Genomic DNA, 71463 nt, shown 5'->3' on the forward strand with positions numbered 1-71463 from the left:
GTCGTGGCGGTGGTCGCCCTCGTAGGTGACGATGAGCATCGCGGGCTCGCCGGGGTCGCGTTCCACGTGCTTTCGCGCCGGGCACCCCCGCACCGTGCTGCACTTGTAGTACCCGCTGCATATATATTCAATCAAATGGTGTCAGGGCGTGCCTCGCAGTGGGAAGAATGGTGATCGATCGATCGGTCGGAGGGGTTGCCAGTTGCTTACCGCGGGTACGGCGAGCCCTTGATGGGCTTCTGGCCGTACTTGCGCCACGAGTAGTCGTCCGGCGGGATGTCGGCGTTCCGGGAGCTGATCGCCGGCACGCGGACCACCCGCCTCACGCGCGACTTCCTGCCATGCCATGTTTTGCAAAATCATCAGAAAATATTCAGCAAACGATCGACGTCCATCACCGGTTTCGACTTTGGGTGCGCAAATGATTAATACCGTTTCTTGGAGCAGTGGCAGCGCCCAGCGTGCGCCTTGCCGCCGCCGGCGTCGTTCTCGGAGCGCGCGCGGTCGGCGCACTTGCTTCTCGGCGCGGCGCCAGGGGTGTAGTAGTAATCGGAGGCAGCATGCTGCTGCAGCATCGACACCGCCGGCGTGCCGGCAGCGTGGCCGCTCACAGGAGGGAAGCGGCCGTTGGACACGCTCCCTTCACCGGCGGTGAGGCTCGTCAGCGTCGTCGAGGGGAGCGACGAGCTGTCCCCCGAGGCCGACGCGCTGAACGCCGCCTCGTCGCGCCCGCGCCCCTTGACGAAGTCCACCAGGTCGAGCGGCACGCCAGGCGCCGCCGCGCTCCCCGATGGCTGCTGTCGGTCCGGCAACGACGACGGGTTCTCCACCACGACGGCGGCGGGGCCGCGGCGGAAGCGCGCGTGGCCCGTGCGGCGGCCGAGCATGGACACCGCCGTCCGGATCCTGGACACCGTCAGCTGGTGGTCCCCCACCGCCACCATCATCTGCCGCCGCCGCGGCGTCGTCGACGCCTGATCGTCGCCGCCAGGAACCACCGGAGCCCCACCACCGCAGCTCATCAGATCGTCGATGGTGATCATCTCGAGCGAGCAAGAAGCCAGGCCAGGCCGAGAAGCCAAGAGCACGTCACGTAGTAGAGAAATGGGAAACGTGAGCGGAGGGCAGAGAGGACGTCTTATAGTAGGTAGGATCATCGATCAACCGGTCAAGGCAGTGGACTGGCTCGAGTCAAGAGCAAGCGAGCGCGCGCGACGCGGCTCGGTGGGGCGCGATCGGACGGCGCCGGGCGGAGAGCGGAGACGAGTCGACGGCAGGGATCGGCCTGCCGGTGGTGCGCAGCGGCCGAACGGGGGAGAGGAGGATTTCCTGCGGTCGCGGAGCGTGCAAGCGAGGTTTGACCGTGGAAAAGTGGCACGGCGCGATCCCCGCCAACGAGGCTGCGACGCGTGGGTGGTGTACGGCGTGCGCGTGTCCCCGGTTGAGGCTTTTCGCAGGCTCCGTCCCGTCTAGTACCAGTGAGTTTCGTGCACGTTGCTGATATGGCGCTGTCGAGTGGGCCCGCGTGCAGTGACACTTTCGGCGGGACCAAGAGTCTTCGGCCGGATGGCTACTGCGTACCCGAGTAAGGATGAAACCAATTGGACGATTCGGGTAGCATTTTTTTCCATATTTTAACTCGAATACGAATTTGAATATTTTTTTAATACGAATGAAAAACGGATGCCTCGAATTTAAATTCGAATTCGGATATTTACTCAATATATAGGATAACATTTAGTTATTTTCTTTATTGATAGTTTTACAATATAAAATCGTTATATACGTACAAACTGATAATATAACAAAGATAGCTGGTTAAAAATAGCTTATTTATCAACAAATATTTCAATAAATAAATGTATAAAAAGTAAAACTAGAAATAAAAATATATTTTCAATAAATATATAAACATTTTAAATTAATATAGAATAAAAAATATAAAGTAATTTTACCCATAAATAGATAAAATAAGAATATTTATGAGTAAACTTAATCTTCTTATAAATTTATTATAAAAATTAATAACATTGGTTATGAAAAATAAATATAACTTTTAAATAGTTCTACTGAAAACGGATACAGATAGTGTCGGATATTATCGAATACGGATGTGGAATCGGATAGAGAAAAATAATAAAAATCGAATTCGGATGTATCCACTTTACTACCATATTAAATTCGAATACGGATATGGATATTCATATTGATATTTAAGCGGATATGAAAATTGAATATTTTGGATATCCGTATTCACATTTCCATCCTACCGGTGAGACCAAAGATGGAAATTTCATAGCCTCTCCGATTAACTGATGAGGGCGTCGCGAGGGCAATCTAACTGATTAACAGAATGTAGCCTTTCAGCTAAAAAATCTGCACAAATTTTTCAATTGGTTGGATATCCCTTGGGTCAAACTCATTTGGGAAAAGCATTATTCCAATGATAAACTTCCGAACCATCTTAGAAAAGGATCTTTCTGATGGAAAGACATTTTATCGCTTCTGGATCAGTTTAAAGGAATTGTTTCGGTGACTACCAAAGATGGCAAAACTTGCTTCCTTTAATTCTTTGGCAGGATCTCTGGAATGGCCAAGTCCCCGAGCAGTCTTTTCCTGAACTCTTCTCTTTTGCCAAAGACAGTACAGTCACCATCTCTAAGGCTAGGAATGCAGTAAGCCTAGATCAATTGTTCTTTGAACCTCTCTCTGATCAGGCCTTAGCACAGCTACACATTTTGCTTCCCATTCTAGAGGACCTGCCTCTCCGAGATAATTATTATATCTGGACTTACATTTGGGGCAATGCAATCTACTCTTCAGCTAAATGCCACAAAAGACTGACTGGTTCAGCTCAAACCCATCCCTCTTTCAGATGGCTCTGGAAAACTTCTTATCAGCATAAACACAATGCAAGGTTTTCTTTTGGCTTCTTCTAAAGGACAGGCTGAGTACTCGAGCCCTTCTTCGAAGAAAGAACATGTTTCTCCAAAGCTATAATTGTGTGCTTTGTGCTGCTAACGTAGAATAGACGTTGGAGCACCTCTTCTTCCATTGCAATTTTGCGAAGGCATACCGGCAAATCATTCATGTTCATGTACCGGATGGGCTCCTACCCTATCAAATACTAGAGAGCTTCAAAGTTCAGCTGCAAGAACCCTTCTTCATGGTGATAATCATACTCATGGCCTGGAGCATCTAGATGGCCAGGAATGATCTCATCTTCAGGAATTGCCCACCCTCCCTCGAGGCGAGGCGGCAAACAGGCTTTTTCATCGCGAGTTCCGCTTGGTGGCTCTTCGGGCCCTAGCAAATAAATCCCCTTTCATGTCTCAATGGATAGACAATCTCATGTAATCTGGCTCATTTTTTTCATTTTTTTATCTCTTTTCTGTTTTAATATATATATAATCAGTAGGGCATAAAACCCCTCCTGTTTCTAAAAAAAAAATCTAACCCACTGCAATTACAGGACAACGGTCGGAAGGAGACAAGGACACGTATAGCGTAGCTCCAGATTCAGAAAATTTATGAATCGCTACGAACTACAGATTCAAGTTAGATGTTGGTGTGGATGTGGAGGTATGCTGGATAATTTGTTTCATTCGAGCTATTATCTGTTACGGCGGCTAAATTGCATGTAAACAAGTGGTAGATGATGTGTTCATTGACAGTAAGATGCTTGCGGTGATTTCATCAATTTTGAAGACCTGCTGACTCAGTCTCTCAGAGGGATGAATGTGTGCGCGCGCGTTTATAAGTCTGTGTTTGTAGGGTGTTTTGAAAAAAATGTTGGACAATAGTACAGAGAGGGTCATTAGTTTTTGGCCTTTGTCTCGGCCGGGGTTCAGCCCAGGACTAATGAAAGCATTAGTCCTGAATCAAACGGCTAGGAACCGGTCGGGAGGGGGGAAGGACATTTAATCTCTGTTGGAGCCACCAACCGGGCCTAAAAGTCCCTCATTAGCCGGTGGCTCCAACCGGGACTAAATTCCCCGGACCCTTTTAGCCCCCTCTTCCCCCCCCCCCCCCCCCCCCCGCGCCTGAGCTATTTCTCTCCATTCGTGTTCTTCCAGTTTTTGGTCTTGACTCGGGTGAGGGGAGGTCATACCCATTTTCTCCACGATTTGTCAAGACTTAGATTCCCCTATCCCTCCAACGGTTCTAAAGGTTAGAAACTTCATCCACTCATCTTCCATTGCTAGTGTAGCTCATTTCATGGTTTAGAAATAAAGAAATTTGAGATTTTTAGATTGGCAAGATATTGGAGTTTTTTCAATTTATACACCATTTGAGCTCAAATTTACTTAAGATTTGCATGCGCAGATGTGATTGACTTGTATTAGTTGGTCAAAATAAGTATATAAGACTAGAATGTTTTTTTTTGAGTGAGAGTATATATGTAGAGAGAGGAACACTATTTAGAAAAGAAATGTAGATATTAAAATGAGCATATACAATGGTAGTATGAAAAAATATAGATATGAAAATGAGTATACAAAGTAGAATTTTATTTTAACATGAAAGTATATATATACACACGCGCGCGCGTATGGAGGGATTAGTAACAGTTAGTGACTAATTAATTTTTATTATTGTTGATATTAGTTGATGTAGTTAGCAATTGATTTAGTTTATTATTATTTTATACATGTGATAATTTTTTTTACATGTTGTTAGCAAGTGACGCTATGGCGCTATGCCCCTAGAGGAGCATCCCGTTGGGAATTTGGAGTGTATCAGTCGTTGCATTAGTTAGATCAAGCATGCTGCATAATAGAGTTGAGACGCAAATATCCGTCTATGCTTGAACTGTAAAATCTTTCTTCTTTTTCCTTTTTCGAAATTCGCCGTTTAGATGTCTCTGCTCCATCAAAAAGCCATTTTGTTACTCATAGGCCAAATGGTAGCAAGTCCAAATGTCAATCATTCGGTTACACGACGAAACTAAATTTTAAATACGGGAAGCGATGAAAACATGATCTGTAAGAAGTTAGCCACTTATGACTCCATCAAAACACATACTAGGAACGTTTATTTATCATACAAAGGACAAGAGTGAATCATAGACTTAATCCGATATGTAACAAGTACAATAGAACAAATTGTAATGCTACATAGATATCTCTGAATAATGAACAACCTAAACCTTCTGGAGGATCGCTTGTCTCAAAATCCGACCTACAACCATGAAAGGAGCAGGATTAGTGGCATAGAAAAATGAATGGTAAGCAGGTCTACAAAAATAGTATTTTAACAAAAAGAGGAGTAAGGCAAAACAAAAAAAGGAAAAGAAATAATAATAATATGACTGGGGAAAACAAAAAAAAGGCAATTTGTATATTTGCAATTACTATAACCCCTAACTCGAATTTTCCACTATAAAAAGCATTAATTGCAAATTCGCTACTGAAATGCTCATATTTCATCTCCGTTTGCCACTGTTTCGAGCCAGCTGGTTACTTCAACTTGATTTTTTACACAAAATAAAAGAAAAATACACACACAATACCGCATGATGTGGTATGACTAAGTTATCTTCATCCTTATCCTATGCTTGCTGTCTGCTCTATCAAACTAGATCAACAGACAGCCACCCAGCCCCCTAAGCTCGCAGAGGAGCTCGACCGCCCAGTGCCAATTCCTGCGACCAAGATCTCCCACCCACCACCTGCCTCTGTGGCTGTCACCGAGCTTGTACACCATGCCATCCATCGCCTGACTAAGGGAGGGAGGCAAGGAAAGCAGAGAGGAATCACATAACGACATTGATGGGGGTGCTCGTCTTGCTGGGTTCTAGGGGTGGCCTCACGGACATACACAGCACAGATGGAAGCCTAATAAGACAATATATGTGCAAAAGGAACAAAGCCATGAATCGACAAATCAGCGGATGATACTGCTGCAATTTTGAGCTAACCAAACAGGAACTTCATAATTCCTTGCTGTGTGGGATTTGGTTCAGGAAGTAATATTACAGCCAGAGGTGGAAGATGTGCATAAATGGCAATTAGAGGCCTCTGGCAATTCACCACTAGATCTGAGGCTTTTTTGAGTGGATCAGTATACTTTGCACCAAGCAAACTGATTTGGGGAACTTGGGCTCCGAAAAAATGCATGTTCTTCCTATGGCTGGTGGCTCATAACCGCTGCTGGTCAGCGGACAGATTGGCCAGGAGAGGACTCCCTCATCCAGAGCATTGCCCCCTCTGTGAACAAGACGATGAGACCATCCATCACCTCCACTCAGCCTGTGTATCTGCACAACAATTTTGGCATCAACTTCTGGGCTGATTTGGGATCTATAGCATGACACCACAAGTAGATGACTCTGATCTTTTTGTTTGGTGGCAACATGCTCATGATTCAATCAGTATAGGGGCCAGATGGGGTTTTAACACTTTGGTCGCTCTAGGCGCTTGGACCCTTAGGAAGACAAGAAATGGCATTGTGTTTAATGGTGCCTCGCCCAGGCTCGACCGAGCATTGCTCCTGGCTCAGGAAGAAGCTGACCTATGGCTTCTGGCTGGGAAAAAAGACTTAGTGTTTTGGTTGCTGCCAGCCGTACTGGCTGAGAGCTGGGATCAGTGTAATGGTGGTGATCATCTCTTTGTTTTCCAGGGCGCGTATGTAATCTGAACAAACCCCTTCTGGGGTAGTGTGTGTGGTGTGCGTTGTAAGGCTATTTTGGCCTTTTCCCTCTCTTAATGCAATGATATGCAGCTCTCCTGCATATTCGAGAAAAAAAAACAGAACTTCAGTCACACAAGAAAGCAAACCTAGTGGTGTTGTTTCGGATACTAGCGAGATAGGGGCGAGCTCCGCAGTGCAGTACAGAACCAGGTGCGGACAGGAAACAGGATCCCAACAGCAGCATCTCAGAGGCAAAAACTGAAGATAATGGAGGGTGCTCCTGGTAAAACCATTTTGGAGGTTGGGAGGTCGGTATTTGCAGACGACATGGCCAGCAGGCACCATGGACAGGAAGTCAACAGAAGAGCTCATTGACTACTCTGATGGCTCGAGCGTAAGCTTGGGCAGCTCAGATCTGTGTGGCGGGGAGGCCCAGATAGAGTAGATTTGTGACTATGAATGAAAAGCTGCAAAAGGATCTAATGGTGTGCAGGAGGCAGGCGGTGGTATGATTGGCAGCTATGTGTGGTGGGATACTGGGATGAGAGGCACAGAGGTTGGGGGTGTCTAGGTCAATTGTACAACGTTAAGCAAATTTGGCAGTCCAGTGGCAAGTGTCACGGTTGGCCAGGATTTCCAATGTCAAATCTACAATTTGAGTTTTTACAGTTGCATGTTAACAATAACGGTTCAAAGTAGTGACAAAAATGCAATTGGCCCAAACAAAGGCATGCAGGTAGATGTTGTGCACAAATATCACTCATAAACATACATGTTACTAGGTGTGGAGGTGCATTTCCCAAGATGTGTGCGCCTTTGCGAATGTTGAAACATGTTGAAAATATTTATAAACATGTCTTGTACACAACAGCACAGACTCAATCACCTAAAGGCTAAAGAAGAAATTACTTGACAACAAGAAAAAGGGCATGCACCATTTCCATATAAAGCATTTGTGGATTAAAAACAAATTTAAGACAACACAAGCAGGCAAAACTTTTATTGCTGATCATGGAATAGATGAAATGACAGTTTCGACTACATATTGTACCAGCCTTCTAGGGCACAAAGGATTGATAGCTTAAGACAAGTTAAATCTTTTGCACAAAAATGATGTCTTTCAAGCATCTGAACCACAGCAAGTACCATTTGTACACCGGAACATGTAGGGCATTTACACTAGATATGCCACCATTATTATTTCTGCCAATAAAAGAATGTGCAGAACAAAGCATCAAAATTTCCTGTTCAGATTCATCCGCATGGTAAGAATAGAACTAGACAAAAATGATGCCAATTCACTGATTATGTATGACAAATGAAGAAAAAAATTTGATGCTTAATGATAACATTTCATCTTCTAAGAGAAGATGTAGTTGCAATGTAGGATTGAAACAACTGAGTCAGGCAAACACCTTGCCTTTTGATGAAGCTCCAAGGAATTATGAAAATAACACATTTTCTACACCTTTTCCATAAAAATTAGTAGAAAATAGAAAATAGGAACTACTATAACATGGGAAACACACATGTATACACTCTTAAAATAACATCAAAGGGCACAACTTGTTTGAGTGTCACACATCTAAGAACATAATCAAGATTATTTTTTTCTCTCTAAGATGCTGTGAGTTCTAAAGATTGAGCATCACATTGGAGCAATTTGTCAGTTGTTGACCTAAAATGACATTTGTCAGCTGTCACTTTGCAGTTTGCACTAGCACCTTAAGACATAGGATATTTTCAGCAAACATCAATGGGACTTTCTCAAATGAGAATGTCCTTCGGTACCCAAGTTATTACCCAATTGTAGTCTCTAATCTATGAACAAGCATGTTCAATGTTATTTGTAAAGCCCTACTCGCTCCCTCTTCATGCATATTCAATGTAGTTTTCACAGCGCAACCCACTCCCTCTTCATGCATATTCAATGTTGCTTTGACAGCCCGACCTCCTCCCTCTCAGACATATGTAACAGACTGAACTCAAATTTAAATATTTGAATTTCGAGATGATTATAGCACCAAAGGTGCTGATCATAGATGATTCTCTTCATGTTGGCTATCAATTACATATGTTTTAACTGAAACCATAGTTTCACAATCTGTGGTTTAAACACAAAATATTTTCTAGATTATGCTTCTATCTTCAACATATCAAAGGCGTATCATTTCCGTACTTATCAACAACACAAATGGCACTGTTGTTACAGTGACACTTGAAGACGTCCATTATCGTATCAGATTACCCATAAGAGGGAGTACAATTGAAATGCAATAATAAGTACCTGCAGGCAGGTGAAACCTGTCTAGATGGAAGAATGATTCAGAGATTGATTTTGTATTCCTTAATCCTTAGTGGTAATTGAAATGAAAGATAAGCAAGCTGCAGCTGCAGCATGCAAACAAAGAATGCCATACATGCCACAGCTGCAGCCTGCAAATCAACCACCACCACATTCTTCAAATTAATCCTTATTATCTAACCACTGAACCACTAGATAACTTTTTTACCCTTATTATCTCGTTGAGTTAATAAGCATCACTGAGCTGCTGCTGCAGCTTGCAGAGTTGCAGCAGCAGCCAGCACCAACAATGTTAATACCTTGTTACCTAAAAATCATTCTTTCTTTCCCCAATGCATTAACAACTGTAGGAATTCATTTATAGGCAGCACTGCCACCGAAAAGCACTCGGATTCCAAGATAATAATAAATCGCTTCTCTTGGCCATGTAATTAATCCAGCAAAATGGCCCTGCTCACGTATCTCAGGATTTGCATTCCAAACCCCCACCAGACCAAATTATCCTAGGGTTAATTTTAGGAACGAACCTTACCGGCCAAAGAGGCAAACCAGCGATCGCGTGGATCGGCGGGCGTCACTGCGTCTTCCTCCGGGGTGGCTGCTTCTCGGAGGCCAACTTGTACATCCAGAACACCTGCAGCCAGCGGGGAGAGTGGTGAGGAGTCGGGATCCGTTCGGGATTAAGCAACGAAGTGTGCGGGCGCGGGGCGGCGGGGGGATCGAAAAGAAGAAGAAAGCGAGCGGGAGGCTCACGAGGGCCAGGACGTGAGCGGCGAGGAGGACGACGACGAAGAGCGGGACGGCATCGAGGATGCCCGAGCCGGTGGCTGGCTGGGGCTTCTGCTGTGCCATTGTCGGCGGCGCTGGGGAGAGAGATCGCTGCGATGCGGGGGCTTCTCCTGTTCTTCCACGCGAAGCAAAAAACCCTCCAGATGGACAGAGGAGACCAGGCGATGGGATCTTAAAGAATAAGAAAAGTTATGAATCCTTGACATAACAAAATGTGGCTGTAGTTTAGTGGTGAGAATTCCACGTTGTGGCCGTGGAGACCTGGGCTCGAATCCCAGCAGCCACACAGATTTCGTTTTGATGTTTTGTTTTTCCTGCCCCATGTGTTCATCACCTGTATTTCCCGATTTTTTGAATTTTTAACCCGCTTATAAGATACGCTGACCTGTGGTTATGTACCGTTTAATGTGTCAGTCTATGTTGTTCTCCGTGTCATATGTCTTACTACTAAAAAATACACTCCCTCCTTTATTTTTTTTTCTCTCAGCTGCCCTTTCCAACTCTAAAATTGTCTCAAGTTGCCTAAGTACAACATCATTTTTCCTCTGTTTGGATTTGGGTTTCATTAACATCACATCTTAGGACTCAACTCTCCTTTGCATGTCATTGTAGAGCACCTGTTGAAATTTTAAAAATGTTGAGCTTTACATTGACTATCTTGTTTCGTCGCATGAAGTGCAGTATGTTTACTCCCTTTGATTTAAAAGGCATGAATCTTGTTAGATATATAGACTAAGACTATTGATCTATCCAATAAATATGAAATGTGGCAAAACAATACTGCTATTATTTGTATTCAAATTGGGATTGTTCTTCTATACATACTATTCAAAATCTTTCCATCAGGATTGTTCTTCTATACATACTAGTACCTTAACGTGGAATTAAAGCAAAATTAGACAAAGCCATTGGGATTGGCTGAATCTCAGAGATTCCATGTAGCTCTGTGGTCTGATTCAAATTCACACCAAAAGGTGTTTTATCTAAAATATTTGGGTTGACCTTCATTTTTTTAAACATATGCACTTGTGGTGTTATATTCCCCTAAATACATTTTACTACCCCTATGAAACTTTTAGATATATTTAAAGTCCGCTCAAAGTAATTTATTTAAGTTTTAAATACATATTCTCATTATTTATTTATTAATAATTAAAAAACTTTTAAAAAAAACATGCTGCCGTGAGTCCGTGACGATATGGATCAGCGAACTTCGGCAGTTCGGCTTGTACAAGTGGTAACCTGCTCCATCGCCGCCGAGTGGAGCGGCAATGCCGGCGCCCATGGCCACCATCCTCACCGCATCCTCTTCCTCCCCCACTCCTGCCCGCGGCGCTGTGCCAGCAAGAACCTGCCGCTCCCTCGCCGTCCGTTGCCCATCCTTTCCAAGTCGCTGCCGTAGTGGCCGCTGGAAGAAACCCAGCCCCGGACCCACCGCGCCACCGTTGCTCTTGCTCCCGGATAGCTCCCTCCCGCCGTGGCTGGACCGTTGCCTCCACGCGCTAGCCGCTGCCATACTCGCGCTCGCGCTGTTTGGCCCGCCGCTTCTCCCGGCTGCCCATGCCTCCTCCTCCGTGGGTGTGCGTTCACCGCTGGACGCCGCCGCGTACCCCTGCGAAGATGTCAGGCGCTACTACGCTGGCCTTGATGGCCTGGCTGGCGACGAGCTGAGGGCGAAGCTCGCCGCCGTCGTCTCACCTCACGCCGCCCTGCAGTACAAAGATGTCGGTTTGCCTGTAGCCAACCTACTAGCTAGTATCAATTAGCTTTCGTGCTCCTTAATCTGGTGGAATTTCGGCTCGAATTGAGAAAGAAGAATGTGTCTTTTTACCCTTATGTTGTAGGTGTGGGAGGCGCTCAAGATTCTTGATGCAGCTGATGCAGAACACCCTGAGGCTTCATCTGAAGTGTATGGTGTGCTCTGTAACTGTAACAGATTATGGGTGCTAATGTTTTCTGTGCAGAACTGGAAGCTGGTTCCCATATTCTGTGTTGATTTTTGAGGCTCTATTTTTTCTTGTAGGATTGAGATATACTCGCAGAGAGCAGTGCCGAAGATCTTAGCAGGCAAACCAGATGGATGGAATAGTGAGTTACATTTCTGAGTAAAATTGACGTCTAGACATGACAATGCACACTTATCTTTATGTTTTTCTTTAACAGAAATGTTGTATGTTTTACTGTGCAGGGGAACACTTGTGGCCTCGATCATATGGCCTAACTTATGGCCCATTGCTAACTGATCTTCACAACATACGTCCTGCGGATGTCAATGGTCAGCTAGGTTTCTGTCATTAAACAATGCAATACATTCAACCACTAGCCACTAGGCATGATTTATAGGAAAAGGAAAACCTCAGCACCAGGATTGTGTTTGTTTCAAGTGTTACATTTTCCCCCTATTTAAATTATGGCCTAAAGAGGTGTGAATGTGGGTGTGTTTGGCCTTTTTGGAGGGTATATGCCCCTTCCATTGTACTTTTTCTTTCCTCTTAATGAAACGAAATGCACCTCTCCATCATTATCGAGAGAAAAAAGTGAGACATTTGCCCCCTACATCTAAATCATAGCCTAAACTTTTGCAAGCAAAGGAATTATAATTCAAAATGGATTAATTCATGCAGCACAGAATTTTGACTGTCTTTCTCAAGGTGCAAATCCTGTTTTCAGTAAACTCTTCAAGGGGAAACAAATATTTTGGAGAATGTACTGCCACATCAATAAATTGTGTACGGCCAGCAAATCGTGAAGCCGCACCTAACACTGAGACAGACGCTGAAAAGTGGGCACCTCCGTATCAGGTTTAACTATTTGTTTGTGAATTATATGCCTAATTATTCACTCTTGTAGAGAAAATTATATCTATCCTTGAATTTGAAAACAATGCTGACATTTGAATTGGAAAGTACATATTCGGATTTAGGAACCAGGAATTATATGTGTTTAATCCAATGGAGGGAAATAATGAATATCTAAATTAGAAGTAACTTAAACTTCAGAATCGTATTAAACTACTATCTGGAATGTTTAGCATAGTTACAAGGGCATTGGGAAGTCAGGCGCATCAGGTGGGTTCACTTGTAAATGAACACCAGTTGAAGTGGCTTCCAGATATGAACTCGTTTGCTGTGTTGTTGGCACTACAATCTTTCCCTTTTTTTTGTTGGCATCAGGTGCGTGGAGATGTAGCTAGGTCCCTGATGTACATGGCAGTAAGCTATGGATCTGGCCAGAAGGATGGAACTCCACATCTGGAGCTTTCTGATTCACCAAGTATTCGTTAAGTACTTTCTCAAAAGGATATTTATATTTAGGTTTTAATCCTAGTACTTGGCAGATACCTCATGGAAAATATAGTGCTTGTTCATAGTTCGTACCAAACTAATTATGTTGCAACAAGGATATTAATATTAGACAAGTCGCTTGCACGTTACACCTTAATCATTTTGTACTTAATTTAATCACAACGATTTTTTGCTCTTTTATTTACCAAATTTCTGCCTGTTCTTTAAGAAAGAAGAAAGATGGGTCTCCTATCAGCTCTTCTACGGTGGAATGAACTCGATCCACCATCAGGACCTGAGCAGCTTAGAAATGACAGAGTCTGCAGCCTTTACCAGCATAATCGAAATCCTTTTGTCGATCATCCAGAATATGCAAATCTTATATGGAGGAAACCTCCTGCCGAAAGTTCACCTTTCACAGGAAAAACACAGAAGGCTTGGATTAATGAGTTCCACTATGAAAATAAAGGCAAAGATGAGAATGAGGTACCACATCTACCAGTTCACCATATTTTTCTCGAGTGTTTATTTCCTCTGGTTTGCTTATGTCACCAATGACTTGCATGAACTAGTTACATTTTGTTAGACCTGACTAACTAGTTTGGGAAGGAAGAATGATGCAATGGTGAGGAACCAATGAAGCTAAAAGTATGCTCTTTATTCACTCACAAAGGTTACATAGACTATGGGGGTACATGTCCTTTTATAGGACTTACAAACCGTCATACACAATGACAAATCACCATTAGCTAAACATTAGCTAGTAGTAAAATCCTAATTTACTTGTACAACCTCAACTTTACAACTAAGGAACACCTAGAAATCTAGAGACATCTTGATCCAACTATAATGATCATGTATGCTCCTCAAGGTAGTCTTAACACATTTTAAGCACTTGCAGGTGCCTACCATTTATATGATGCAGTATGATGTAATTCACATGGCTCAGTGTCTAAAAATTAAGTACAGGGAAACTGATGATGCATTCAACCATCGTGACCAGACACATGATAATTAATGACATGCTGGTCATTTGTTAGGTTAGGATTTGAATTTTAGCTGAGGCGTTGATTTATTGGGTAACATATCCAGAGCAAACTCTTCTCTAGCTCCAATAATACAAACTCTGAAATGGACCATTATTTGAATGTGGATCAATCTTTGTTACTCCCTACATGCCACCTTCTGTTTGTTTAATGCCATTATAAGACATTTCTCTGTGCTGCTCTCGAGCATTTTCATTATCACACCAATATGTCGGCAATTTATGATAATTAGTCTTCATCTTGAGTATTTTGCATGGGAAGTCATCCAACTCATGTGCAACTAGGTTTCCAGTCTCAGAAACTATAGAAGACAGTTAAGTTAAGTGGCTCACCGCACATACTGTCTTGTCTGCATGCCTAACCCTGCTGCTTTGGACACCCAACACTGCCATGGTGGCACCATGTGTCTGCCTAACACTTGATTTTATTTTTCTTTCATTTTGGATTGAACACCTCCACCCCACCACCCACCCCCAAACAAACAAAAAAAATCTTTCTTTTATTGTAGTGCCACCAAATTCATTACAGGTCTTTTCAGCGCTTACAAATCCATTGACACAATTCGATCATTAGGGCGGTGAAAACTGAAGGAGACTGGAGACTGCGAGTGAGATAGGACCTCACGAGGGAGGCATGAGATCTGTCCTGCATGATCTCTTGTGTGCTCGCATCGATTTCAGAATCATGATCTCCTACCTAGTTTGATTGCCACCAACCCCATGATCAAATGGTCACAATGTACCATTGACTCATAATCCTTAGAGCTAAAATGCCTCCTAATGAACAAATAACAGACACATCTGATGACATAACTGATCTGTAAAAGGAAGAAGGTTTGGGTGGTTTGATAGGTCAGGTCAAACACAATACCACTTAGGCACTTACAACTGTTTTTTAAGTGTTGACCTTTACCCCCTCCAGGCTTTGTAGTGTTGGCAAGCCAATGGTCTATATTCATTGCCCTGTTAGTCCATTTCCTCATATCGGTACCCCACTTCCACATGAGGAACAACTCTGCCGACCTCCAATACAATTTACTTTAGGACGTTTTCTGTAATTACCAACCCCTGTATTTTCTTCTCAATTGGAAATGAATGCTCCAAACTTTCAGAAAACCCTAGTAAAAGGTATCCTTAAAATTGTCACTAGCTCCAAACTTCTTGTATTATGTTTTGCACAGTTGCAAACTTACATTTTTTTTCCTGCAGTTTGTTGAATTAGTGATACATACATCTTTGGATGCAAAGGATCTCATTCTCGCACTGTATAATGGAGCAAATGGGATAATGTACCGCTCTCTTAATCTAGCAGACAAGGAAGCCTTCACTGTTGCAGAAGGCAATTTTGGTTATCTGTTATACACAGTGCGTACCCATCTCCAAAATGGACCAGCTGATGGCATAGCTCTCATCTACTGTAGAGACATGCACCAAGCTGAAGTCTTGGAACTTTTGTCCTATGAAGGGAGCCTGAGAGCTCAGGATGGACCTGCCAAGGGTTTAGTCTCCATAGATATCATGATCAAGGAGACTGATGAGTCATCCAATCAAGATTCGCTGGGACTTACTGGGAGCAAAATTGGAGAGTTTGCATGGAGAACTATAGCAGGGAGTGCAACACCCGGGAAGCTGAATGTTGGACAGATGTTCTAGTGCAATTTACCATCTCTGTCCACGTGAAACCCCAAAATTGGAGGAGGTAGCAAACAACTTGTACAACTGAAGGTTATTCAGGTTTGCGACCCTGATACAAAGATCATAGATAAGTGGAAGCTAATGGTATTTGGTATTCCTTCATTTGTAACTTCTAAAAGAAAAGGAAGACTAAACATATAATCAGCAAAACTTCAGCCTGATCCATTATTGAGACTATTTGCCCCGTGGAGGCGCTATGGACATACAGGAGTTTGAGGTCCAATTGATATGTGAATAAGCCAAAAGATCAAGTATTATTTTCTTTAAAGAATGCTCGATACGGGCATACGGCATAAGAGGGTAGAATTGACAGCTGAGTTCCTATTAATTTTCATCAAAACACCTTCCGACACCTATTGATGGACTTGGAAGTGAATGAATTGGTTGATGGCTCTGTATATTGTAGACAGACTCTTTTATCGTTCTGAAGTTTCTGTATAGTTTTCATGCATGAACTAGCATGGTTGGTAAACAGCGTGCGATTTCTGTATACGCCAACCAGATAGTTAATTGACACATTAGCTTGTGTTATTCATGTCTTAAATCCATATCCAGAAAGTAACAATAAAGTCGGTGTTTCAGGGTAACCATTCTCGATCTCCAAATGTGTATGTAAAACGCTCTGAATGACCATGAAGCACGGTTCAGGTAGGTTTTCCTCGACCTTCTCATTTTCCTTGTTTGGTGCATTGCTGCCATACTCATATCATGCACAGAATAGGGTTGATAACAGAGGTGTAGAGCAGCGGGTGTCCATCGAAGCTTTTGACGGTTCCTAAGTTCGTTTGTGATTTGTCAGGTCATTTTTGCATATTTGACACGCGTCCTAAGGAACATTCGGCAATAGGCTCAGAAATTCTATCATAGGAGTTTAACAGGTGAAGGATGAACAGGCACGAGCATATTGGACAACCAATTACACAGGTTCCTCAGAACATTTGGTCAATGATCATCACAACAAAAGGGATTGAGCCCACGATTGTCTAGGAGCATAAACTCATGTCAATGATCATCACACCATAAGTACAGATCGCCTGCTAAACTCATGTCATCTCCAATGGCAACATGTGCAGCAGGGAACACGCGTGCCAGCAACAAAATTCAGAGACAGGCAAGCATGTAACCGTGCCTGCCGTTATTAGGCTTGAAAACACAAAACGGCAGATCCACAGACCATGAATCATGAATGGAGGTTTGTCTCAGCTCACTATTTATGGAACGCCCACCGGAGCCAACAAACGGAAGCACAAGGGCCAAACATTCAGAAAGTCAGACTATTTCAACGCCGCAACCGCCCGGATCCTCCAGGTGCAGGCGGCAGAGGCCATAAAAGGTGGGCACCGCAATGCAAACTTTCTGTTCTCTTCAGCATGAATTGGTGACCTTTAATTGCAGATATTGATCAGCATTCAGGATTCTTGTGAGCAGCTCCAAGATCAGCCCAGGTACATTTTCCTGGCCTCTTTCTTGGCTGAATGGCAGCGTAATTGAGATCCCCCTGGTTGCCGAATGTTCTTTGGTTATTGCATCCGAAAGCAAGGATAGTAGGCGTCAATAGGGGATTGTATGATGTGTGATGCATGGAATGCAAATAAGAAGTTAATTAATAAAGACCCGTCTGAAAAGTATTCATGTTGTTTCATCTGATTATCAGTATGATATACCTTGAACCATGCCATTTCCTTTCTATCCATTCGCTTTGTGCCTTGCCGTTGATTTTCCACATTTATTTGCCTGCTCTCCTAAATGAAGCTGCACATGAAAAGATACAAGCATTCATAACATGTTGAATTGCTAGTCATCAAGCCCAATTATGGTATTAATCTAGTACCTTTTCCAGTGATGGCATCAAAATGGTTGCAGTTCATAACCCAGAGGCAGACAACATAATTAATTTTTTGCATTTTTTAATTGTTTGCAGAATAGCTTGTATGCAATGGCAACATCAAGGAGGGAGCCTCAACCAAATGCTAGGGTCATCCAGGGCGTCCGGAATATGTCCACAGGGCTCAAATCCAGTGAGTCTGACCAAGGGATGAGGCGTGCAAGGTCCGTCCCAACTTCTCCTGATCGCAGATTATCCCCATCCCTTGCCTCAAGCTCATCCAACACCTGTCGACCCTCATCGTCAGTCAGTGCTCGCACCACCTCATCCCGGTCCACATCTGGCTCAGGCTCTTCTTCCACCCATGGAAAGACACCCCACTCCGCTTCTTCCCTGGCCAGTGCAAAGCAAGCCAACACAATAAGAAAAGTAGAAAAGCCTGGTGCCACATCTGTGTGGCCTGCAGCCCTTGCAACACCAAACGCCTCATCTAAGGATATGACCAGGACAGCAAAATCAGCATCAACCGTGCAGAAGGGTAACCTCTCTACAAGGCCTGGTATCGAGAAGATGGCAACATCTTCCATGAAGCTGAAAACTCAGAAATCAACGGCGGGACCTCTTGGAGCTGGAAAAACTCAAGCTGTGTCTTCGACTTGTGCTCCTGGTTCTATAGCAAAGAGAAGAACGGGGTGTGAAAATTATGTTTCTACCCAGAGGACAAGAAGTGGGCTGGCAAGACAAATAGAGACACCAAAAATCGAGGAGCAAGATGTCGAGCTGTTGATGGAATTTGATGAGACAGAGAGTATAAGCACCTCTTCCATAGAAGAGCACTTGCAAGAACAGCTCCCTGACCCTGTTGATCTGCAATCTGTGGGTGTGAATAGCAAGCCATCCTCTGCTCAGGAGGAATACAAGAATGAGAATACAGGGGACAATTTAGAAGAGAAACGTGAAGGGAAAGACAATAAAAACTTGAACCCATGTGACAATGCTGATGCTGAAATCAACAGCGATATAAACATCCTGAAAGAAGCTACCAGTGAAGATGTCAGTCCGGAATCTGTCGATGAGACAGAACTAAATAAAGCTGTCAGTGACACTGAGTTAAACGAAGCTATTGATGAAACTAAGTTAAAAGAAGCTGACTGTGGAACTGCATTAAAAGAAGCTGACAGTGAAACTGAGTTAAAGGATGCTGTTGCTGAACCCAAGTTAATAGTACAAGAAGAGGCCAAACCTAAGGAAAATAAGATAATGCTGCCAGCGAAGACCACGGAGATGGCACAGAGATGGAGGAAGGATGATCGGAGGAGCAATGAAGCCACAGAGGAGGGCAGGGACAAGCCTATCCAGGAGAGGAAGAACAAGGTAATGGCCTTGGTGGGGAGGTTTGAGACAGCCATGTCTGGCCGAGAGTGAGAATGGTCGTGAGGCACTGAAGGAGCACTAGTAACAAACCTTCTTCCGTATCATGAAGTAAAAGGCCACTCTGATTCATGAAAATATGTATTCAATTGTGAAGAGTGGATGTCCATATGTTTCATTTCATTCACGTGACAGTTACTGTTCTGGGATTGAGTGAAATTGCTGCTGAACATTTATAACACTTCTGCAAGTTAGGACCAGTAGCTTGTCCAAGCTCCAGTGTACATGTGATTATGTGATGAAAAAGAAAAACTAGTGTAGATGTGGTTATTGTGAAGAGTGGATATCCATATGTTTCATTTCATCCACGTGACAGTTACTGTTCTGGAATTGAGTGAAATTGCTGTTGAACATTTATACACTTCTGCAAGTTAGGACCAGTAACTTGTCCAAGCTCCAGTGTACATATGATTATGTGATGAAAAAGAAAAACTAGTTTTGGGACAGTCTCACAGATGCGAAAACCAAATTTTCCAACCAAAGGTGCCCGGCCACTAGCACATGCTTTTCATATAACCTCTCAAAAAAAATGCTTTTCATCTCTAAGCATCTTATCCATAAGCATCCCTAGAGATTATAAGGTTCGCCCAACCCAAATCTGTTGCATCTCTTAATTCCACGATGTTTCAGATTTCATTCCTTTGTGCTTAATCCAACAATGTGGAGCCAGAGACTTTGCTGTGCCTGTATTTCTTAAAAGTTGAACATATTATGTAGCAATCTATTGGATTTTTGCAAAACTTGAAACATGTCAATCTGTTTTGCTATGTTATTAATATGACCTTGCTCAATTTGATAAAATAATTGAGTAACGCAAAATTAAAGTCCAAGTTTCAGTCATAGTACCCAATATGAATTACAATAACCTAAGTTGGATCTTGTTCTCACTTAGCCCACAACACCACAATCAGGCTGACACACCACCATTCATTATAATGGTTTTGTGATCTTTCTATCTTTGAGGGGATGTTTGCAATTGATGCAGTTTTCCACTCTAGTTAAATCTAGTACATCTAAATGTCATCCAATCACCCCACATTATAAGTTTGCATGATCACCTAGATGTGAGTTTGCATTCGATGCATCTTCAATGTGTTAACGTAATTCAGCAAGTAAAGCGCATGCTAGTTAAAATCATTCTACTTCCACACTACTAATTTATTTGAAGTTCAAACATATGCACCAAGGACTAGGGTCATCGTGTTAGTTTTTCATGGGCGCGATACAGTCTAAAGCTCAAGGGTGTGTGTGGAGTGTGTTGTGCGGCTATTTTGGCCTTTCCTTCCTATCTTAATGCAATGATGCGCAGCTCTCCTGAGTATTAGAGAGAAAAAAAATATGCACCATGAACATTCAAGGAAAGAAAAATATTACTTAAAGACATATTGCATGACATCCCCATCTCCAAAATATATATAAGCATGCATTAATTTGATTGCCTTTCATTTCATGCAGAGCAAAATGTACTGATTTCGAAATTCTGATTACGCATAGTAGGTGGCAACACAAAGTAAAGTAAAACAGCCGAAAATAGAACACCATATCATTTAAGATGAAGGAACAAAGAGTCAATAATGGAATACATGTTTTTTATTTACATAACCTAATAGAAAGGAGACTGGGAAACAGGTACTTCGACAGTTTATGGACTAACTACAACAACTAAACAGCACGCAAAATTGTTCCCAGAGTATGGCTTATTTTGTAACTTTTATCAGTTCTGAAAGAAAGGGGGAATGCACTCTAAGATTGAAACAAAGCATAATAAGCTAATATTCATCAATTTTTGTAGTATCTACATGCTCCGAAGCACAAGTGTAACAATTTATACCACACTAGTGCAATAGACTTACAGATCATTTCTCTTTATGTTGGAAGGCTCTGTTCTAAATCTGTTTTGCGCCCTGCACCACCATTGTTGTATGTGCAATCTTGCCTTGGTGCATAAGAGCACAACATTGATGTCTTTGTATAATCAACAGTCTTAGAAGCTATGAAATCTTCACTTATTTTGATGGAGCAGTCTTAATAGTGAGCTGTGGAGTTCACCAGAAGCAGGATACTGTACAACGTTCATTAGCACCTTCCACTGCCCATCAACAAATTATGAAAATGTACACCAGACATCATACGAAACACCAAGCTGAGAAGATTTGGTGTCTGCTACATCCAAGACAAAGAATGTCAAAACATCCTTTGGAGTAGTGGAGATGAAACAGGAAGCAACATTCAGCTGCAGTAAGTTATGGAGGCAGGCTTGGATTTGATGCAGTGCAAGAGAGATAAAACAGGTAAAAACACCTCAGCTGCAGATATGCCAGGAAGCAAGTCAGGACATTGCTGTGACCAGAAAAGTTGTGGAGAAGCACGCTAGCTGGCGAGGCTGAGACTTCATCACCATGGTGCACGGAACTCCAACCTCAGCTCGATGCATTTTCTGAGTGTGCTACAATTCACACCAGAAACAGGGGGCATTGGTTCAGGCCTCTTGTTGCATGAGAAAATATGCAGACATCCGCATACCATTTGGCTGTCGGTGCATGTGACCCAGATAGAATTTCAAGCTTGCAATCCTCTTGCCTGCTTGGCAAAGATTAATCTCTGTAGAAAGATTAATTCATTTGGATCCTAACTGATTAATCATATGAATTCATTTTTTCAAGTAGCAGTGATGAGTTGACTCCAAGCAGCTGAGGATTTAGCTCTGATTGAGCCTTGAAGTCTTGCAATGAAATTGAGCTGATTTGTGGGCATGTATTGGCACTTCGACCATGCACCTGATTTTGCAGCTGTGCACCATTTATAAGCTTTCGACTTAACTGTTGCTTTAGTGCCATCTGATTTATTCGATCATGCTGAGATCTTGCTCTAACTAGTTGAATACAAGATCCAATAAGACGTTTCAAGAATAAATCGGTTCCATAATTCAATAAATTAGCACAATCTAATGAAACACCATCCAACCCTTCTGTTTCTGCTATTCTCCCCATCCGCTGTTTCAGTGATGAAGTGTCACACAGCTGCCCAAGGTCATAACAGCAAAAAGAGTTATCACCGCCAGCGCTAGAGGAAAATGTCAAAGTTTTCCAACTCCCACCAAAATGACCAGAGCAGAAGGCAATCCCTAGTGGGGCAGTTATTGGATCTAGAGCATTCTGTGCAATCGCTTCCATATTTTCTCTGCCAACAACATCAGAACAGTTGCTATTTGGGGGGTCAGATAATTTTGAATATGCATTTTCAACGCGTAGTCTTTTGGACAGTGGTTCCACAAGGTCAATTTGTTGAGACTGCGAAAATCTCTCCAGTTTGGTCAAATGCACAACACCATTCTCCTGGACAGCATCTGCATTTCTGCCTTGTGGATAGTGGGCCTTCACATGTCGCCGTGGAACATCACCATTGTCAGAGACCAGAACTGGTGGAACTAAGACATGATTTGAATTCTTGGCAACTCCAATTGATTTAGGTGCACTGGCTGTTGGTGGCCCGCTTGCTTGGCAGGCATTGTGGAGAATAGAGCGAATGAGGTGGTTATGAAGCCGAACATTTTCATGACCAAGTATTGTGAGGCAGAGCTTGTCAAACACAGTCTTGCTCAGCTTCGAAGACAAAAACCTCTGCAAGTGCTCAAAGTACTTCTTTGTCTGCTCTGGGCCAATCCTCTTAACTAGTTTTAGTTTGATTTCCCCGAGATTAATACGAGTGCTCTGCCCAACCACCGGTGATGGTAGTGGGAGCAAATTTTGTGGCGGCGGTGGTGTCGATGATGGCATCTCTCAGAAATAGGATTCCATACAATCAGGACATAAATTTAAGTTCAAAGTAATTCTTGGGTTCTTCAATTTTTGCTGCTCCTCAATCCAATATGCCCCAGTAGACAAATAAACCAACAGGAGAACTAACTGCAATTGATAACAAATTATGCTTCAGAAGTGGGTATAACAAATGAAAATAGGGACAAAAAGATGCTGCTTGCCCCTGGTTAGGTTAATTTAGAAGCAATAGAACAGTACTGAATTAAAACGTCATTGAGTTCCATATCGATGCCTGATCAATTGAAAGATTAGGCTTCACACCAAAATGAAAAGTGGGGAGCCCAGTTTCAAGAAAAACCCCAACAAACAGTAAAACTAAATCTATCGAGGGCAAGGACATAAGATAGGTACATGCCATACTGCCCATTTATTGGAGGTTGCTGTTACGGAGTTCTTCCCTAATAATGTGTGGAGGTTTAACAATAGGCTGGATGATCTGCCATATATGATATATGACAATGCCTAGTTTTTGTATTTATCATAGTCTTAGCCTAGAGCGAATGTGGTGCAGAGGCTGGAACTTGTTTCCATTTTCTTAGCCTAGAGCGAATGTGGTGCAGAGGCTGGAACTTGTTTCCATTTTCTAAAAAGTTTGCTCATGCTGGAGACATCTAAAGGAGCAGAGCAGCAGCTCGAGGAGATCACCAAAATTGATCCGATGTCAAATGACAGAAACAGCAAGACTGAAGCTAACTAATGCAATCATGACCACACGAAGCTTGTTCCATCCAATTCTGCAACCTTATCCACCTCGTACGCACAAAACCCAAGCGAAGTCTTCTGAGCTCATGCGGCACAGGAAAACGGAACAGCCAGTGACGAAATCAAGAATCTACCGAGAACGCACGAAGTGAACGTGTGCAGAGATCCCGGAATCGTGGGACCGCACAGTCAGAAGCAAAGATCATCGAGCGCCACAGCCGCTGGAGATTTGAAACCAAAATGACAAGCAAATAAAGGGCAGGCAACGCCCCCAAAGCACCGAGCTCCCCTGACTCTAGATTCCGACGCAAGCGAGATGAGCAAAGCTAGGGTTTCCGCCCGATCGAATTCGAACGAACGAGCTCCATTCCCGACGCGAAATTCAGCCGCGTGCGAGAGGGCGGAAAAAAAAACAGAGCACCCAAAGAAAAAAAATCCCGACGGCGTAGCAAACTGCGGCACGGCAACAGTGCGCAATTCAAACTGTGAAATCCCCAGCTCGGGGCGCCCCCCGAGGGCTCCCCTGATCCGACCCGCTCTGCCCCCCGAATTGCGGCAGGGGGCTAGGGTTTCGCTCCGAATTCCGAGGCCGCCCCTAAGCAACCGGAGCCCGGACGGCGGCGGCGGGTGCAGCGGGGAGAGAGCGATACGGACGCCATTGGGCGGCGCTGGCTGCCGGTCCCCCATTGCGCGCACGCGCGCGCGCGTGGGGGGAATCGAGGCGCGGGGGTATTGGGGAGAGCAGGGAGGCAGTTGGGTTCGGGAGGAGGGGAAGCTTGGCTCACCTCGCTGCTGCTGCTGCTGGAGCAGGACGACGAGGGGAGGAGCGATCGGTGGGAGTGACGGGAGCGCTGCTGCTTGCTTGCTGGTCGCGACGGGGGCGGGGCTCCCGGCTGCCGACCCGCTGCTCTCGCTGCTGCTGCTGCTGCTGACGGAGCTTGTTGCTCGAGGCCGCGTGCGTGCTTGCTGCTGGTAGCTGGCTTCTAGGCTTCTAGCTGCGCGATGTGCTTCCGGTCTTCGTTCTGCTTGGCTGCCTTGGTCTCGTTGGCTGCTGCCTGCTGCTGGCGTGTGCGGGTGCGGGTGCTTGCTCTCTCCGGCCGCGGCCTCGGCTCGGTGGTGGCGTGGCGTGACGTTGGTGTTCTTTCTTGGAGTTTTTTTTTTTAAAAAGGGATAAAAAAATTAAAATTTAAAAAAAGGAGCCGGATGGGAAAAATTCGAAAAATGGGTATCTCCTGCCCTTTGATCGGGCGGGAGGCGTGGGGCCGGGGACCTCCCGCCCACCCAGCGGGCGGGAGGTTCCAAAAAAATTTCCAGGCCCCTCCCGAGGGCCTCTTCGCGAATAAGAAAAGTTTCTTATTTGCGAAGAGGTCCCTGAAGCAGGCGTCCCGCCCGGCCAGTGGGCGGGAGGTCCCCTGGTTATGATTTTTGTTATATTTTCTTAGAATTTATGTTTCACAAACTATTTGAAATTCAGACTTTTTCAAATACAAGATTTATTCGCCATACTATGTATGCATATAAAATTTTAATTCAATTTTACGAAGAAGATTACGGTATCTAAAACTCGTATGAAGATGGTTAAACGATAACGTTTTGCAACGTAGAATCCAAATATTACGATAGTACAATACATGAAGCCATTAAAAATAAAATAATATGATAACAAACATTACAAATAATACAAATATTACAAATACATGAATCCAAATATTCTGTCTTTAGTCAATGCGGCAAATATTACAAATGCACATCCAGGTCCGATACAATCTCAACGCGGTAAATATTACACATGAGCAAACAACATTCAAATAAAATTACAACTAAATGATGCCTGATGACGTACTAGCACTCGATCGGCGACGTCTCCCACTCCTTGATGCAACCGGAGGTTTTCCATCTGTAGCATCACATGTAGGGCCAGCTTCAGTAGAACTGGGGCCAGCATCATTGTTTGGACAACGTTTATACGTGTGTCCAATCTGATTACATGCACTGCAGCGCTGTATCCTCGGATGGAGCTCTGACTCATCCATATCATTACGAATACGCCGTGTCCGACGGCGCCCTTTCTTAACCCGTGATGATCTTGGGTCTGGAATATATATAACAGGATTCGCTGTCTCAGTGAACGATCCAACCAAACGGAACCCATAGATCTCATACTGTCAGGTGCTGGCAATTATCTCCTTTCTGAAGTAATAGGAAACATATATATCTTGTCGAATATCCGCACAAGCAGCCATTACATGAGAACAAGATAAGTGCAGCAACTTTGGCCTCATGCATGAGCAACAACAAGTTCCATCAAACTTGAGAATGCACTCCTTTACATGAGTTTGACGTCTCATGCCACGTCGCGCTCTGTCTTTAGGAGATACCTCAAACTTGAGCTCCTGTGTACCACATTGTCGTACGTGGTGTAGCCGGGCGCTAGCTGCCTTCTTAGTCATATATTCTGTTATCATTTTCCTAAAATATCTGTCAGGATCTTGCATGAATACCTGATTTTTAGTGAACCGCTCCCTAAAGTAATCGGTACACCCGCGGATGATGAATTCCACAATTGCAACCAGTGGAAGCCCACGAACACCTCGCAGCACCCAATTGTAAACCTCGGCGAAGTTGGTGGTTATTATGCCGTACCTTGCACCATCGGTATCGTAAAGTAACGCCCACTTCTACTTGGGTTCATTCTCAATCCATTCAGAAAAGGTTTTCACCGCTGACCCAGACCTTCTGCGAGTACGTGCAGTATCTGTTGGCAAAGGACATAAAGCCTCTGCTTCATCCTGTGCAGTTATATTTTTTGATGCGTCCTCGGCTCTTTTCTTACCGGTCAGTTCATCATATTTATGCCATTGCTTGTTAAATTTTTGCTGATTCGTTTCCTTGCATAGCCTCTTGAACATATCCATAAGGTGCTTGTTCTTGAATTGCCTGAAAAAGTTTGTACCGATATGTCTCATGCACCACCTACTGCGAACATCACGCCACTTGGGCGGCTCTCTGGTCTCCACACACCCCTGCTGCAAATCTAGTATTGCCCTCAGTATGCCGGCGTGACGATCATGAATCAGGCAGACATCTTCCCTATCCCGAACGACTGCAAGCTTAACCCGTTCCAGAAACCAGTACCAACTGTCTGTGTTCTCACTGTCAACAAAAGCAAAAGCAACAGGAAGCAATTGATTGTTTCCATCCACTCCAATAGCTATCAGCATTTGCAATCTATACTTTCCTGTGAGAAAGGTCCCATCGATGCAAAGGAGAGGCCTGTAGTGTTGGAATGCGTTAATACATGGACCCAAGCTGAAAAAGACCCGCTGCAATATGTAGGGCGGACCTTCTCCTCTGTCTAGAGTTTTCAGGTCATAATAGCTTTCAGGATTTCTCTGACATAGGACGGCTAGCAATCGAGGAACATTATTATATGCAGCCTCGAACATACCAAACCTCATCTCCAACACCTTTTGTTTTGCACTCCACGCCTTGCTGTACGAGATGGTATACTTGTACTTTTCCTTTTCCTGAATATACCTGATAATAGACTTTGGTTCATATGACATGTTCTCTACTATCATCCCGTACATCTTATTTGCGATGTATTGCGATGTAAGGTTGCGATGGGTCTTCTGCACCCCCGGCAAAGGACAAGTGTGCTGAGTGACAATTGAGCATTCCCAATAATCTTTCCATTTACCCTTATAGGCATGCACCCGCCACGGACAGCCCTCCTTCACACATACCACATCGTACTTATGAGATTTGCACTCGACTGTTTTAAACTCTCGCATAAGAGAGAGAGACCAATACTTAACAGCTTCCTTCACCTCTTCAATTGAGTGGTACCTCGCACCCTAAATAATTTCATTCTCCCTGCAATCCAAAGGCCTGCTAGATCCATCATCTACGACAAGATGACTGAAGTCGCTGCTTACCCATTCTTCAGGCACATCATCGTCATCATCAGACGAATCGGCATTCATTGCTTCATCCAATTCACGTTCTTCGTCTTGCAGCTGTTCAACAATAAAGGGTATGTTTGCAGCTGTTCAACAATAAAGGGTATGTTCTCACCCTCATCAGCCACGCATTGAGTTGCTGCGGTGCCACCTGCCTCAATGTTTGCCTTCTCAATTTCTTCATCAATATTTTCATCCCCCGAAGCAGCTTCAATGTTTATCAAAGGGTTCTGGTGCACACTAACAAGGAGTACCAGTGGCCATTGCCACTGACTTGCATTTTGTAGATAAGTTAACCAGTCCTTATTGCTTGCAAGTGGCATCAGCTCCCAGATCAAAGTGTGAGTGGTACGATTTATGACGCATTGAACACTCACAGTGTGTGTCTCCTGATTAATCCTTAATCCCCTCATTAACCAGTTGCATAGGGATTCAAATGTCCTCGTGCGGTCTGGTAATTCCTCTGACTGCATAGTTGAATTCACTTAAATCTACCCCATTCGGCCCATAAATCACATTTCCTTCTCCGTAATATATACTGAAAATACCCTTCTCGGAAGACATATCTGTCAATCATTAATAAACTAGTTATACTACATATTAATACACAACGACGACCCTAAGTTTCAGCGATTCTTAGATTATGTTTTACAGATTCTAAACTATTCAGAATATAAATTATACTAAAAACAAATGAAAATACTAAAAACTATTCAAAACATAACTATTCTAAGAAATATTTCCTAGATTATTTTCAAGTAATTATACGGCTAGAACGAGAATATACCTCCAAATCAACGTGTGAACAGGCCTTCGCCGCTTCCTCTTCTCTCTTCCTCTCCTCTCTTTCTTTTTTTTCTGATCTTTGCTGGATAAAATGAAATTTTTGGGGCAGGTTGGGGCTTATATAGCCGGGGGGGGGGGACCTCCCGCCCGACCAAAGAGCGGGATGCCCCTCAGGACCACATCCCGCCCGTTGGATGGGCGGGATGCCCCCGCAGGGAGCTCTTCGCGAATTTCTTATTTGCGAAGAGGCCCTCGGGGAACCTCCCGCCCGCTGGATGGGCGGGAGGTCCCCGGCCCCACGCCTCCCGCCTGATCAGCGGGCGGGAGGTACCCATTTTTCAAAATGTTCCCAACCGGCATCCCTTTTTCTAATTTTATTTTTTTATCCCTTTTTTTAAAAAAATTCTCTTTCCTTGTCCTCGCTCGCTTCTCTCCCTGGCCCGGTCGGCCTATTTTTTAGGTTCCGGCCTTCCCGTTGTGAGATTTCAGCCGGCGTTGGGGGGCTTGTCCTTCTCTAGTTTAGTTTCTGACTAGAAAACTCTGGCGCGGCTTTGCCGCGGCCTGCTCGTGCTGGGCCACTATTTGGTTATCTAGTTTCAACCTTTTTACGGATATAGAATTGTCAATGCAAAGATCTGAACATATAACTTTCAGATATAGATATATGACTTAACAAATTACCTTTTCATTCATCGAACATTTATTAGTGGATATACAAGAGTTCAAGTATAGTGTACCAATTTTTTATAACGAATTCTTTTGTATACTTGTTCTCAAGCAGCATATTTATGGATGGTTACAAGAATAGAGGCCATGAAGATCAACCTAAAAAGTAGGAGTAATGGTGTAATAGGGTACAGTGGCGGAGGACTTAGATGAAATAAAATTAAGGTATGGCGAGATTGATAGTGTAACTAACAAAAGTTTCAAAACTACCATACGACTTTACACATATTGTGTTGGCATTGATCGTGCTGTTTTCCTCGGTGCATCGTTTTACCAAATCACCGTGTTTGCTAAATTAAACAACCAACTATCAATGAAACAAATGAAAGGTAAGAACAACTAAGCACAGCAAGTTACTTGCCTGTTTGGCTGCTCGGAGCCTCGGAGGGAGTATCACGTGTTGATGCAACAGTGATGCGAGTAGCTAAGTACAAGACCGCATTAGTATGCCGCCTGCCGGATCGACGATCGCAGCCCCGCACCTTTGCCCATCATCGCTTGACAGCTCTACATTCTACTTCCATGGAGGATGATGGATCGTGTCCGATATCTTGCGGAGCAGATGCGTGCGTGGTGCCTGGTGTCTCCAAGCCTAGCTAGCGTTAGTGGAAGACGACGAATGGGCTTGAAGCTGGTTATTGACTAGTCTCAAAGGTGTCAATCACGTTGAAGTCCTTTAGCATTAGCCCAAATAACGTTCGGTTCTTCCTCGTATCTCTCTTGCTGAGAGAGAACAGGAGGCGAGTGGCCGACAGCCATGGCAGATTCAGACAAGAATGGCCATCCGGCGATTTGCAGGGGTTACTCGCGGAGGAATCAAGGTATGGCGATACCGGGCCCTCCGCCCCTGATAGGGTATCTCATTATCTGATATCTATAAAATCATATATTGGTTAGAACTTTGAAACCCTTATTGTGGTGGAGTAACCAAGTTTGGTATTGTTGCTTCAGTAGATTCCTGAAACATGCAGTAGAAAATTTATGTTAAAGTACTATGCGAAAAAAATAAAATGACCATGATGGAAATAAAGCAGAGAGAATTGAGAGGAGGCATACTTTTAAGCTCTGTTTAGAAATCAATGTCTGCTGAACTCTACAGGATTCTAGCCTTCTCTTGTCCTGAAGTAGTGCTTATATAATTCAGCTGCTTATAGATCACTTATACAAGATTCTAGCCTTCTCTTGTGCAGCTGCTCAATTCAGCATACATATCAATGTCATGCCAGGAAATATCAATTTATAGGGGTCATCGCTTCACTCCAACACAGAACCAAGCAAGAACTAAATGGCTGATCTTTTTACAGCAGCCCTTAGCTGAGGTATAAATACCAGGACGTTGTATCCAAGTATGAGATGAATTACTAAATAATTACTGGTGGTATCATACCAGAACACTGTAATGCAAAAAAGAAATAGGAGCATAGCCTATATATTAACTATATAGAGATATCTCTGGTTACAGCAAAAGTTATTGTAGAAATCGGATTTGCTAAAGTGGTTGCTGTAGCTATAGCACTTTGACAAATACGGGGAATGTGTTGGTATAACAGAAGCAAAGTTGTCTTAAGATATGTTTCTTCTTTCTCTGTTATAGCTTTGATAAGCAAACTATACTTGCAGCTTTACGTTATATACTGTCCTATAAGTATTCTTTATAAGAATAAAATGAGTGAATTGATATATTTGATATCTTGTTTTCCATTCATGGTATCATATCATGGTACTCACTCCCTCTATAGTACCTCAGGACAAAGCAAAATCTGCCATACTGGTACTGATGTAGACTAGGGTTCCCAATCTTTCAAAAGGTTCTATAGCTCTTGATTTGGTGGAGTCGCTACATAATTCGATCCGGCTTCCGAACAACACCTTCCGAATCCCGCAATCGCAGCACAACGTCTCCTCTTGTTATTGACCGGCGGTGCTCGGTCGACCTTGCCAAGAAGGCTAATTCTTGCCTGCGAATCGAAGAACACAAGCAAGAACAAGGAAGAATGCAACTAATTTGCAGATGAATGATTAAACTCACAAGTTAGGATCTCACAAACCGTTGAACGGCGACACTGTTTGATGACAGATTGAATCTAAGCAAAATTCAAACCCTAAAATGGCGACAGCTATTGAATATAAAGGAGTTAGGGGCGTGCAAGTCCCCTGGACGCAATCCTAACGGGCTCCAACACGATACACGGGCCAGCGGCTCAAAAGATAGTGACGCTGCACCCTGACAGATTTTGGATGTCCACTTGTTTCGACGATTCCTGTCGACTCAGAAGGAATTTTGAGGTGGGTCCGGTGCCATTGGAAGCCTTATGAAATTCTGGTTCCAACAATATATTGAACGCCCAAATCCGACTCTGTATGTGGCCTGGGCATCCAATTTAATGTATACTGCTCCTGAACTCCGAGGTGGACTCAAAGTCGACTTGGATTGGGTCTCCAACTTGGCTTGCACTCCCTTGCTGTACCTCCACGCCTCCAAGCCCTTCTACATGCATCTCCTGGTCCTCTCCTTGGTTCCTAATCATAATATAATCATTAGGTAGCAATCTATTCTCAAAATCATAAGTTGAAGTGCTTAGGAACAATCTCACCTCTAAATTCAATTGTCGTGCACGAGCTCTAGTGATTGGACCTTGAATGTCCAGCGGAGGAGTGTTGTGTGCATCCAAATAAGTGATGTCCTCATCATCCTCCTCCTCTTGAATCGGAGTCGTTCTCGACTCAAGCGTATCTTTTTCTCCTAAGTAAGACTTCAGATCTGAAATGTTAAAGGTAGGACTAACCCGAACTCGGGAGGCAACTCAAGTTTATATGCATTATCATTAATCTTCTCAATTATTTTAAAAGGACCATCAGCTTTAGGCATCAACTTAGACTTTCTCAAATCTGAAAATCTATCATTTCTCAGATGCAACTAAACTAAATCACCCGGTTCAAGCTTAACTTCCTTTCTACCTTTACTACCAGCAATTCTATACTTTTCATTCATCTTTTCAATATTGTGCTTAGTTGTTTCATGCATTTGCAAAATAAAATCAGCACGTTCTTTTGCATCACTATGAATCCTTTCACTAGTAGGGAAAAGCAAAATATCAATAGGAGCACAGAGGTTGAAACTATACACTACCTGAAAAGAACTTACCTTGGCTGTACAATGTATTGCCCGATTGTATGCAAACTCCACATGAGGCAAACATTCTTCCCATATTTTCATATTCTTCTTCAAAGCAGCCCTCAACATGGTGCCTAAGGTGTGATTCACCACCTCCGTTTGTCCATTTGTTTGTGGGTGACAAGTGGTAGAAAATAATAATTTGGTACCCAACTTGTTCCACAAAGTTCGCCAAAAATAACTCAAGAATTTTGCATCACGATCTGAAACAATAGTAGAAGGCATACCATGCAAACGTATAATCTCTTTGAAAAAGAGGTCAGCAATATGGACAACATCATCACTTTTATGACATGTATAAAATGTGCCATCTTAGAAAATCGATCTACCACAACAAAATGCTATCCCTCCCCCTCTTAGTCCGAGGCAAACCCAACACAAAATCCATAGAAATATCCGCCCATGGAATAGAAGGAACAGGAAGAGGTATGTACGAACCATGTGGATTTAACCGAGACTTAGCTTTTTGACATGTAGTGCAGCGACTAACAAACCGCTCAACGTCTCTCCTCATCTTTGGCCAAAAGAAATGTGAGGCCAAAACATCTTCCATCTTCTTAGCACCAAAATGCACCATCAATCCTCCTCCATGCGCTTCCTGCATCAACAAAAGATGAACGGAACCGACTGGAATGCACAAGCTGTTAGCTCTAAACACAAATCCATCATTGACCACGAACTTGTTCCATGTACGTCCCTCATTACAATTCAGCAAGACATTTTTAAAATCAGGGTCAAGCGCATATTGTTCTTTAATTGATTTAAGTCCAAAAATCCGACAATCAAGTTGGGAAAACAAAGTATATCGTCTAGATAAAGTATCAGCAATTATATTATCCTTCCCTTTCTTATGTCTGATGATGTAAGGAAACGACTCAATAAATTCAACCCATTTAGCATATCTATGATTCATATTATTTTGAGAACAAAGGTACTTAAGCGATTCATGATCAGAATGTATAAGAAATTCCTTAGGCCACAAATAATGACGCCACGTCTCTAAAGAACGTACAAGAGCATACAATTCCTTATCATACGTAGAGTAATTTAGAACAGGACCATGCAATTTTTCACTAAAGTATGCAACAGACTTACCATCTTGCATCAAAACACCACCAATGCCAATTCCACTAGCATCACATTCAAGCTTAAAAGTCTTACAAAATTTGAAAGTTGCAGTAGTGGAGCGTGCGTAAGCTTGTCCTTCAAAGTGGCAAAGGACTCCTCTTGTGTTTGTCCCCAACGAAACACCACACCCTTCTTCGTCAACTCGTGCAGCGGCGCAGGGATGGTGCTGAAATCTTTGACAAAGCGGTGATAGAAACCTGCAAGACCAAGAACACTCCTCTCACCTGTGTGATGGATTGGGGAGTTAGCCAGCTCTTTATGGCTTCAATTTTTGTCTCATCCACCTCAATTCCCTATGGAGTTACAACATATCCAAGGAAAGAGACTCGATCCGTGCAAAAGATGCACTTCTCAAGGTTAGCAAATAAACGTGCATCTCGTAAAGCATTAAAAACAGCACGTAAGTGATCCATATGTTCATCCAAAGACTTGCTATAAATCAAGATACCATCAAAGTAAACCACCACTAATCGATCAATAAAAGCCCTCAAAACCTCATTCATTAATCGCAAGAAAGTATTAGGTGCATTAGTTAAACCGAAAGGCATTACTAACCACTCATACAACCCGAATTTGGTTTTAAAAACTGTTTTCCATTCATCTCCAAGTTTCATTCTAATTTGGTGGTAGTCACTACGCAAGTCAATTTTTGTGATAATGATAGAGCCATACAACTCATCAAGCATGTCGTCTAGCCTAGGAATAGGATGACGATACCGAATAGTAATATTATTGATAGCTCTACAATCAACACACATACACCAAGTACCATCTTTCTTAGGAACCAAAAGAACAGGAATGGCACAAGGACTAAGCCTTTCACGTACATACCTGCAGTCAAAAAGGTCTTGAACTTATCGCTGAATTTTCTTAGTCTCCTCGGGGTTGGTTTTATAAGCAGCACAGTTTGGCAAAGTTGCACCCAGAATCAAATCAATTTGATGCTCAATCCCTCTCATAGGTGGTAGTCCTGGTGGTATCTGAGATGGAAAAATATCCTCATACTCATGCAAAAGGTTAGTGGCAATAGGAGGTATCGAGCTCGCAATATTATCAAGTGAAAACAAGGTCTACGTGCACACCAAAGCATAGCAAACATCATCATCAGAAATTTCAGCAAGGTCACATTTTCTGGCAAGCATGACACCACCCTTCAATTTAATTTCTTTGTCCTTTTTAGGTGGGTAAAGATACTTAGCAACTTGTTGATTTTCAGAATTAGTATCATTCAAACTAGCAGCTCGTTCTTTATCAGCTTGTACAATTTCAGCAGGGGTCAAAGGTAACAAAGTAATTTTCTTTCCTTTATGCATAAAAGTGTATGTATTACTTCGACCATGATGTGTAGCATCATTATCAAATTCCCAAGGATGACCCAATAAAATTGAACAAGCTTCCATAGGTACCACATCACAATCAACAGAATTAGCATAGGAACCAATGGAAAATGAAACTTTGCAAGTATGTATTACCTTAGCTTTTCCAGCATCATTAAACCACATAAGATGGTATGGATGGGGGTGGGGGTGTGTGGTCAAGCCTAGCTTCTTGACCAAATCTGAACTCACCAAACTATTGCAACTACCTCCATCAATGATGACACGTGCTCATCGATTGTTGATGATGAAGAAAGTCTGGAATAAATTATGGCGTTGAAGCTTCTCTGATTGTTGTAACTGCGTGCTGAGTACTCGGTGCACGATGATGCTCCTAAAAGCCGCCGTGTCCTTGCTACCAAGGACATCGCTGTCCTCCGAGTAGCATCTTGTGTTGCATCATCTTCCATGTCGGAGGTGCTGATGTACCCATCGTCTGTAGCCATGTATGCCCACTGACTTGGTCAATCCTTCCGCACATGGCCAAAACCAAGGCAACGGTGGCACTGAATTCCGGTCGTGCATCCTATAGAAGCCATAGAGGATGCACCTGCTAGAACTTGGAAAGACTTTTTACCTGAATCCGAAGGTTTAGGTGGTGCAGCAACTCCGGCATCTGCTGGTCGCTTGCTTGTTGGAGGAGGCGCCCGAAAGGAGAAGGGTCTGGTCAGCCCGGACGATGGCGTCGAACGCGGAGCGTATGTGGTGCCAACCTTGCTCGTGCCCTGCAAAGCATGTTCCTGCAACTTCTTTTCTGCAAACATAGCCAACTGAAACAACTGGTTGATGGTGTTAAACTCCTTATAATCCACTATGTCCTGAATATTGCGCCACAAACCCGAGTAAAAATAATAAATAGAATCCTCAGTTCCCTCTACTATGCCGCAACGCATCAAACCCTTTTGAAGCTCACCATAATAGTCCTGTGCGGACTTATCGCCCTGTTCTAAGCGCATCAAGATCTTACGCAGATCTCTATGATAAGAAGGGGGAATAAATCTATCGCGCATAGCAACCTTAAGTTCTGCCCATGTAGTAGGTGCAAGCCCTACTGAAGTTAAACCAGTCCACCAAATGATAGCAAAATCCTTAAATTCACTAGTGACTTGTCGAACTCTATGTTGTTTAGGTACAAGATGGGCACTAAATTTCTGCTTGATAGTCATCTCCCAATCAAGATATCCCTCAGCCTCATAATATCTAGATTATGAAGGTATACTAAATTTAATCTTAGCATAAGGGTCATTGGAAGCACGGTTACGATTACCACCCATACCTATGGTGTTGGTGCGTAGACGACGTCGAATTCGCGCGTCTCTGGTGGCTGCTTCATCTATGTTACCATGGACATCATAGACCATGTCCTCATCTTCATTGGGTGGGAGACGAGTTTCCAACGCAACCATCCTAACAGTTAGAGTGGATATCTGTTTATCCAAGCGCTCAGTAGATTCATGGAGCCTAAGGTCCTTGATGGCGGCGGTGATTGCCTGGGTGATAGTGTTTGTCATCACCTGCTGCCCCTGCTCGATGGCCTCACGTAGTTGATCTTGGCTCACACACTCGTGGAAGTCTTTGGGGGTGCCACTTCCATCGTCACCTGCATTGTAGAATTGTGTAGCGACTCCACCAATCGAGAGCTATCAAAATCTTTTGGAAGATTGGGAACCCTAGTATACATCAGGTACATAATCTGAATTATTTCAAAGTAAATCATACCAATGGGATATAGACTATACAGATAAGCAAGGTTAATATAAAAGAGAATCTAAAGCTTTAGATACATGAACCATTGTAACTTAAAATTTAACTCTTGTAGTTTGAAGCAAAGTATATTTACACATCCATTATATTCTAAAAACCAATAATATTAGAGTGATCTGCAATGGCCAATGGAGTATGTGAAAAGAACATCTAGGCCCACTTAGTGGGTTTTGGTTGATTAACAACATACACTTGTGGAACTAATATTATCTATGAGTATGATGAGCAGGTACTAGAGCTGATAGATGAATTAATATAAGGAGATGACTACCAAAAAGGAAATGAAAGTTGCAAAGCGAAGAATCATGAGGATTTAATTTCTTTGTATTTTGAAATTTAGTATAGGAATATCGTACTATCAAGAGGGACATGAAATGTACTCACTTTGCGTAGAATAAGGTGCTCAAGATGATCTAACGAACCTATGAGAGACACCTTTGCACTCACACAACACTTGGGATAGCTTTAGTGTGAACATGCAGAAATGTCCGGAGCTTTTGGATATTTTTCCGGAGTCTCCGGACATGGGATTTTTGTGGAGTGTCCGGAGTCTAGATGATGAGGACATCTCTCCTTTGCATACAATGCAAGGACCGATCACTAGAGCACGTGCGCGATAGTTGGATCTCCAGGTACGTTCTAACCTTGTTAATTATTTTTCAGAACTTACGCTTGGTTCCATGCATGTGTTATTGATTAGGAACAATGGAGAGGACCAGCAAGGACTTGGAGAAGGCCAAGGACTTAAGGAGGAGGAGTTAGGACGTCCATACCAAGGAGGAGTCCACGTCCAATTCGACTTCGACTCCACTTCGGATTCCAGAACCTTACTTCACCAAAACTGACGCTCTGGCCACATACGGAGTCGGATTTGGACGTTCTATATATGGTTGGAACAAAAATTTCATAGAGCTTTAAATGACACTAGTACCACCTCAAAAGTCCTTCTGAATCGATGGGAATCGTCGATACAAGTGGGTGTCCAGAATCTGACAGGGTGCTGTGTCACCGTCTTTTGGGCCGTTGGCCCGTGTACCGTGTTGAAGCCCGTTAGGGTTGCGTCTAGGGGACTTGCACGCCGCTAACTCCCTTTTATTCAGTAGCCATTGCCACCTTAGGGTTTGGATTTTGCTTAGATTCATTCTGTCATCAAACAGTGTCGCCGTTCATCGGTTTGTGAGACCCCATCTCGTAATCAAGTCTGTTTGATTGCATCTCCTGTTCTTGCTTGTGTTCTTGATTGCGCTTACAGGGATAAGCCTTAGTGGTGAGGTCATTCGTGTGACACAGGTGATAACCAATGGAGCAGTGGTGTAGTGATTGCGGGGTTCTGTTCGTTCGGAGCCTTGGATCATCAACGTCGAGTTCTCCACCAATCAAGTTTACCGTACCTCTCGGAAGATCGGGACTCAACCTCCTATCAAGTGGTATCAGTTATCAGGTTGCCCATGAGGTATTATTGTGTGCCCTTTAGATTTGTTTTGTTTTCATCCTATAGTCCACAAAAAGCCAAAAAAAAATTGTTACTCGTTCCGACCTACAACCCTCGCTCGGCCTTTTGCACAATTTAGTTTCGGAGTCCGTAGTTTTGAGTTTGTGTCCTAGGTTGAGTTTGGTTGCTGGTTTAGATTTGTTTTAGTTCAGTTTTGTTTATTCCATCCGCTGCCATCCACAAAAAAAAATCAATCTACAGAAACTTTTCCATCCACCACCGATCCATCTATTCGTATCCAAATCAGTTTCCACCGCCACAAACCCTAATTCGGAGAGTCCTCCTTAAATCGGGGAAAGCTCTCAAAAAGTTGCACATACGATTCCCCCACTACATCGGGTTCGGCGTTCTCAAAAAAATTAAAAAAATCAGGAAGGCACTTGATTCGGGCTACGAAGTTCCAGCACCAGTTTTCCCAAACGCTCCTGAAATTGTACCGATCATATCTTTCATCTGTTTGAGCTGATACTTGGTGTTGTTCACTCTCTTGTGCCCCTGGTTGAGCAAAAATATCAAAAAAATAAAAGCAAAAAACAAAAATTTGATTCCTACTAGTGCTAAAAGACAAAACAGGGGAATTTGCTGTTTTCTATGTGCATTGTTGGATACCTGCTGGTACTGTCTTTGTGGCTCATCATCTTTGATCCTTATTTCTTGCTTGCTGCCAAAACTATTCTAATACATTTTTAGGCCAGCAACTAGGTCAGATTCTTTGGACACTTATTCGGCATTGATATCTGTTACTAACTTGTGTGCCACATACATATACTGCACTTGAGCCTTCCCAAGCTCCACCTTCTCCCGAGCAGAACAGGTACCCTGTGCAATCACACCCACTCTCTTCGTGTTGTCATACCGGTCACCGTTTGCCACCTGCAGTGCTGGTAGGACACTGGTAAGAGCGGGGTAAGACGCATCTTACTACTTGTTTTTCCACTTCCACTTCAGAGAGTGTAGTCGTAGGGTTCACAACCTTTTGCCTTCCGTTTCTATTTTGTTCTAACTATGACAGGAAAGGCGCCGATGGACGACACCTCTCCTTCTACACTTCCAGACGATACTGAGTGCGTGTCACATATGGAACTAAAAGACATGATGCGGGCGATGACTGACGCTTTCAACAAGTACCAGACCACTACAACAGCCACCTTTCAGAGGATTCATACAAGTGTTGATGGTCTTGCCGCACGGCTGGACGCGGTGGAGGAGGCTTGTTTTCCACACCATGATCCACCCCCCATCGTCCCTGCTGCCGGCGGCCTTGCCGACAACGACACAGAGGACGAGTTCGACGATGACGAGGTTGATGCACAACAGCGCCGTCGCCTTCTGCGTAATCATCAAGGTATGGGAGGTAATGGTAGACGTCGTCCTCATGCTCCTGAGCAAGATAATGATCCTTATGCTAAGATTAAGTTTTCTATTCCACCATTTTATGGATCTTATGATGCTGAGACTTACTTGGATTGGGAGATGATGGTACAACAGAAATTTAGTTCCCATCTAGTTCATGAGCGTCATAGAGTTAGACAAGCTACTAGCGAGTTTAAAGATTTCGCTATCATTTGGTGGAATGAACTTGTCACTGCACGTAATGCCCCACAGACATGGATTGCGTTAAAAGAAGAGACGCGCGCTAGGTTTGTTCCTCCATCACATAGACGTGATCTTCGTAAGAAATTACAACGCTTTGATCAGGGTAACATGTCTGTCCAAGAGTACTACCAAGAGTTGCAGAAGGGTATGCTTTGTTGTGGGGTAGTTGAGGATCAGGAAGACCAGATTGTTAGGTTTTATGGGGCCTTGCGGCGTGAGATCCAGGACATAGTTGATTATAAGGAATATCATTCTATACAACGTTTGTTTCAACTTGCTATGTTGGCAGAAAAAGAACTGCAGGGTCACCAACAGTGGCGGAACAACACCTTCACGCCACGGCAGTTTCCGGCACCAGCCAAAGCGGTGCCATCTGCGGCCACACCTCCCTCCACCGGTGTTGTACGCGGCACCGCACCTCCAACTTCAAAGGGACAAGATAGCAGCAAGTCCCTGACGCCTCCTGGTGTTGCAGCAAGGGCTCACACTTCCACTGGTCACACATCCGACATCAAGTGCCACCGCTACCAGGGATTTGGCCATATGCAGCGAGATTGCCCTAGCAAACAGACAATCATTGCTACTGCCGACGGTGGGTATGCTAGTGCTTCTGATATTGAAGATGAACATATTATTGCAGCTAACATTTCAGGTTCCGATGACGGTGCTGAGGAGGTTCTTGGTACATCTGCGACCAACAACTACAGGACCTTAATTGTGCACCGAGCTTTGAGCGCGCCGTGTGCATACAATCATTGACGGAGGTAGCTGCAACAATTTGGTGAATGTTGAGGTGGTCAAGAAGCTTGGCTTGACCATGCGGGAGCATCCACATCCTTATCACATTCAATGGTTCAACAACAATGGTAAGGTAAAGGTAACAAAAACAGCAAGGATACATTTTTCAATTGGGTCTTACCATGACTTTGCTGATTTTGATGTGGTGCCTATGGATGCTTGCTCTCTTTTGTTGGGACATCCTTGGGAGTTTGATACTGATGCTATTCACTATAGTAGATCTAATAAGTATACTCTCATGCATAAGGGCAAGAAAATTGTGTTGCTGCCAATAACTCCCACTGAAATTGTGCAATTTGAGACTGAGAAAAAGAATAATGCTAAACAAAAGGGTGTTTTCAATTCAGAAAATCAGCAGCCTATTAAGTTAAACAATCCTATTTTGTTGGCAACTAAATCCGATCTTGATGAGTTATCTGCCTCTACTGGACCTTGCTATGCTTTAGTGTGCAAACATGCTTTATATTCCATTGAGGTCGCATCCATTGCTTTGCCACCTGCTGTTGCTAACCTTTTACAGGAGTATATGGATGTCTTTCCGTCAGAGCTACCCCCCGGATTACCACCTGTGCGAGGCATTGAGCACAAGATTGATTTGATTCCAGGGGTGAGCTTGCCAAACCGTGCCGCCTACAGGACCAACCCCGACGAGATTAAGGAAATTCAGCGGCAAGTCCAGGCCCTTCTGGACCGCAGGTATATTCGTGAGAGCCTTAGTCCTTGTTCTGTTCCTGTTCTTTTGGTTCCTAAGAAAGATGGCACTTGGTGCATGTGTGTTGATTGTTGAGCCATCAATAACATTACCATTCGATATCGCTATCCTATTCCTTGGTTGGATGACATGCTTGATGAGCTGAGTGGTTCTGTTGTTTTCTCCAAGATTGATTTACATAGTGGATATCATCAGATTCGTATGGCTTTAGGGGATGAATGGAAAACTGCCTTTAAAACCAAGTTCAGTCTTTATGAATGGTTAGTCATGCCTTTTGGTTTAACTAATGCGCCCAGCACTTTCATGAGATTGATGAACGAGATTTTACGTGCTTTCATTGGCAAATTTGTGGTGGTTTATTTTGATGATATCCTTGTTTAAAGCAAGTCATATGAGGCACATCTTGAACATTTGCGTGCCATTTTTAATGTCTTGCGAGATGCACATTTATTTGGTAACCTTGAGAAGTGCACCTTTTGCACCGATCGTGTGTCTTTTCTTGGTTATGTTGTTACAATCGCAGGGCATTGAGGTGGATGAGGCAAAGATTGTTGCCATCACAAGCTGACCACTTCCGACTATGGTCACGCAGGTTCGAAGTTTTCTTGGTCTTGCAGGTTTTTACCGGCGTTTTGTGCGGGATTTCAGCACCATTGCAGCACCTCTCCACGGGTTGACAAAGCACGGAGTGCTGTTTCAATGGGGACCAGTACAACAACAAGCTTTTGAAGCTCTCAAATCGAAGCTCACACAAGCACCATTGCTGCAACTTCCTGATTTTGAGAAGACCTTCGAGCTTGAGTGTGATGCAAGCGGGATTGGCATTGGAGGAGTGCTCATACAAGGAGGTAAACCTGTTGCTTTCTTTAGTGAAAAATTGAATGGTCCTTCACTGAATTATTCTACATATGACAAAGAACTTTATGCTTTAGTGCGAGTTTTACAAACTTGGCAACATTATCTGTGGTCTAAAGAATTTGTCATACATTCAGATCATGAATCTTTGAAGTACCTTAAAGGGCAAACTAATTTGAACAAACGTCATGCTAAATGGATTGAGTTCATAGAGTCATTTCCTTACATCATTAAACATAAGAAAGGGAAAGACAATGTGATTGTCGATGTTTTATCTAGACGTTATACCATGCTGTCCCAACTTTCTCATAAAATCTTTGGCTTAGAGACCATAAAGGGATTATATATACTGATTTGGACTTCAAAGATACTTTTGCAAATTTTAGAGAGGGAAGAACGTGGCAAAAATTTCTGCTGCGTGAAGGCCTTCTCTACCGTGCTAACAAGCTGTGTGTTCCAGCTAGCTCCGTTCATCTTTTGCTGTTGCAGGAGGCGCATGACGGTGGTTTGATGGGACATTTTGGTGTTAAAAAGACAGAGGACGTGCTGGCCGCTCACTTCTTTTGGCCACGGATGCGGCGTGATGTGGAGCGCTACGTCTCGCGTTGCTCCACATGCAACAAAGCTAAGTCTCGACTTAATCCACCTGGTCTTTATATTCCTCTGCCTGTTCCTCGTGCACCTTGGGAGGATATTTCTATAGACTTTGTTTTAGGATTGCCTAGAACAAAGAGGGGGAGGGATAGTGTCTTTGTGGTTGTTGATCGTTTCTTAAAAATGGCACATTTTATACCCTATCACAAGACCGACAATGCTTCACATGTTGCTGGTTTGTTCTTTAATGAGGTTGTGCGTTTGCATGGTGTACCAAATACTATTGTTTCTGATAGGGATGCTAAGTTTTTGAGCCATTTTTGGAGAACTTTATGGTATAAATTGGGAACAAAGTTGCTGTTTTCTACTACTTGTCATCCACAAACTGATGGGCAAACGGAGGTAGTTAATCGTACCTTGTCTACTATGTTGTGGGCTGTTTTGAAAGATAATTTGCGGTTGTGGGAGGAGTGTTTGCCACATATTGAGTTTGCCTATAACAGATCTATTCACTCCACAACCAAGTTAAGTCCGTTTATGGTAGTATATGGTTTCAATCCTCGTGCTTCAATTAATTTGCTACCGTTACCACCTTCTGAAATTGTGAACTTAGATGCTACACAACGCTCTGAATTTATTCTTAAGTTGCATGACACTACTAAGTTGCAAATTGAAAAAATGAATGAAAAAGTATCGAATTGCTGCTAGTAAAGGAAGGAAGGAGGTAAAATTGGAACCCGGTGATTTGGTATGGGTTCATTTGCGAAAAGATAGGTTTCTGAATTTGCGAAAGTCCAAGCTCATGCCACGTGCCGCTGGACCTTTTAAGGTTCTTGAGAAGATAAATGACAATGCATATAAACTTGAGTTGCCCCCCGAGTTTGGGGTTAGTCCCACATTTAACATTTCAGATTTGAAGCCATACTTGGGTGAGGAAGATTAGCTTGAGTCGAGGATGACTCCAATTCAAGAGGGGGAGGATGATGAGGACATCTCTCCTTTGCATACAATGCAAGGACCGATCACTAGAGCACGTGCGCGACAGTTGGATCTCCAGGTATGTTCTAACCTTGTCAATTATTTTTCAGAACTTACGCTTGGTTCCATGCATGTGTTATTGATTAGGAACAATGGAGAGGACCAGCAAGGACTTGGAGAAGGCCAAGGACTCAAGGAGGAGGAGCTAGGACGTCCACACCAAGGAGGAGTCCACGTCCAACTCGACTTCGACTCCACTTCGGATTCCAGAACCTTACTTCACCAAAACTGACGCCCTGGCCACATACGGAGTCAGATTTGGACGTTCTATATATGGTTGGAACCCGAATTTCATAAAGCTTCCAATGGCACCAGTCCCACCTCAAAATTTCTTCTGAGTCGATGGGAATCATTGATACAAGTGGGCATCCAGAATCTGACAGGGTGCTGTGTCACCATCTTTTGGGCCGTTGGCCCGTGTACCGTGTTGAAGCCCGTTAGGGTTGCGTCCAGGGGACTTGCACGCTGCTAACTCCCTTTTATTCAGTAGCCATCGCCACCTTAGGGTTTGGGTTTTGCTTAGATTCATTCTGTCATCAAATAGTGTCGCCATTCATCGGTTTGTGAGACCCCATCTCGTAATCAAGTCTGTTTGGTTGCATCTCCTGTTCTTGCTTGTGTTCTTGATTGCGCTTACAGGGATAAGCCTTTGTGGCGAGGTCATTCGTGTGACACAGGTGATAACCAATGGAGCAGTGGTGTAGTGATTGCGGGGTTCTGTTCGTTCGGAGCCTTGGATCATCAACGTCAAGTTCTCCACCAATCAAGTTTACCGTACCTCTCAGAAGATCGGGACTCAACCTCCTATCACTAGACATGTGCAGAATCTCCGCACATCTCCGGAGTCTCCGGAGGATGTGTTCGGAGTCTCCAAAGAATTCTTCGAAGTCTCCGAAACTTAACCTTGTAATGGCTAGTTTTGGGGGAAGGGGTATAAATACCCCTCACCCCCTTCATTTACCTCTCTCTAACCTAACTCGCTGCACTCTCCCACTGAGCATTCAAGAGGCCCTCTTTACTCCCCCCTTTTGATTCCAAGTGAGATTTTGTGAGGGGATTGAAGGCAAATTGAGGTGAGAGCAAGTGAAAGTGTTAGTGGGCTGATTTCCCATCTCTTGAGCACTTCGTTCTTCGTCAAGCCATTGGATTTCGTGTTTGTTACTCTTGGAGCTTCAAGTTCCTAGCCAGCTAGGCGTTGCCTATCGAGCACCCAAGCTTGTGGTGTGCCCCGGGATGTTTGTACAACCTCCATGTTCTAGTAAGTGACCTTAACAACCTTGGGGCTGCTAAGGGGAGGCTTCATAGCTCAAGAAGTAAGTGTTCTTCTTGGGTGCCTCAATAGAGATGTTGGTTCCCTGTGCGAAACTGAATTTCGGAAAACAAATCCTCTCATGTCTTAATGTTCATAATTTGTGATTTGTTGAAGTTCTTGTTCCTCACTAGAATTCTAGGGTTTGCTCTCGATCTACTTGTTGGAAAGGCTTTGATTGCAGGCAGTGGAGGCAAAGGGGTCGAAACAAGCCTTCAAACCATGTAAATTCCTTCGATCTACTTTTGGTTGAGGTTTGATTGGTTGAGTTTTCATTTCTTCGGAGTGTCCAGACATTTCTTCGGAATCTCTGGAAGTTGTGGAGATCCGAACAAATATCCGAAAACTCCAAAGATTACTGATAAATTTGTTTTAAGTGTTGTACACTTTCAGTTTTGACTATTCACCCACCTCTAGTCGACATCTAGATCTTTTCAATTGGTATCAGAGATTTCGTCTCCGGATTAAAGCTTAACCGCTTGGAGAATCGACATGTCGACCATACAAGAGGGAGATCCAACCGCCAAGGTTCATGATGAGCTAAAAGAGCAAAATGTTGACAACAAGAAGAAGGAGAAGGGAGAAGTAGAATCATTTGACGAGGACTGCGACTACAACATAGAATTAGTAAAGGTAACCAAAAATGGAAGTACCAAAATGTGGCAGAACCAACCTGAATTACACCGGCTCAAGTACACGAGTCCACTCTTGAGGGCTCTAACGTAGTTCAAACGGTATAATCCCTTGGCCTGTCGGGTAACGTCCCGATAAACCACCGGATGCAGGATCAAACAAGGTACCTCGCATAAAGGCGAGTCCAGAGGTACAAATGCCATCATATTTTACACCACAGGCAGTTATATTACATGAGTGTTTAAAAGTAACATCAGTTGCCAACTGATGGAAATTATTACAAATAGTTCTAAGTTTCAAGTCATGCAGCGGAGTTTAAAGCACGGGCACTGTACACGTCGCCAGTTCAGATTTCATGCTAGCCTTGGCATGATATCACTCGGAAGGATCTGTGTTGGCCAGGGACGGGTCCCACTCCACGGACCAACCATCGGGCTGAGGGTAGGGCCACGGCATAGGTAGAGCAGAGTTATCATATTCACAAGGCAAGACTGAGTATTCTAATACTCAGCAAGGCTTACCCATTCATGATATACTTAGCCATGTAACTAGACTTATGAAGGCTTTAATGGTTGTGGGTAAAATTTTCAGCTGAAAAGCAACAAAGAGTAGATCCTTAATTTCAAATTTTAGCTTTCAAGTTCTAGGTAATTAATCATTCTAGATAAGCACCTAGAACTATTCAAGCATGGTAGAATCTTTGACCAAACATCATCTTTGATAACCATATAATTGCTCTTGTTACTCTATGTGGTAAAGGGATCAAGCAGTCTCAATCTCCGCGAGAAACGGACGATTCCTGAATCGAATTTCAGCCTTGCAAGGGTAAACCTAACTCACACGCTTGGAACGTCCAGGGATTGTTCCGAAGCAACCATTTGCCTTTCATTCTGACTCGTGGATCAAATCCACCACAAGCGACTGCAGGACCATACGCACATCCAATGTGCAGGACGTACGTCTGTAGTGCGACTACACGCCCGTACTCCTGGTTGCCCGGCAACACGTATTCCCACACGTCGAATCAAGTAACAGGAAAAACCAAATACGAGTGGTGGGAGGTATGTCCACTCCTCGGGCCGATTGGTTACTAGGCTTACCGCTTACCATATTTCGCGGCATGTGGCTAGTACTTTCAAACGCTTAACCACCGCTACCACACACTGCGACCTTATCAAATTCAACAACACAGACGGGGTATCATCTCAACCATGATACCTCACATAAATCCCGTCCGTCATCCTTATAGTGATTTACAGGAATGTAAACATTGCAACTCCTATATCGCACGAGTGATAGGAAATCACCCGACTTCTACCGGTCCTATTAGCAGAGCGGCTATTCGAACTCAAGTGCTAGTATTCAATACATTGGTTCCTAGGATAATGTAACTAGGGTTTCTCACACAATTCCTATGAACGTAATGCATAGATAGATATAAATAATATAGGTTGCAGTGTAACTAAAGTAGGGGTTATGTCCGGGGCTTGCCTTCTTGCGTGGGGTTGGGGACAGTAATTTCAAAGTTTTCTGAACTTTGGTTCGGAGCTTCAGTTAGATCTTCGATGGCGTTCCCGGGGTCTTTAGCTGATTCCACTCCTTGTTCCGGGATTAGTTCGTAGTCACCGTCGGCGAGAGTAGTCGAGTCTACATGATATGCAAAGTTATAATTTAAGAAATGCATATACTTTATTTTATTTCACGATAAAGTTGCAATCCAACGAAAATATAATTTACTTATTACATATAGCATTTATTTTTCTACTGGGTAGTCATTTATCGGGTGTACATTAACTTAGTTAGCGTCATTAAGTAACATGTCCAAATAAATTATTATAGCATTGGGTTGAAATTTCTATCAATTATGGATTAGGTTATATTCAGGTTATTGTCAATTTATTAGGATTTTGCTTTTATGGAATTATGCTTATGAGGATAGTTAATAATAAAGCTAACTTATTTAGATAGTATTTAGATCTATATATACATGTAAGACTTTATCCTAGCTTTTGTATATGGGTTACACCACTCAATCCCAAAATTTTCCAAATAATCTCATGATTTTTGAGTATTTAGAACTGCACATATTAAATGCATTAACTCATTTAAGCTTTAATCAAGTTTAAATTTAAACATTACAAAAGTATTATATAAACAGTGGGTTAAATATTTTTCATAAGTCGTACATGTCAAAGCAAAACTAATACAATTGAGTTTACATTTTTATCATTTTTCTGCTATTTATTATGCATTTTATTAACCTACAATTACTTAAACTTGGTATTTAAATTAGAGCACAAACTATTCAGAATTTGAAAGTCAATCTATAAAGAAAATTGTAGATCTTAAAATGTGGATTCCAACAAATTTTAGTTTGCATTTTTATGATTTTTCCTTGAATTGATATGGGATTTCAAATTTTGCAGCAAAAATAACACAAAGGGGTCCTGGTGGTACTATTCATCTGAGTCATGGCTTCGCAGATAACCCCCTGGGCTTTTGGTTTCTTTTAACGCGAGGTCCTTGCCGGTCAAGACGGTGGCCGTGGTGTTTGACTGGCGTGTTCTCGCTGGCGATGAGGGTTTGGCCGAGGGGAAATGGGTTCTACATGATCTACAGGACCTGCTGTTCATAAGGGTAGGTGATGTGCATCAGGACAAGCGACGGAGCATGGCCGGCGGCGATGGATTGTGGCGGTCGTGTCGGGGTGCTCGCGGTCCCAGCGAGGGGCCGGCGAACACGGACCACTAGGGCACGCATGAGCATCACAGGAGTGTGGGGATGCTTTCCCCGTGCCTAATTTGGTCGGAGAAAGGGCGGAGGGTGGTGCTCGACGGTGGGGTGGACGTCGAGTTCTTACCGGTGGCGATGGCGGCTGGTGTTCTGTGGGCTAGGGGGACGGAGGGTGGCGGGGAAGTAGTCGAGGAGCTTCTGCACGTTGGTGTGGTGCTGATGGTGCCTTTGGCGGGGATGGAACGGCTCTGTACCGGCGGGTCGACAGGAAGCCGAGCGGCGGCGGAGCGGGAAGCTCACCGGCGTTGTGGGAGATGATGCTCTGATGGTCTTGGGCGATGAGGAAAAGATCGGGGAGCTTCAGGGCGATGTGGGGAAGCTGGAAGTAGGGTCAATTGGGGTCGAGGTGGATCGGGAAGGGGTGTTCCACGGCGAGCAGAAAACGGCGGCGGATGGTGATCGCCGGCAGTGATGCTCCGGCTGAAATTGGATTGCAGCTAGTAGATGGGGAGCACGAGTAGAGGTTGGGGAAGCCTACTAAGGGGTCGGTGGAGGCAATGGGGGGCCGATGGCTGCTGCCCACGGCAGCCAGTACTTCACCGGATAGGAGGAGCGGGCGGCGGCGGTGATCAGGGGTTCGGAGTGCTGTGTAGGAGGAAGAAAGAGCTCAATTGAATTGGGTAGACGCTGAAAAAGCCTAAGGGCAAGAGGTTAGAGGCCAGGAGAGGGCGCTTGGCCCGTGCCACGGCGGCGGCGAGGTGTCGATCGGCCATGAGTTCAAGGGGGCCGTGGCACCCGCGGAGGAGGGCGTCAGGGAAGAGGAGCAGGCTTGGGGAAGGAGGGCAACGACGCGTTGAAGGAGGGGAAGCAGGAGGTGGAGCGGCAGCGGCGGCACAGTGGCGACGGTGAGGTGCACTGCACCGGCGGTAGTGAGGAGCAGGGCAGGGGAGGCAGGAGAACAGAGGGGGCTCAGAGGAAGAAGAAGGAGGGGAAAGTCCGAGGGGCTCATTTGGAAAATTAAAAAGATCTAAGGACTTCCCTGTAAAATAAAATTTCCCGTTGATCTAAAGGTTTAATGAGAAGATGCCCAAAATGAAAGTTGTAGAGTTTTTCAAACTCTACAATATTGTTTTAGGGATCAAGTTCAAAAACTCAAAGTGTATAGCTTTACATGTTAAATTTTGAACAAAAGTAGAATTTGAATTACTTTTGTCCTTACCAAGATGGATTTGATGTAATTTTGGATACATTTGTAAGTTTTCATGGGATGTCATGATGACTTGTATTCTTGCATTTTAGCCCTTAAGTAAACTCTATAAGTTACTCTTATACTTCAATAATTTGCATAAGAGGACCCATATTTTTGCATTAATTATATTTAGGTCCCTGCTTTCACATAAAGACCTATTTTTCTTAGGATTTAATTTATCTATTGCATTTTCTTTCCTATGGTGATATAAATTTGACACCTAGTGTTATATTTTTCCTAGGTTTTGATGCTATCTCCCATTTTTCCCAATTAACACTTAAGGATCTATACTTTACAGAATTACGATTACACTCCTTTTCCTTTGTGCTGTACACATACACCATAGCAAACATACACTTTTCACGCTAAAACCTAGTGTCTATATTTCTAATTACCTGAATGTCACACAAAACCATCACTAAAATCCCTTTCAATTATGGTCTCTTAAATGAGTCTTCTCAAATCGCATCGGTTAACCTAGGGAAGCCCCCTCGCTTTGACAGGATGGGGTACTCCTCATGGCGGCACTCGATGCGTGTGTATTTGATTGGGGTCAATCCATAACTTTGGAAGATTGTGTGTGTAGGTGTCAACATTCTTGAGGAAGATGAACCCATTACTCTGAATAGTTTGTGATTCAGTGCAACATGCAAGCCGCTTCCATACTTCTTAGCTCATTGAGTCCGGAAGAGTTTGATAAGGTGCCTCCATACTCCTTAGCTCATTGAGTCCGGAAGAGTTTGATAAAGTTGATGGAATGGACTCAGTTAAGCAAATATGGGACACACTTCAAGTCAACCATAAAGGCACAAGAAATGTGCGTGAAGGAAGGATTCGTGCACTTGAAGGAGAGCTCAACCGGTTCATCATCTATGAAAATGAGACACCACAAGAACTGTTCAACCGATTGAACAAGATTGTGCACAAGATTAGAGCACTTGGTTGTGACAAGTGGAGTGACAAGAATGTGGTTGACAAGATCTTAACCGCTACATGGCTAGAGATGTCAACTTGCCCACCTTGATAAGGGAGAAAAGAGGCTTCAAGAGATTTATTCACGTGGATATCATTGGAAGAATAAAGCAACACCTCACCACCATGAATGAAGCTAAGATATCACAAGAACTATCAAGAATTCATGAGCAAATGGAAAAGAATAATGGTGTGGCTCTCAAATCAAGCTTGGAAAAAGGGAAAAGCATTTTGTCGGTGTTTTACCGCCTGCCCACCGAGGGGTATACCCGAGGTGGTAAGTTTTAGGTAGGGTAACGCCGAGATCAGGAACTCGAAGGTGCAAGCAACACAAGGTTTAGACAGGTTCGGGCCGCTATGTGCATAATACCCTACATCCTGTTTGGTGGTTTGTATTGTCTTGGGTGTTGATGTTGTGTTTTGAGGGGGTGCCTGCCCGCCCTTATATATCCGGGAGGATAGGGTTACATGAATCCTAGTCTGACACTAGCTTAGGAACCGTATTCGAGTACAACTCGAGTAGCTTCCTTCTGTATCGGCTAGTCCTACTTCGCATTTGAGTAGAGTACAACATAGATAAGGTATAGGACATGTACGCAGTCCCTGGTCTGACAAGCCCCCGAGCTCTTCGTAACTGAGTACTGCAGGCTCCTCGAGTACTTCCGAAATAGTCTTCGGCTTCTTTTGAAGCTCCGTCTTGAAGTTCTTCTTCGAGTACTTCCTCGGCTGCATCGAAGCTATGAGGTGCTCATGCCCCGAATTACTTCTTTGGTACGGTGTGCGATCAAAAATCGCACTCCATATGGAGTAGCCCCCGAGCCTTAGGTTGAATCGAAGAATCAGGCTGAGGGTCACATTAGTCTTGAATTTTCCTTACTCACTTTTCGAATATATTCGAAAAATAAGTAGTCGATGCCACGTATCCCGCAGCCCCCGAACCTTGAATCCAAATCTCTCAGGTTTGGAAAAAATGATCCAATAGTCGTGGCATGCAGTGAAAAAATGTTCCCTTGGGAAATAATTGGTGTGATGGTACTGATGATGGAAGTTAGATTTAGATTTCAAAAAACCCTATTTTTCAGGACAATTAACACTGAAAAAATGGTTAATCGAATAATTTATCTAAAAATCCACCAAATGACCCCTCGGCTTCCGAATATTTCCTGTGACGACTCTTCAACTTCGGAACAGTAAACCTGTATCCGGCTGCTGGTTTTTTAACCTCGCGGTAACTTAGGGTAAAATCCGTGCTTCCAATCTTAAATCTGCCGAGAAATTTCTGAATCCCCAATCAGATCCGGGCTCCGCCTTCACCCCCCTTGACAAGCCCCAAACTAGCCGAATCTCTCTACCCCATCTCTGCAGCCCCTGAGCAACTTGTGGCAATCAGATCTGGAAATGGCGCCCAAGAGATCCAACGAGAAGAATGGGAAGGGGAAGGATTCGCAGCCGCCTTCTGGGGAGTGGACTTACAGTAGGTGCTCCAATAACGAACTCCTGAATCTTGTTTCTGAGGGTTTGCTTTAGGAGAAAATTCTTGTCAACTGGCGCCCTTCTTTTCGCCAACTTCTTCCCATGAAAAATGTAGATGAAATCATCTCATTCTATCATTTCGCTGAACAGGGTTTGGCTCTCCCCACTTGTTCTTTCTTCCGTGGCCTTCTTTATTCCTACGGGCTTGAGCTCCATCACCTCAACCCAAACTCAATCTGCCACATTGCTATTTTCATCCACTTTTGCGAAGCTTTCCTTGGAATTGAACCCCATTGGGATCTTTTCCGCTATCTTTTCCGGGTAAAGCCGCAACCCACCTCCAAAAATCCATCCATTATAGGGGGCGCCGGCATCCAGCTTAGGCAACAAGCCGGCGACAGATACCTTTCCTACAAATTCCTCTCCAATTTTCCTAGATGGAAAAGCCATTTGTTCTACATCAGAAACCATGTCCCCCAACTCCCTGAAAGATCGGGTAAGCCGCCTGTCATGAGGCCGAAGTGGAACACCGAACTCTCCAAAGGGGATATGGATCAAGTCAATGAGCTACTAGCCATCATAGCAGCCCATAAAGAAATAGGAGTGACCGGCGCGTCCGTAATGTTTTCATTCTTCAAACGCTGCATCCAGCCAATCCAACAGCGCCATACGCTAGGCTTTGAGTACATGGGCCCTGAAGATCCATCTCGAATGTGCGCAGAAGAGTTGTCCGATGATGCCACGCTCTTCCGGGTCAAGCGGGTGCTGCTGGACGTCAACACGGTGCTCTACATCCTGGAGTTGTTTTCTGCACAAAATCCTCCAAAGCCGGTAAGTGTTCGACTACTTTGGAATAATTTCTGTTGTTCTGTAACCACTGACTAAGAATTCTCTGCAGGGACACACAGCGTTGTACCGGAGTTATCCACCACAATCAGACATCCCCCGACCGGACCACCTTCTTCCCAGCGCCGCGGCTGAAGCGAAAAAAGCTCAAGCATCTGATGCTCCCTGGCAGAGAGGGCAACCGAAGGGAAGGCGAACAAGAACAACTCCCCCGGATCATCTGTTGAGTTGGTAGAAGCCTTGCCATTTGTCCCTCGGGGTTGTCGGGTGGTTCGCAAACGCAAAGCGTGTGTAGTCGAACCCACCAGGTAAGGAGCCGCTGTCTTGTAGAATTGTCAAATCTTGTAGTTGTTGAGTGCTTACGTTGTCTGTTTTGCAGTCCTTCTGCTTCTCCTCCTGACCCCAAACACCAAAAGGTGGTCGGGGCCAAATTTGCTGGGGATGATGTTCCAGCAGGTGGTTCCGCAGAAACTGCTGGGACGGACCCGTCGACTACATCAGCAGGGGTTGTAACTGTTGCCGTGGCGGGTACCTCGCCATCGGCTGGTGTGACCCCGCCACTGGCAACGAGTACCGTGGTTATAAAACCACGAGCACTGAGACTGAAGAAATCTGGCATGAAGAAATCATCTCTATAAGTGCAGCTCCTTGTTCATAATGTATCTTCTGTTCTTTTTTGACTTGTTTGATGATATAACTAATTCTGCTTCATTAGGACTGCGTCTGCATTAGGGTTTAAGCCAAAGCCTATCTCAGCTACTCCAGCCCCCGAGCCGCCAGCCCCCAAGGAGAAAACGACGCTGCCCGACCCACCACCTCCCGAGCCCCAGCAACCTGAAGCCAGCACCGGTGGTGATGAACAAGTCGAGGCCACTAATGCCACTCCTGTGGATGGCACAAGTAAGTGTCTGACCGCTCACGGCTAACTGCTTAGACCACAGACTTCATGCACTGAACGCGTTGTTGACTTGCAGGTGCCCCACAGCCATCAACTGAGGAAGCTACGGGTACCTCAAGCAACCCTGGAGATCTGTCCGGGAGAGGATACAAGAACATCATCAGCAATGATCTTTTGGATGATCCCCTCCTGACGATTGACAACATGCGATATTTCCAGAAGATCTGCAAAGAGATGTACAAATTTACCCTGGTAAGGCATGACTGCTCTTCTACCATTATGCTTTGTCGAATTGCTTGTCCTCTTAGACTCCCCCTTATACAAGATGTGGCCAAACGCTCCCAAGAGAAATCTGAGAAACTGAAAGCAATCGAGCGGCCTCCGGGAACTCCAAGCGAAGGATCAACGCATATCAGAAGAACACCGAAAGAACATATATCTTCAGAGAGAGCTCGACAAGCTGAAGTAGGAGCGGACACGAGAAACATGGCTTCTCAAGAACGATCTCCGCAATCTTGAGAAGTCCAACTCCAAGCTCCAAGAATAGCTCAAGGAGCAAAAAAAGGCGCACCAAGGCAAGCCCTTTCCTCGCTCGAGTACTTTCTCTTAGCAGTTTGTCTTGAGTTTTGAAAACTGTCTTCACCGTAGAGCTTAGGAAACTCTTAACATATAAAGAAGAGTTGCTTACTGACATAAAGAATATGCTGTATCGCCGTACAGATGATGTCGAGAGGCTGCAGAAGGTGATCGCCGATACTGAACAACAGTTCGTCGACTTCCTTCAGCAGATCAAGACGCTGGGCGAAGAAAAGGAGCAGCACCAGAAGGAACTGGAGGACCTAAGGGGGGCCGCCCAACAGCTTGTTGACATGGTGGATCCGCAGGAAGGCAGCAAAGCAGACGGGCGATCCCTGCTGGAGCGACTCCTCGGAGCACCGCAGAAAGTCCTCAATTTCATCGCCGAAGCCCCCACCACATGTGTTAGCCACGCCCTAGGTTTTGTGAAGTCCTTTTGGCCTCAGGCTCGACTAGAGGTATTCACGTAGGGTGCGGCTGCAGACTGCTCTGAAGAGCAGTTCAGCGAGTACCTCCTAGAAGCCCAGCCTGTAGCTGAAAAAATAGTAGAGTGTAATACAGGATTGAGATATTGTAAAAACAAGTACTCTTCTCCTTGTAATATATCTGTCATTGACGTCTATACTCATCATTGCCTTACGATTGCTGGATTGCCATCCATGTTTATAGGTAACTAGTAGACACTACCCCGGGTGCAGTGACCCTTGGAGTAGTCGAAATAGCTCCTCATGTGAGCCCGTCCAACAAGTTATATAGAATCCGATCGAGCGAATCTATCCTGTTAGGAAAAAACGCGATCATCATCGCAATGACTATCATGCTCATGGCAAGAAGTCAAAACTACCCTGAGTGCAGTGACTCTGGGAGTAGTTGATACAGCTCCTCATGTGAGCCCGTCCAACAAGTTAGATAGAATCCGATCGAGCGGTTCTAACCTGTTAGGGAAAAACGCGATCATCATTGCAACGACTGTCAATGCTCATGGCAAGAAGTTAATTCATATAAAACATGAACGTGGCTATAGCCTCCGTATTATAATAGAAAATTTACATTCCGGATTCTGTGGCACGTAGCCTCCAAATTGAATCGGAAGAAAACCGCCTAGGCGCTCAGATAACAGCTATCCCTGCACGTCCTCCAGGAATTTGGGATGTCTTGGCCCTCGGGGTATTGTAGTCGATAAGACCCCGGTCTTGTAATCTGCTTGACGATGAACGGTCCTTCCCATCTCGAGTTGAGCTTGTGTAAGCCAGACTCATCTTGGATGCGGCGTAGGATCAAATCGCCTATACTGAACGACCATTCACTGATGTTGCGGTCATGATATCGTCGTATCCCCTGTAGGTATCGTGCTAACTGAACAAGAGTGGTGCAGCGAGCCTTTTTGACAGACTCAAGCTCTAGCTGCCTTGCTTCGTCCGCCTCGCCTTCATTGTACATTTCAACCCTTAGGGATTTCCACATGATGTCAGTTGGTAAGATTTCTTCAGAGCCGTAGACAAGAAAGAATGGTGTTTGTCCTGTGGCTTTGGACGGCTAAGTCCTGAGCCCCCAGATGACATGTGGCAACTCGTGTATCCACTTTCCTCCCTTCTTGCTATTTTCATCATAGAGTCTTTTCTTGAGGCCCTCGATTATCATGCCGTTCGCCCTCTCAACTTGACCATTGGCCCTTGGGTGTGCAACGGAGACGTATTTGACTTCGATGCACGCATTTTCACAGAACTCCCAGAACTGGTTAGCCGTGAAATTTGATCCCAAGTCCATGATGATGATGTTCGGGAAGCCGAAGCGATGCAGGATGTCGGAGATAAAATCAACGACTCTGTCTGGTGTGAGCTTGGTTATCGGCTTGTACTCGATCCACTTGGTAAACTTGTCGATTGCTACCAATACGTGGGTGAAACCACCTGGCGCCGTTGTAAATGGCCCAATCATATCAAGGCTCCAACAGGCAAACGGCCAGGATGGCGGTATGGTGATAAGATTGTGGGCTGGGACATGAGATTTCTTGCCAAAGAATTGGCAATTCTACCATCACCGCACCAAGTCCTCAGCATCTGACACTGCGGTGGGCCACCAAAAACCAGCTCTGTATGCTTTCCCAACTAGGGTTCTTGAAGCTACGTGGTTGCCGCATACACCCTCATGTATCTCCTGCAGTATGTCGTAGCCGTCTTCTCCCGTGACGCATTTCATGAGTACACCTGATCGTGCACCACACCGATAGAGTTTATTGTCGACTAGGACAAAACCTTTACTTCTGCGCATGACACGAGCTGCCACTGCGCTTCTTGCGTTCATCCCCACTGGTAGTCTTTGGTCCCAGATGAAGTCAATATAAGTTTCTCTCCAGTCCTCTCCAAACATCATAACCTCCTGATCAGGATTTTGAAGGCCAGAATCAGTGGTTATCTATAGTAAGGACTTGATGGATGGCTGCTTTAGCTCCTGGACGAAAACTCCTGCTGAAACTTGTGCACGGGTGGATCCTAGCTTGGATAGTATGTCTGCGCCAACATTGTGTTCCTGTATCACATGATGAACCTCCAGTCCGAAAAATTTATTTTCCAGCTTGTGCACTTCTACGGGCGCTAGCCGATGTAGCGCCCTGGATGCGGTAGAGAAGAGCGGCCGGTCGGAGCAGGTGGAGGCTGGCGTCCGTGGCGTGCGCGAGAAAGCTCTGGAAACCATAGCTGCCAAGCTCGTAGTTGAACCGCCAGATCAATCTCTACCCAAGATCCAACGGTCGAGAAAATGTGTCGACGTGGCCCAATAGAATTGCACGGTTTGAGCTCAGGTTTCGTGTTTTGAGATGAGATGGCTGCAACCGAAGCACAGGAGGATTGGATGGGGATCCGTCCTTCGGAGCACAGCGAGGAGTATTTCAGTTGGCACTCGGCGAGAGCTCTCTTGTTTATGAGTTGTTGCATTAATCATTTATTAGGCTTTAGTCTGGTATATATTTCGTGCGGACGCTCGGTTTCAGATAAATTTGGACGCTTGATTTTACCTTTTCATGCATAAGAAATTTATATATTATTTTCTCCATCCCAAATTATATATTATTTTGACTATGTAGCTTTTAATATGCAGGTACGATCTATAATTTCGAATGGATAGAATAATAAGAAAATTTCTTACCGGACGTTTTCGACGTTTCAACTTTTATAATGCCAACAATGCATCACCAGCTGGTTCATCATCCATCCATCACCGCCACCGTCAAGCCAGCCAACTGACCACCTCCCAAGACCTTACCTCACCGTGGAGAAATCCAGACTCTGGCAGCATTCAGGCTGACATCGAGCATAAGTTACCCATTTGTAGGTGATCGAGAAATAGAAAGCGTCTAGTTATATCTATATGACCAATTTCAAGCACTTAGCGAAGTGAGCGTAGCTCAATTGGTAAGATTTTTATGATGGAACCTGCCCACCTGGATTCAAGTCCTCGCCTCGGCATGAGCACTCGCATTTTTTGGATTTATTGGTAGGTGACGTGCCCGTTGGTAGTGAGGCGTCTGTGGTGACTTCATTAATCTTGAGGATGAGCCGGCTTAGTCTCTCGAAAATGCTCGTAGAGATAGAGTTACGTACGTGGCATTTTCTCTTTTAATACATACAGTCGGTAGGGGCACCAATCTTGTGTCTCTCAGAAACAGCCAACAGGGGAATCGTCAAATTGAACAATTACTAGCTTAACCAAGAGAGAGAAAAGGAGTGTTGAGCCTTGCTATATGTAAATTATAGCATACAATAAACTTCATGGTCAAGAGACCTAATGCATATTTAGTTGCCGAGCAAGCCTCGCCTCGCTAAGATTGAGCAAGCCTTCAGTACAGGCTGGTTGATTTTAAAATAGCCACCGCCGGTATTCCCACCTAAGTTGCATTTTAAGGCGTCACAACCACAAATCAACGATCTTATTTTCAGGGAGGCAAAATCCTACATCACACGGTTAATACATGCAATTGGGCTAAAACCACGATCAAAAACCACCTACTTAGCTAATATAGGCTTCGAAGTGCGTCGTGCTCAGTATAAAGGTGAAAATATAGCATAACTACAAATAATTACATCATATCCCTTACAAAAAAGGATAAAATTATGGTATAAACCATGGCCGAATTTGCTTGCCTGCGGAAGCAAGTAAAAACGTTTCCAGCACAGCGCCCGAGAGAGGTAGGCTTCCTCACCAACCAAAAATACAAGCTTCTCTCCAACCTTTTCCCCTAGGCAAGGCCATGCAGGACAACAAAAGACTACTTCACGATTTTCCCATATCTGCATTTAAAAGAATCTTGACAATATATGTTGTAAGCATTGCTGCTGGTAGGACCAGAAGATATCGAAATGATAAATATGGAAGTGGATGGGCAAAGACGAGAGTGGCAGAAGGTCACTTAAGTGATGAGGACAAAATGCAGCGCCTAGCAGCTGTAAGTTCGTCCGAAGCAGTACAATGTTTCTCACCATTTTATGGCTGGTCAGACTGGCCTTTAACCCTTTATGCAAGGAACACTAGCGATGACGTGAATTAACATATGAGCATATCACAAATGGTGGCGTTCTTTTTTTTGAATAAACAAAAAGCGGTAAGGAATAAGGAGTATTCAAGAACTGAATTGCACGATGAATTCTGAGGCTCATCCCCTTCAGATCAGTTTGCGAGGGCGTCCTAATGGAGTCATGGTGCATCTTCCTGCTACTCATCTTTATTCTAGGTCCAGTATGTAAGCCCATTTGACTCGAATTAACTTCCTTTACTGAAAATTGATTTATTTTTTTTGTTTCCAAGAGATGAAAATAGGAGTGAAGACAGAAGAGTACTGCAGTGCTATTCATCTGACTAGCTAGCTTGCTTGTCATGAACGTTGAGTTATGAACTTCCTTTTTTCCTCTTTCGGGGCAGTCAGGATACTAGCATCATGGCACGTTACTATACTTTTCAGGAGTACACTGTTATCTGATTACAACAGCTAAAGAATCTTATACTATAAATGTTTTAGGAGCATACCGAGGCCAACCATCATGTACGCCACTGTGCAGCTCTTACTGCCAAAAGATTTGACACCAGGTATGCAAATCGACAAGCTTTTTAGAGTTTTTATTGCTGCTATTGGGAAACTCTGAAGAGGCGATATGTCGGGCTGCAATACACGTGTGCTGCCCATGCCCTACTTCGTCCATCCCTCGTTGTTTGATTCAAATAGTCTGATTTTTCTTGGAGCTGAACTATTACAATTTTGATGATATGTTCATTTATCACCGTAGCCCTAGCCCAGTGTGGCAGTGTGACTCTACAATACGACCACCATTGCAGCCATTGGTCTAGGATTTTTCCTCTAAGCTCACTATCTCAGAAGCCTCGTCCCACCATGAAACTTAACCATAAGCGATCCAGCGGCAAAGGAAAGAATCATTGTGCTAGGCCTAAGTCATAAGGCAGTTAACAGTGCCTTGCTGCTGATTTTAGCTAGAGAAATATTATAAAATACCATTGCAAAGATCGTGGAGCTGCAAAATACAGTTGTAACGAAAATGGCCCGTTAGGCCATAATTATGATTTTGATGATTGAGCGACAACATAATCAATGGGACTAACAAGTTTGTGAGCTCAAGTTTGTAGAATTTCTAGGTCCCGTGGATGGAGTCCAATCCATATATAAGATGGTTCAATTCGCTGTTAAGTGTCCAAGTTGAACAAGGAGCAGCATGATTGCATGCGTCGGTTAAACCGACGGCATGAATTATTAATGGGTCGGTGCATTGGTAGTTGCATTGAAAATAAAGTGAAGAAAAAATCAGTAGCACCGGTTAAACTGACGGTGAAACAAGAGGCGTCGGTGCATTGGTACTGTAATTACTCAGTACCTATGTTTTACTCCAGAAGAGTATGGGCAAAGCTTGCTTAAGCACTGGTTGAACAGACGGTGCAAGAAGAAGGCATCGGTGCAAGTGTTGGTGCAATGACATCAGCAGAAGAGAGACGTTGGAGTTCAACGGCGAGCATGCAGACCCAGTGCGACGTTAACCGATGTTATAAAAGCATGTAACGGCTAGTAGAGCATCTCTAGCCTATATAAGGCCTCACCCCGGGTCATTTGAGGTTGTTGGAGTTCGTGAGAAGCTACTGAAACACTGAAGAAGTTCTCCAAACCATCCAAGTGCATATTGATAAAATTCTTAGGTTTAACACAAGCTTTGTGAGGTGTAGTGCTAGGCTAGCTCTAGAGAGAGAGTGAGAGCAAGGTGTTGTGACCTTGTGCTGGTTCTTGAGTGAACCTCAAGCTTGTACCTAGGTGGACGGGCCCCTTGGAGTCTTGGTGGCTCGTCGACAAGTCATCGATCCTCCAGCTTGGTGTGAAGCAGTGACGATGGCTTTGTGCGGGGGACATGGAGACCCCCATCCTTCGTGGATAAGCTCCTTAGTGGAAAACGGCATCGAGATGACCGGAGACTTGGCAAGAGCCTTGGTGAGCCTTTATGGCGAGTCAAGAAGAGTCCTAGAAGAGACTTGGTGACTGAAAAGCAATACTCTTAGTGAGTGCTTCAACAACAAGGACTAGAGGTGGCTTTGTGCCTACCGATACCATGGGATAAATCCGCGCATCAAGAGTTTGCTTCCCCTCATCCCCTCCTTTAAGCTTCCGCATTTCATATTGCAACTTGTGTACTTTTACATTCTTAGTGCAGTATCTTGCTAGGATTGGCTACAGGTTGCAAAACTCTTTGGGATGAGATTTTCACACTAGTTGAACCCTAGTTGCATATCTAAATAGCATGTTCTAGTTTATGTTTTGTGCAAACTAGCTTGAGCCATATGTTAAGATTTTAAGTTGGCCTAATTCACTCACTCCCTCTCTTAGGCTACGAGCACCTATTCCTTTCAAGTGGTATTAGAGCTACGGCTCACTTCTTTCACAAGGAAACGCCAATTCCGTTAGCAAATATTGAAAACCGGCTTATTGGAATGGTTAGGCTTCACCGCCTAGTGAGTTAGCCCGTTGAGGAAGGGATGGATACCTTAGGATTGGCTCCACGGTTCGATGGCACGAGCTTCCAACGATGGAAGGTTTTAATGCAAGCTTATCTCCAAGCACGAGGCCTAAATATTTGGAGAGTTGTGAGTGAAGGCATGAAAAATAAGGGTGACCAAGAAAGACAATATGATGTTATTGCTAAAAGTATAATATTGTCTTCCCTTAGTGATGATGTGTTCAATCGTGTTTTTGCTTTTGAAAATTCCTTTGAGCTATGGAAGTCTATCAATGAGAACCATGAGGGCCCAAAGGATGTGGCAAATGAAAGATATCATGTTCTTATTGATAAGCTTAATAGCTTTAAGCAATTTAATCATGAAGATGCATCATCCATGTACTCACGATTGTGTGTTTTTGTGAATGAGATTAATTCCCTAGATGTCAAGAAGATTGAAGAAATGGAACTCACTCGCAAGATCCTTCACTCTCTCTGAAGGCCGGACTATGATTTGGTGAACTCAATTCTCTATGAGAAAGAGCTCCCAACCATGACCCCAAATCAAGTCCTCAACAAGGTGATCGCCCGTGAGCTTCACAATGGCATCAAGCCAAGAGAGCCACCTTCTTCACCCACACATAGTGCCCTTGCAAGCAAGCAAGCCAAGATGTTGAAGAGTTGGACATCAAAGGAAGCTCAAGTAAAGAGGAAGAAGAGGATGCAGCCACAAGCTCCTCAAGCGATGAAAAAGAAGAGATGAACCCCAACCTTCTCAAGCAAACCAAGATCTTGAACAAGAGCTTGAAGAAGATCAACATGATGGGGTACATGGTCTTCCTCAAGGATGGGCATCATCATCAACTTATGAAGGTTGAGAGGATTAAGTACAAGAAGGAGTATCAAAAGAAGAGGGAGAAGAAGCCTAAGCATGAAGCTTTGGCTACATTTGGAGAATGGATGAGTGGTGGTGAAGAATCAAGTACAAGCTCAAGTGATGAGTCAACCAAGAAACCACCCGCATTAACATCGGTGCATCAACATCAAACATGTGCCTTCTTGCCGAAGGTATGGAAAGTGAAGGCGATATAAGTGATGATGACTCTGACACTCCCTCCTATGATGAGCTTCTTGACTTAATCCATGAGCAACAAATAGTTATGAAAAGACAAGCTAAAGAAATTAAACAACTTAATGCTCTAATGACCTTAATGCTTCTTTTGCTACAAATTATGATGATTTATTGTGCAAATTCAAATTTCTTAGCAAGGAGCATGAAGAGCTCAAATTAAAAATTGAGTGCATTAAGAATGAAACTAATGACTCTTTGGAAATGGAGAAATCTATCCTTTGTGCAATTCCTATCTCCAAGGTAGATGCTTCAACTTCTTGCAATGATTTTAATTGATGATTCTTGCTCTAACCCTTGCAAGAAGAAATGCTATGAGAATGTTGTTGTAGAATCTTGTGATGATCTCATTGCCAAGGAGAATGATGAGCTCAAGAAAGAAGTAGAAAGGCTCATGAAGGACTTGGCAAGATTGAAGGGCAAAAGCATTGTCCAACCTTCTCAAGATAACCGTGAAGACATGGTGAAGAAGGTTGAGAAGGGTGCAACAGTGACTTGCTTCAAGTGCCATCAAGAAGGCCACAAGTCCTATCAATGCACTCAACCGAAGAAGATGGTCCCAAATGAGAAGAACAAGAAGAGCTTCATCATCAAGAGTTCCCTCATCTACACCAAGCCCAACCGGAAGATCAAGAGCAAGAGCACCTCCTATGCCATCAAGAAGAAGGGCAATGGCAAGGTAGTTGCACACAAGGTTGGGAAGAAGGATTGGAGTTGGAACTGCTCCATTTGGGTGCCCAAGGAAGTCATCACCAACATGAAGGGGCTGCAAATGGTGTGGGTTGCCAAGGAGATTTGAAGCCCAAGAATCGACATCGGGGGATTTGGAGGCTTGGCTAACAAGATGATGTGAAGAATCAAACCAAGGAGCCAAGCTCACAACTTGGACATTCATTACCCAAGTCCCCCATAAGGTAATTGACGGGTCCAGGGACTCGGGGTCCCTAGCGGGCCCACTTCCTGCTGGCACTCTAGATGGCCTAAGACCACAAGTGGATCAAAAGTGCGCCCTCCTGGGCCATGACTTTCTCCAGGCCGTCCAGGCCCACGGTCCTGACCGGCCGGCCGTATGGCTAGAGCCTCAGCCCGCATCCCCGACCGAGGGGACGACCAAGGCCTAGGTCCATAATATGGTCCCGACATAAGACGCCAACCGAACTCCGCCACGCATGTGTCACTTTCCCTGACTGACGAGGTTGGGGCCGGCCGGGCCTCGCACACTGACCGTCCCCAGGGCTAGGTGCTGAGGATAAGGACGAACATGCTGGGGTCAACTTGCCGTACAGACCAACCACTCCCTCCACGGGGGTTACAGTCCCCTCGGTTGCCATAGTGGGGGACACTAATCCACTTGCCTATCCTCGCGAAGGGACAAGACGCAACGTCATCATGATGCGGCGGACACGCCTCCATCACAATGGAGTGACGGGGCATAGCGCCAGGGACAGAGCGTGACTACCGTACCATACTTATCATCGCACGCTCGTCCCCCCCCCCCCAACTGATGGAGCATGACGCATAGGGATAAGATAAGATGGCCACACCACGACGCAGGACTTGGACAGTGGTCATCAAAAGGCCCCGACTGACAGAGTTGGCGGTCCTGTCTGAGAAAGCTGGCGACTCCGACTGGTGAAGTGTGACACCCTTGGTGTAAAATAGAGCAAGCCAATAGGAAGAATGTTTGGTGTGGATTAAATTGTGTGAAAATTTAGCAAAGTTATGAAAATATGGGTATTTATGTAATTTTATGAAAGTACAAGTCCTTTTATGTAAATTAGTAGAAGTATAAAAGTAACATCCAAAGCTACTAAGGGTTAAAAGTGTAAAAAGGTGTAAGTCATCATGACATATCATAAATACTTGCTATTAGGTCCAAAGTTATAAGAAATTTACCTTAATAAGGACAAAACTTATTTAAGTTTGATTTGAGTGCAAAATGGTAAAATAAACCATTGTGCTTTAGGTTTTTGAACTTGAATCCTAAAGCAAAGTTGTAGGATTTGAAAAACTCTACAACCTCTATTTTGGTTATTTCCTCATTAGAGCTCTGGATCAGTGGGAAATTTTACTTCACAGTGAAGTCCCTGAGATTTTTGCAAATTCCAAAGAGGTCCTTCGGACCCCTTTCCCTCTTCTTCTTCCTTTGGCACATGCTCTGCTCCCCTGCTCTGCTTCTCTGCCGCCGGCCATCAGCGTCGCTCACCACCGCGCCAGCTCCTCCCCGGCGCCACCTCCTGCTGCCCTCGCCTCCACGCGTCGCCCCCAGCCCGAGCACCGCCCTAGCTCCTCCTCCCTGGCCCTCTCGCGCGCGTGCCACGCCGCCCCGCGGCTCTACCATCCACCACCTCGCCGCCGCAGCAGCCGCCCGTGCACGCCCCCTCGCGCCCCTCTTCTCTGGTTCAAGAGCAGCACTAGCTCCCTCTCTTCCCATTCCACTCGCTCTTTTGCTCTCCAATCGCCCAGAGCCCCGAACACCACTGCCGCCTCCTTCTTCTTCACCGGCGAGCCCCTGGTTGCCGCGGAGCTCCCACCTCGAGCCCCCCATTGTCCCGGACGACCACCTAGAAAGCTTCACCGCTCCACGCCGAAGCTCTACGACCCCACCCCGACACCAATCCTTCACCGGAGCCCGGTCGCCGACGTTCCCCTCCTCTCCAGTGAGCTCCTGTCGCCATCGAGCCCCTACCTCCACCCAATCCGACCACCCCAACAGCTTCCCCTCCTCCTGTTGCAGCTATTGGACCACAGCTTGGCCGTCTTCCTCGCCGGAAAGCCCCTCGCTGACGAGCTCCTCCATGTCGCCGCCTCGGCCGCCGCGGGAACCCCACCTCCGGTCATCCCCTCCCCTTCCTAAGACCCCCAGCAGGTGCGCCTTGAGCTCCTGATGCTCACTGACCACTCCTTCTCCACCCCCCGCCGCCCCCTCGCCGAAATTTGGCCGGCAACGCCCATGCCCTTCTTCCCCGACAAGCCAAGGGCCTATTTGAAAGGATTTCAAAAGTTCTAAGGGTCTTCCTGCAAGATTTCAGAACCCCCCCAATTCAAAAGCTGTGAACTTCAAAAATGTGTAGAAAATTCATAAAAATGTCAAATCATTTGGGTTTGAATCCTTGTGTTAAATACTACCACTTTTGTATTATGATCATGAGATGAAAATGTGTATTTTGTGCTGTGTTTAAATTAGTAGATAAGGGGTACTTTAATTAGATCTTTTGATCCATAGCAGTGCTGAAGCTCAAATTTGAAACATGGAATATATATGCCATAAGTAGAGTTGTGTAAAATTTGGAAGCCCATAACAGCCCTCTAGCTAGGATGTTTAGATAACTTTGCTTTATGTTAATAACAGTTTCATGATTGAATTCCAGAAGCACTTCTTCATGTTTTTAGCTGAAAATTTCACCTTAGCTTTGTTTTAGCATCTCTAATCCAAGATAAAAGTTTGAGAGTCAGAAACCTAATGTAGCTTCAACAATGAATTTAAGTTTAGATTCAAAGAAAATTCATGAACAATAGCTCTAGTTCATGAAAAATTATGAAAATATTTTGAGGTATTGTTCTTGAGTAGTGTAATATGTTCACCAATTTTCAACCTATGATCAGGTGTAGAACAACCAGAATAAATAGAACAGGATATAATAATGCTATATTCCTAATTAATCAAAGTAAGCCCATAATTAAATGATAACCTAGGGTTATTAAAGGTATTTAGCTAGGCAAATAAATAAAGTTATTAAGTGTAATTAGCTTAATTTTTTAAGATAACCAAACATGCTACCTCATGCAGTTAGTTAAATGTTTAGGGTAACCAACCATGTTGCTTAATGTAACTAAGTAAATGGGTTAATACCTGATAAATGACTGCCCAGTAAAGGGGAATTGTGTTGTTGTGTTGTTTGCTAGTATGTAATGTTAATTTTATTGGATTGCAACTTTATTGTGAAATAGAATAGAAGTCTATGCATTTTCTAAACTGCATCATTTACATCACATGTAGACTTGACGCTTCTTGCCGACGGAGACTATCAGATTCTCCTGGAAACCGAAGTGGAAATCTCCGAAGACTCCGGAAACATCATTGGAGAATTAACTAAAACCCCGAACCCGAGTTCGGAAGAATTTGTTAACGTCTCTGACCCCAGCCTCGCCAGTGAAGGCAAGCCCCGGACATAAACCCACTACTTTATTTACACTGTAATCTACATTTATATATATACTTGTGCATTAAGTTCTTAGGAGTTATCTGGAAACCATAGTTGCATGTTCCTAGGAACCGATGTACTGAATATTAGAACCTGAATCCGACTAGTGCTATGCTAATAGGACCGGTAGAAGTCGAGTGATTTCCTGTCACTCGCGTGATATAGGAATTGGTTGTTTCCGATCCTGTAATCACTATAAGGATGACGGACGGGGTTATGTGTACTATCTTGGAAAGAAATGAAACCCTGTCTGTGTTGATGAATTTGGTTAAGGTCATAGTGTGTGGTAGTGGCAGTTAAGCATTTGAAAGTACTAGCCACATGCCGTGAAATATGGTAAGCGGTAAGCCTAGTAACCAATCGGCCCGGCAAGTGGACTCGCCCCCCACCACTCGACTTTTATTTTATGTTTGCACGCACCGAAGTGTGGGAGTACGTTCTGCAGAGTAGACGGGAATACGGTCATACAGTTGCGCTGTAGACGTATGTCCTGCACATTGGATGTGCGTATGGTCCTGCAGTCGCTTGTGGTGGCTTTGTTTCACGACCCGGAATGAAAGGAAAACGGTTGCTTTGGAATGACCTGTTGGTGTTCCAAGCGTGTGAGTTAGGTTTACCTTGCAAGGGTTGAAATTCGATTCAGAATCATCCGTTTGTCGCGGAGATTGAGACTGCTTAATACTTCTGCCACATAGAGTAACAAGAGCAATCTTATGATGAGTAATACTGAGGTATGCTTTAAAAAGGCTCTACCTAGCTGAGTAGTTACAGGTGCTTACCTAGATTGGTTAAAGGAACTAGAACCTGAAAGCTAAAATATGAAATTAAGGATCTACTCTTTGTTGCTTTTCAGCAAAAGCTAAACCCAGAACCTTTGCAAAGCCTTCATGGTCTAGTTATGGGCTCAGTATACCCTAATTCCGGGTAAGCCTTGCTGAGTATTAGAGTACTCAGCCTTGCAATATGATTTTATTTCAGGTAATGCCCCTGAAGACCCTACCCTTCCCATGCCTTGGCCCTACGCTTTGCCTGATGGTTGGTCCGTGGAGTGGGACCCGTCCCCGCCCAGCACTGATCATAACGAGTGATGTCATGTCATGGCTTAGCATGATGTCCATAATGGCAATGTGTACAGTTGTCATATTTTAAACTCCGCTGCCGTGAACTTGAGCTCTTAAACTGGTTTGTAATAATTTCTATCAGCTTGGAACCTTTGCTACTTCTGCAAATCCTTGTAATATAAGCATCGGTGATGTAAAATATGGTGGTGATTGTATCTCTGGACTCGCCTTCGTGCGAGGTACCTTGTTTGATCCTGCATTCGGTGGTTTATCGGGACGTTACCCGACAGGCCAAGGGATTACACGGTTTGAAGTATGTTGGAGCCATTGAGAGAGGACTTGTGTACTTGAGCCAGTGTAATTCAGGTTGGTTCTGCCACAGCTGGTATCAGAGATAACAAGTGTACCCTGGAGATATAATTATCCTTAAAAATATCTTTTAGTATAAAATTGAACCAACAAAGTATCTTGCAAAACTACGTTGGTTTCGTCAAGGATTGTGCTTAGTACGTAAAGCCCTAAGGGTAATATTTCATATGGGAATTAGAGGTGGCTATAAAATATGGATATAACTCTGACTTCCAGCACTATTTTTCTGTTAAGCCTTAAATTTTTGCACAATCAACTTTATGTTCCGTAACGACGCCTTCGACGATGAGGTAAGAAGGTAAGGATCCTCAGCTAACTGGGGAGTTAGCCTTCCCATCGGTGATGCAAACTGAACGCTGTTTCTCAAGCAGTGGCCTACTTGAGATGCTGCCAGTGTACCAATTTCGGTTGGCTATATTGGGAGTATATGGTTAGGCGCAGGGTATGAACAACAATACCCCCGTATTTTGCAGTATTCCGTGAATACGTTGTTTCGATAACATATGTAAACGTTGTCTGTACGGTGGTAATTATACAGATGCTATTTCTATAGTGAATGGTAATGTTTTAGGACGCTTTCATGAGTGCTGGCATGGAAGGTTCATATATATTGTGTGGTTTTCTGCAGGTACGCTAACCACGGTTAAATAGGTTAAGACGAATAAGGATGTCCAACTAGCTATTATAGGGAGAGACGAACATATTGTACCATCGAAACTAATCACGTAAGTCCAAACATATTTGGCAATTATTTTGAGTTGTGAGGACGTGTCGCATATGCATGCATATTCCTTGATTTGATTGAATGAGTGGCATGGTTTGTTGTTTTATGGATGATTAGAGTGTTTGTCTAGATACTCCGATCTCAGAGAAACTACGGATGGGGAACAGTTACCCGGAAACTCCGGGTGTTTGTCCAGATACTCCGGAACACTATGTCCAGACATTCCGGACTATGAATCGGACAATCCGGGTATAACAGGGAATTTCACAAGAAGGCTGTTTATAGTGGTAGGTTTGATTCTCATGGTTTTTCTGTAGGTTCTCTTGAGCACAACTACCACATCAACACGTGTGGATCAAAGTCCCTCTTAATAGTACAGTGTTCCTATACTCAATTTCAAAATAAAATCTAATTCTTCAAGTAAATTTGAAACACCGCTTTTCATTTCCCTTTTTAGGGATCATGTTTTGTAATACGCTTTGCTTCATCACTCTTAGCCCCTGCACACATGCTCGATAACATAATTAAATATACATGTGCTTTGTCATCTACCACCAAAACCCACTGAGGGGCCTAGATATCTTTCAATCTCCCCCTTTTTGGCGATTGATGACAACTCACATGTATCTCATTTAATAATCATAAAGATGTAAGCTTAAGCATATAAAGAGCTCCCCCTTAATGTATGCCATGAATTTGAATTTCAAATTGACTTCTCAAAAGTCAAAGTTGGCACATTATGAAGAAAACATGAAAAACTCTTTATACATTTTACAGTGGGGTGAGCAAGTGTGTGCTAATACAATGTGTGATGCAAATGACAGGTTATGCACTCAAGGAAAATTTGTGTTGGCTGCAAAAACCCGAAGACTCCGGGTATATGTCCGGAGACTCCGGACATGATGTCCGGAGTATCCAGCTATGTAACCGGAGTATCCGGCTACGTAACCGGAGTATCCGGACCTTCTGCACAGAACACATAAAACAGCAAGTCATCACAGTTTAAATAAGCATCACACTATCATTTAAGCCTTAGAACAGTTTCAAATGTGACAACCAAACAGTTTTAAATATAGAGTAGCACACATTACAAGTTTTCAATACAATACAAGTTCAATACAATACGAGTTCAATACAATATAAGCCCAAAAGAGTACATAAATGGTCATTTTCACTCCCCCTTTGTCATCAAGTGCCAAAAAAGGAATGAAAAGAGCAAAGAGGTCTACTCCTCATCATCATCTTGGGCGCCATCATCAGAGGTGTCTTTATCCTCATCCGAGTCGGGGATCTCATGATAGTTGTGGGGTTCTTCTTCCTCGGTCTCCTCTTCTTCATCAAAGATCTCTTGGCCATGAGAAGGAGAGCGATGAGAGCGAGTAGGTGCACGAGTGCGTCGACGTGGGCAAGGAAGAGGGGCATGAGCAACAGCAACAGCAACCTCATCCGCAGCATCCCACTCGACGAACGGGTCATCAAACTCGGGCAACTCATGGTAAGGATCCGCAGGAAGTCCTAAGTGACTCTTGATCTCAATAATATCACGGTGGTTTTTATTGATTTCATGAGTAACGGTCTTGCACATGCTAAAGATGCTCTGGAGTGCCCGTGTCACACCCGATTTATAAAGAACATAAATCGAGCAATCATATATGCGCCAGGATCAAGTCACGCATATATACAACAGAATCATCAAGGTATCACAACACATATCACGAATAATATTAATATAAATCGTAAATGAATTATTTTATTACAACCGAATCAAGAATCGGTTCAAGAGTTGCGGAGGCGTAAAAGAGATACATGAAGAGTTGGGCGCCATAGGGACGTCGACTGGGAGACAAACGCCTAGAAGTCGTCGAAGCCGCTGACGTAGTCTTCCACGTTGCCGGGCACTGAGCAGCAGTCGAAGATATCCGAAATAGAACAGAAAAGTAGAGAGGCAAGGGTGAGTACAAACTCGTACTCAACAAGTATAACACGTGTATGAGGCTCTAAGGTTAGCTGACTCAACTGCATTAGCTTTTAATCTTGGCAATTTTATTAAAGCTAATTACTACAAGGGGATGAATTACCATAACCCAAATTGCATAAGAATTAATCAATATTAATTAAGAACTACTGAGAACCATCCAGACCAAAACCACCTGGGGAAATCTCCCTAACCAAAGGTTGATAACCCCACTAATCAGACGGAGGATCTGGGCCGCTCGTGACTGTGAGCACAGCTGATATATCAGTTTTACACTCTTGAGAGGTTGCACAACTTTACCCACAAGTCGTGAGCTACGCTAGTTGTTCATCACACTTTCTTAGGTGAGATGGCTAGCAAGCACACTACGAGACCGTTACAAAGGATCACGTTGGTAAGGTGTAACCGCTAAGGATTCTGGATCAGTGACGATGGGTCCCACCTCCGGGGGTACAAGACACACAGCACAGACCAAGCCGGAGGAGCAGGGACCATTGAAGCTTACCACCCGTCTTGCCCAAGCAGGTAAGTTACTCCCAAACCAAAATGACCTAATTAGTAAGTCAAGACCGTCCCATTCCAGTCTTGTGGTTGCGCGGTTATCCCAGGTTGTCGCTCTATGAACCGGTCCTTAGGGAGAGTGGCCAACCAAGCACTAAGCACCGTGCTGGCCCCCTAAACCAAGTTTCTATCAAAAGCATCTTTTAAGGAGACGTGAGCCACTCAAGCACACAGCACAAAGGGCCACTCCCAGAATTAAGTTGCATAAGACCATTAATCAAATTTAATTAAAAAGGACCAA

The 71463-nt window shown here is 44.1% G+C and overlaps 4 protein-coding genes, 1 long non-coding RNA gene and 1 other non-coding gene across 12 annotated transcripts in view; 3 read left to right on the forward strand and 3 right to left on the reverse strand.

Annotated features, from left to right (window-relative positions):
* Positions 1–1120, reverse strand: part of LOC112900626 (WRKY transcription factor WRKY51-like) — a 1368-nt gene extending 248 nt beyond the window's left edge. The window contains exons 1-3 of the mRNA XM_025969469.1: positions 433–1120; positions 211–336; positions 1–115 (exon numbers count right to left, since the gene is read on the reverse strand). The exon at positions 1–115 is cut by the window's left edge and continues 248 nt beyond it. Of these exons, the coding sequence (XP_025825254.1) occupies positions 1–115; positions 211–336; positions 433–1043 (852 nt within the window). The 5' untranslated portion in view covers positions 1044–1120. The remainder of the gene's footprint in view (positions 116–210; positions 337–432) is intronic.
* A 4271-nt stretch (positions 1121–5391) lies between these two features.
* Positions 5392–6259, reverse strand: LOC112879104. The gene is made up of 2 exons (XR_003225935.1): positions 5821–6259; positions 5392–5718 (listed from the first exon to the last, which is right to left on the reverse strand). It is a non-coding gene; the product is annotated as an uncharacterized LOC112879104 (long non-coding RNA).
* A 3682-nt stretch (positions 6260–9941) lies between these two features.
* On the forward strand, positions 9942–10013 carry TRNAH-GUG. Its single transcript has one exon. It is a non-coding gene; the product is annotated as a tRNA-His (tRNA).
* Positions 10014–10939: 926 nt separating this feature from the next.
* Positions 10940–16338, forward strand: LOC112878987. 3 transcript variants are annotated; one of them, XM_025943288.1, is made up of 8 exons: positions 10940–11451; positions 11572–11636; positions 11751–11815; positions 11916–12002; positions 12398–12528; positions 12901–13006; positions 13241–13497; positions 15266–16338. In XM_025943288.1, exons 1-8 carry the CDS (start codon positions 10999–11001, stop codon positions 15707–15709), a joined length of 1608 nt encoding a protein of 535 aa, XP_025799073.1. In that variant the 5' UTR covers positions 10940–10998; the 3' UTR covers positions 15710–16338. The 3 variants fall into 3 exon arrangements, with proteins under 3 accessions (XP_025799073.1, XP_025799074.1, XP_025799075.1); XM_025943289.1 differs by having other exon boundaries at positions 12901–13000; XM_025943290.1 differs by having other exon boundaries at positions 12901–13000; positions 13245–13497; positions 15266–15644.
* Positions 16339–16630: 292 nt separating this feature from the next.
* Positions 16631–24653, reverse strand: LOC112878988. 5 transcript variants are annotated; one of them, XM_025943293.1, is made up of 7 exons: positions 24313–24653; positions 20861–22912; positions 18395–18477; positions 18120–18246; positions 17583–17969; positions 17416–17503; positions 16631–17265 (listed from the first exon to the last, which is right to left on the reverse strand). In XM_025943293.1, the coding sequence occupies exon 2, from the start codon at positions 22781–22783 to the stop codon at positions 21644–21646; it is 1140 nt and encodes a 379-aa protein (XP_025799078.1). In that variant the 5' UTR covers positions 22784–22912; positions 24313–24653; the 3' UTR covers positions 16631–17265; positions 17416–17503; positions 17583–17969; positions 18120–18246; positions 18395–18477; positions 20861–21643. The 5 variants fall into 5 exon arrangements, with proteins under 5 accessions (XP_025799078.1, XP_025799080.1, XP_025799076.1 ...); XM_025943295.1 differs by having other exon boundaries at positions 16631–17249; positions 17583–18246; XM_025943291.1 differs by having other exon boundaries at positions 17583–18246.
* Positions 17688–19008, forward strand: LOC112897066 (uncharacterized protein DDB_G0280205-like). Its single transcript, XM_025965260.1, has one exon. The coding sequence runs from the start codon at positions 17688–17690 to the stop codon at positions 18999–19001; it is 1314 nt and encodes a 437-aa protein (XP_025821045.1). The 3' UTR covers positions 19002–19008.
* Positions 24654–71463: the final 46810 nt, after the last annotated feature.

This window comes from Panicum hallii, chromosome 1 (genome assembly GCF_002211085.1).
Source record: "Panicum hallii strain FIL2 chromosome 1, PHallii_v3.1, whole genome shotgun sequence".
Lineage (NCBI taxonomy): Eukaryota > Viridiplantae > Streptophyta > Magnoliopsida > Poales > Poaceae > Panicum > Panicum hallii.

Excerpts from the sequence above, each read along its gene's own strand:
- LOC112878987 (XM_025943288.1), top strand. The coding sequence starts at position 10,999 with ATGCCGGCGCCCATGGCCACCATCCTCACCGCATCCTCTTCCTCCCCC. Across the intron at positions 11,452-11,571 it reads CCGCCCTGCAGTACAAAGAT|GTGTGGGAGGCGCTCAAGAT; the intron begins GTCGGTTTGCCT and ends CTTATGTTGTAG. Across the intron at positions 13,007-13,240 it reads TTCTGATTCACCAAGTATTC|AAAGAAGAAAGATGGGTCTC; the intron begins GTTAAGTACTTT and ends CTGTTCTTTAAG.
- LOC112897066 (XM_025965260.1), top strand. The coding sequence starts at position 17,688 with ATGGCAACATCAAGGAGGGAGCCTCAACCAAATGCTAGGGTCATCCAG.
- LOC112878988 (XM_025943296.1), bottom strand. The coding sequence starts at position 22,783 with ATGCCATCATCGACACCACCGCCGCCACAAAATTTGCTCCCACTACCA.